The following is a 72,089-nucleotide window of genomic DNA, read 5'->3' on the forward strand; positions in this document are numbered from 1 at the left end:
TAGCCTGGCTGCTCGTCTCATATGAACTCTGCTCTGAAATCTTAGGACATTTTTAGTCGACTAAAAAACTAGACCACGACTCAGCACTTTGCATGGCAAGACACTTTACTTGTGATTTCACACATTTCGGGGGAATAGGGCTGAGTGGGTGCAGTAAATCTTCCCACCAGAAAAGTAAGACGCCCCATACAAATGTCCATTGGTGGGGAAAAAAAGTACTCAAATGTTTTACTTGAGTAAAAGTATCAATACTTAGCAATATGGAAATACTCTTGTTACGAGTAAAAGTCAGAAATCAGCATTGCTGTTATACGTATCATTTAATTGTCACGAGAACTCGCCACAGACAGCCAACGTTGTGGAAACTTTGATTCCGTCTGTCTGTTCATAAGACACTATAAACTGGAGATGACTATAGTGATCAGCATTCACACTTAAAGCTTAAAGCTAATATGTCAAAATTTTAATGACCTTTTTATTATTATTCAGACAGCCAGCAATGGGTAGAACGTTCCCCCAAAAAATGTTTAGTCTCTGTGACACATCTAGGGGCGGCCGCGATCTGCATTCAAAGATTTCCCTGCATTGGTCGATGTGCCTGTGTGCTTCCTGATTGGTTAGTCATTGCGACCGGGGTTTTTTTCCGGCCAATGACAAAGCTTCTAGGAACATCCTTGAATGCATATTGCGGCCCCTACATATGTGTCACAAGAGACTGTATACATTTTTGGGGAGCGTTCTACCTGTCTGAATACCAAAAAATAATAATAAAAAAGGTCATTAAAAATGTGACATTATTATTGCTTATAGTAGCTTTAACACATCCCGCATTGATGCTTTTTGCAACGAGGGACTCAAGAATTCAAGGCCTCGAGAGCGCATTCTTAATGGAAAATCACTGCCTTAGTGCTGCTAAGCCCCAAAATAGAAAGGTTACATTTGCAACTCAAAATCTCCCAGCCCCCTAAGCTCTCTGTGTGACATTTCATATTTTATTAACGCCAAGGAATTCTAAAATTAACTCTCGAGAAGAAGGCAAGGACACACGTTTCATGTTTGTTTATTGCGGGTCTGTTCAAGTTTGATAACATACTGTACTGTAAAAATAATGTGATAGATGGACATTCATGTGGGGATTTTGCGGTTAGCTTTAGTTTAGATCAGTAAACAGCGATTTAGCATCATGTATCTTGCTATTCACTATAATATTTCTGTGGCATACAAAACAGGCCCCCAGGCATGCACGCACAGTTACGTCTTAATGAAAGAGTTTACGTAATCACTTAATGGGATAGTTTTAACTTAAGCTGTATGAAATACTTAATAATATAGTGGTTGCAACTGTATTAATTGATTGCCCGAGTCCTAGTGGTGGGAGTTCTGCATTAAAAGTAAATTAATCCACAAAACTAACGTCATTTGTATTGTTGACCTGTTTCTAAAATATTAGTTAAACTTTCGTTCGTTACCCCTCTATCACACAGAACTATGTTTTTTGTGTCCCATTCACTACGACCCAAAAGATTGTTCCATGTGATAGAGGGGTCAAAGTTGAACGAAAGCTGCGCTAATATTTTAGAAATTGGTCAACGATACAAATTATGCTAGTTTTGTGAATTAATTTACTTTGACTGCGTGGCCCCCCCCAGTGCCCCTCACAAAATGACCGGGAACTACTTAATATTCACTAAAACCAGAGCAGAACTCCCACCACGGGACTCGGGGCAATCAATGAATACAGTTGCAACCACTATATTAATGACAAGTATTTCATACAACTTAAGTTATATCTGAACTATCCCTTTAACATAATGGAATATATATATATATACTAGTGGGCTGTACTATATCACATTATACTATATCACCATGCAATGCTGCCATAATGTGTTTACTACAATAGTATACTATACTTCACTCTACTATAATATACCGTACTATACCACAGTGTACTGCAATAAGTTATACTTGACTGTATACATGCATTAAAGTACGTAATTATTGTACTATAGAGCTGTGTGATAGTACCGTGCTGTAATAGCTCCAATTCATTCCATGGCATCGCGCATGCATTGTATAGCTGCTTTCCCAGGCGAAGGGCGAAGCTAAACTTGGTTAGCTTTGATGCTGGTATCACTTTGCTGAGGAATGGTTTTTGCCACATGCTGTCTCCTCTCTTGACATGGCTCACTGTTGCTAATAGCATGTTTTTGTTTGTTTTCTTTCTTTCTTTCTTTCGTGCACTCTCACCAACACCTCCCCTGCCTGCCTGCTGTGTCACTATCGCTTCACCCTCTCCTCAACTCATCCTGCCACATCCTGTTTTTCACTGTTCCTATGCTGCGTCGCTCATGGGAATATATATATATATATTTATTTTTTTGACTGGGCTGTGGTGGTTTTTATTTTCTTATATTTCTGTTTTTTTTATTTTTTATTTTTATTTATTATTATACTGTACTCTGTCACCTGGACTGTGGCCGTTTGCTTTCTCATTGCCCCCCCCCCACTACACTGCACTGTGCTATCGTATATAAACGACGTGCATGTACCCCACATAAATCTCAGCCCGTCAGGCGGTTTTTCATCCCGCCCCAGTCCCCAGACTTCTGTCAGTCCCCCAACTGCAGCCCCACCCACTCCGCCGAGGCCCGCCTCAACGGGGTGGGGCCCCGCATCGCCCCCCTAAACTCCTCCTACCAGCCAAAGATGGGGTCTCCCCTCATGCACCCCCGCACGCAGACCCTCCCGGCCAAGCCCAAAGTGTCAGAGAAGCCCCTCCAGACCACGCGCTCCAACCCGCTGCCCGGCTCGGCGCAAGGGCCCGCGGGCGCCCCCAAGTCAGAGCCCTCCACTCCCTGCCAGCCCCCCACCACCCCCTCCTCCTCCTCCTGTGTCCCCCAAGGCGGCGGCGGCGGCAGCCCCGCGCGGGCGAGGCGCCACCCGCCCCTCACGGTGCCCCCCAAGCTGTCCATCCCCCTGTCGTCGCCGGCGGGGGGGCACCTCCCGTGCCCCATGATGGGGTCCCCCCTCCGGCGGCGCACCGTCTACCCTGACCACAATGGCGTCATCAAATGTGTGTCCGTCGCTGCGTCGCAGGTGACTCCCCACCCCTCCCCCCGCGGCAGCCCTCTCCCCACCCCCAAAGGCACCCCCGTGCACACGCCCAAGGACAGCCCGGCGGGCACGCCGAGCCCCACGCCGCCGCCCAGCCCGTCCATCGGCGGAGGAGGCGGCCTGCCCTGGCGGACGCGCCTCAACTCCATCAAGAACAGCTTCCTGGGCTCGCCCCGCTTCCACCGCAGGAAAATGCAAGGTAACCGTATAACCGTTATAGCTGCATGGCCGGCGAGAGGCTATAGCGGCTGTTTCAACGGTTTGGTTTACTGCGGTCATATCGTATATGTCTCTGTTTGGGGCAGCAGCGGTGCGAAACCGAACGGTTTGCGGAGCAGTCTTGATATCGGGAAAGGTCGCTATAGTTCGTATATCCCCCCCGGAACCGGCACGTTAAAATTACCACCGCTGAAGTGCCCTTAATTGGACAAGGCATTGAACACCTCTACCATGAAATGTTCTATATGAGCAGGGCCTGGCTGTATAAACAAGTTCTTGAGCTTATAGTCCAGTTATACCCTGGGTAAACATAGTACCTTTCCTTTTCCTTTTCCGGATGGAAACCTTGTATCTCCAAAAATCCGTTACTTTCTCAGGAAATGGAAAGAAAGGGTGTGTGTTCCAGTGGATCCAGTGTCAAGGGGGCCTTTCAAACGTGTAAGCGATATAACGCGCCTATATAGTTCATTTTCAACTTTTTTTCGCGGTTTGCGACAACGCAAGCGTATTTACGCGAGCGCGGTCCCGTGAATTTGTTTTGCGTGCGTTGCTCGTTATACGTGCACACGCCCCCACGACTATACTCGCCAGACCCGGATTCTGTTTAGCTTCTTTCTTCTTTCTTTGTTAAGCTTGCGTCTTTTTAATTAATACCTTCCATTGGTTCAGTTATTATTAAAATAAATATGTAACATACTCGTGCTCATAGACACAGGTACACGGACATTGCTGGTTGTAGGAGTGGTTGCACCACTCAAAAATCCACAGACAGGCTTGACCACTTTCACTTTCAAAATGATCTAGATCTACACACAGACGGGCACCGTCCACTTGGTACAATTATTCTGTAGTGGATAAAAATGAAAATAGCGGAAACACTCGACAAAGTGCAGTAGTCAAAGTAAGGGTGCTCATTTATCCCATTTTGACCTGAGATCAGATTCTAAAAAAAAAAACGTCTTCTACATCCTGACAGTTTTCTCTGAAAAAGCTATGTTTCTATGTCAGTCGTTCTTCGATTTTTTTTTCAAAATAGCTAAAGCATAACATGATGCTAACACCATAAGGGGTTCCCGCCACCAAAATGGGTTATGAAGGGGAAAACAAAAGTTGAAATATGGACACACACACACACACACACACAAGTTCTGTGCCCGACTGCTATAGGATAATGTTTTGTTTGATGTTATCTGATTCCTGTACTGTATAATATGATAAACTGTTGTTGGCAGCAGAGGAGGATGCCGCCAGCCCAGGCACCAAAACGGCCACTTTGCTCGTGGCCCTCGAGGAGTAAATAATCTCTCTCTAAATGGAGCTAATAGCTCCATTTAGTCACGGCTCCCAGCCTTATCTGTCGACCCCCCTCATATAGCCTCCGGGTCATGTCTCGTAGAAGATGGCGTCCCATTTATACAGTGGAGTGGAAAATGTTGTCCTTTTTCGGCTTTATTATTAAGACCAATTTTGACCTGAGGCCCGATTCTACCAAAATGGCTTCTGAATCAGTGGTTCTCACACTTTCAAGATTCTTCTTCAAAACACGGCAGATGTACAAGATCACTATAGCTTGTGAGCTTGTGTATCCGCTTGTATATCTATGTATCGTCTTAGTTTCAGTCGACAGAAATGACACTGATCTGCCTCGTCTCTGTTGGTTCCACAGTCCCCACCCAAGAAGACATGTCCAGCCTCACCCCAGACTCGTCCCAGAGTGAGTGCTACACACACACACACACACACACACACACAGACACACACACACTTTCACTTTATGTTTTAATTATAGTGCAACATCGCCCCATGGGGGTCTCTGCGTGTCCACTTCACTATATACAACACAAACACAATAGCTTAACCCATTTAGGCCTGACGTCGAAAATTAAAAAAAAATGTTCGCTCTGAAAGAATATATATTCAAAGATTTGTGCCGCATTTTCACGATTTTTCAAAAATAGCAGACCTACAAGCTCGCTAAAGTATTACATAATGCTTAGTTAAAACACCAAAAGGGGTTCCCGCCCACAATAGCTTAAGGGAACACGGTCAATCTCAGTAAAAATGTGCCAGCACTTCTAGTGATTTCTACTAGTTGCCTAGTTTAGTTGTTCACTTCTAGTGATTTTTACTAGTTGCATAGTTTAGTTGTTTAACTAAGTCAACTAGTACCAACAAGGTCGACTAGTGGATTTACTAGTCGACTAGTTGAATAGTCGACTAGTTGCTTAAAGGCCTATACACAGCACACATGGTTACACAATATTAGTAGGCTACTCCGTCCTGGTCACATTCCTCAAGATGTCTCACGGAGTGTTGTTCTTGATGCTAGAGAAATAGTTTAATATTTCATAGTTTGTCTCTATCACCATCACTTGTCCCCCCTTGCCATGATCTGGGTATAATTATGACACTGACAAAAATCTAATGATTTAGGTGTGCATGGTATAGTAAGTGTTTCACCAAACCGTCTTTTTTTTTTTTGTCCTTTGCTTATTGAGTTTATTTCATGTAGTGGAATTTAGATGAATTAAACTGATTTCTAGCTACTGACTGCATTCTGACCACGAGCCCCAAAATGTATTTGGTTTGTAATTCTTTAGTTCTCCGAACCTTGACTCACTGCGTGCTCATTTCAAGCCTGTTTTAACAACTTCAATAATAATATTCCGATCTTAATAATTGGCAAAATTCCCTTAGCAATATGATGTCAGTCAGAATGTATGTTTAGTAATAGACATATTTAAGATTTCCTGCTGTGACTCCTGGGCAGTGAAAAAGTGCTCAGATTGTTTACTAAAGTGAATGCGCTGTAGCTCTGTACAGACATTTACTTGCATACAGTACCATGTAAATGCACCCATGAATGAATAATACATTGATATATGTTCATTTAATGTCGCAGCTGGTAAAGGATTTTAATTACGTTATATGCAACTGTGTACCTTTTATATGTTTTGTATTAATGATCTACATTTGGAAAGTAATTAAAGCTGTCAAATAATTGTAAAAAAGTACGATATATCAAAGTATCAAAGAATACAATAAGTACCTCAGTATAGTACTTTTGACATAAATTATCTAAACATGGAAATACACAGTGAATTAAACTCATAAAAGGTCCCTGGGACTCATTCTAAAAGACCACCCCTGCATCCCGGGGACTCATTTACATTGAAAACCTATAATAATAATAATAATCTTTATTGTCCCGAAGGATATTTGTCTTCACAATCTGTTCAACAGTTCAACACCCACATCAAAAACAACACAGAGCACATAACACCAAGACAGTACAAAAAAAAAAAAACATGAGGTCCCCACAAGCTGTGTACAGAACCATCCTATCGGCGGGGCAGTTTGTTTAATGCCGCGATGGCTGAGGGGACAAAACTCCTACTAAAACGGACCTTTTTCCATGGCAAGGTTCTGTATCTTTGTCCAGATGGCATGAGGTTAAAGAAACGATACAGAGGATGGTCAGTGTCATTTGATATTTAAACATCACTGGTGTATCACGTCTCTCTCTCTTCCCTGCAGGCTGGCCAAGAAGTCCTGGTTCGGCAACTTCATCAACCTGGAGAAGGAGGAGCAGATCTTCATCGTGATCAGAGACAAGCCACTCAGCTCCATAAAGGCAGACATCGTCCACGCCTTTCTCTCTGTAAGACCCTCTCATCAATCATCAGTGTCGTTCACAGAGCTATCCTCTTGGCGTGTCGTCATTGCATATCTGTGTTGTGTTACAATATTATCACCATTATATACTTTTAAACGTAAAAGTACTCATATTGCAGAATGCCCCATTTCACAAGTTCAAAATGTGTACAAAAACCTATTGAAAACAGCAGATCTACAAGCTCACAATATGATGTTCTTGCCATCTGCGCTTATAAACGTAGCTATAGGCTATTGGGACCTATCTATGCCAGCTATGTTTAAAAGCGTAGACGACCGTTTAATCCATAAATGAACGCGCCGACCGTTTGTTTACCTTTTTAGCATTGCTCCGGGTATAGCATAGCCCTCCTCCGTCACCACCAGCGATGCCATTTCTAAATCCAGCGCCGTTGAGCATCCGTAATAACCCGGTTTTCAAAGCGCCGTATATATATCCCAACGGTTAGAGAGCTGTCCACGGTGAGCCGGCGCGCACGCCACCCGACGATCGTAAATCCTTTGTGATTTTTGTATTGCGTCGCTGAGAAAATGTAGCGGGTTGTTCTGCTATAGCTAAAGGCTGTGGGGGGCTGTGTTGTGTGGTGTCGGTACACTTCCGGAAGCCCCCCACCTTCCTGTTTAACCCATTCTGAACGGGAACCCATTTTGGTGTTAGCATCATGCTTTAGCTATTGAAAAATAGCAGATCTACAAGCTCATAGCGCGCCACCGAATGGCGCGCTACGAGTTTGTAGGTCTGCTATTTTTTTTTTAATCGAAGAACGACTGACATTTTTAGAATCTGATCTCAGGTCAGAATGGGTTAATCAGACCAGTGTGTGTCCAGTGGAAACCTCGTATGAATCTGATCTCAGGTCAGAATGGGTTAATCAGACCAGTGTGTGTCCAGTGGAAACCTCGTATGAATCTGATCTCGGGTCAGAATGGGTTAACACGGGAAGGACAACAAGCTCCATAGAGTGGGCCCGGACGGGCCACCCCCTGGTGCAGTACCAGCATGCTAACACTAGGGGGCAGCAAAGGAGTTAAGTACAGTACTTAACTGACGTCGAAATAAAATAAAAAAACGTTCTCTCTGAAAGAATATAATATTCAAAGATTTGTGCCGCACTTTTACGATTTTTCAAAAATAGCAGACGTACAAGCATGAGTTTGTAGATCTGCTATTTTTCAATAGCTAAAGTATGACATAATGCTTAGTTAAAACACCAAAAGGGGTTCCCGTCCAGAATGGGTTAAGTAAAAGTACTTAGTTACTTTCCACCACTACACCACTGTCCTCAACCCTCTCCCTCTCCCTCTCCCACTCCTCCCGTCAGATTCCCAGTCTGAGCCACAGCGTGATCTCTCAGACCAGTTTCCGGGCGGAATACAAGTCCACAGCGGGCCCCACCGTCTTCCAGAAGCCCGTTAAGTTCCAGGTTGACATCACCTACACGGAGAGCAACAGCGCCACCAAGGAGAACGGCATCTACTCTGTCACCTTCACGCTGCTGTCAGGTAGTGCACGCACGCACGCACGCACGCACGCATGAAACGCACAAACTCACTTTGTAATGCTCCAGGTATTTTTATTCACACTCACAAGGGCAGGCAGGACATACAATGTTTTGACCGGTATTGGTCTTTCTCAAGTTTAAAATATAAGATATAACAGGAAATGATTCATTTTATACAGAGTGTGGACAAAAGAGCCATCGGCCCCATCTGGTGTTGTGGGGTGGCAACGATTACAAGTGATTAGAAACATGATTAGCAAACAAAAACATGATTGGCAAACATTTCTTCACGTGATCAAAGTGAGTGCACAAATATACATGATTATCTTTTATGTCAATATGATTTTAGTAAGTGTATGAAAGCAGAAAAATAGAGTACTGAGTACTGAGTATAATCAGTATGTCAACACCCATTGGCTCGAAGGCCAATGGGTCCCCCTAATTTTTTTAATATAGTATCCACAATCTAACAGTTTAAAAATATATATTTTTCTCTGAAAGAAAACACAGGAAAAAGTACACATTAGCTACATTATTGTAGCTTTAATGTAGCTGAATCTAAAGAAATGGCCTAATATCAAACTCTTCTTTGAGTCCTACCGGTGCCATATGGTTCTAAGATAATGAATCCACCACAGCTCTCTCTTTAATAACAGCTTATCTAGATGTATATCTCCCCCTCGTCTTGGGAAATCTCATCCCATACATAACAGACAAATATAGCTCACATTAATCAGTTGCTATTTTGATGGGTGAGCCTCCATGAGGCGTTGTGATCCGATCGTACCATCCACCATCTTGGTGCACCCGGAAGACGCACACAAGACCCGTCTCCATGAGGCGTTGTACCCCATTCATTTGCATTGGCCTCAATTTCCCAGAAGCCCTAGCAGCCCACAGCATGTGACGATGTCCGGTTTCGTCATCAAAACGAAAGCATCTAGTCTCTATCTCCGCGGTGAAGACGGAGTTTCTTTTTATTTATTACAATACGGCGGATTAAACACATAAAACAAAAGGCGGGTATGTCGTATATAGCAACGACCTGGAGTAAACCATTCCTGGCAGTAAAAACTGTTTTAACACTGCCGGGTCTTCCGTCTCTCCTGTCGTCTCGTCTCTCCTTATAAAGGTCCGAGCCGGCGCTTTAAGCGTGTGGTGGAGACCATCCAAGCCCAGCTCCTCAGCTCCATCGACCAGCCAGGGGCTCAGCCACAAATATCTGGTGAGTAAAGGTTCTTCCTTGGCAGCCGGCGGTCACCCCACCACCACCCCCCCCCCCTCTCTCTCTCTCTCTCTCTCTCTCAGCATCCTGGCACAGAATCCTCGCAGCACACGTACGGCCCCACTCGACTCGGAACGGCTCGGCTCTGCTCAGCTTAAACCACACGCTTAAAGCCCCGCCACAGCATCTCCTCACGTGCATGCCCTGCCATGTCACGCAAACACGCCTAAACACATGCAACATGGTGCACGCTGCTGCACAGGCACATGTACGGATGTATATATACACACAGCGCTCACATGCTTTGCCAAACGCATTCATTCACTCAGGAGTACGAGTGGAGATTGACATGTTGTTATTATGTAACTGTTATTAATATACAGGTAATGAATCTCAACCCAGGGACAGAGACACAAAGGTCCCCTTTTCCACCGGTTGGTTCCCAATGAGAACCGGTTCAGTTCTTTCCCACCGGTTGGTTCCCGATGGGAACCGGTTCAGTTCTTTTCCACCGGTTGGGGTTCAGTTCTTTTTCACCGGTTCAGTTCTTTACCACCGTTTGGTTCCCAATGGGAACCGGTTCAGTTATTTCCCACCGGTTGGTTCCCAATGGGAACCGGTTCAGTTCTTTCCCACCGGTTGGTTCCCAATGGGAACCGGTTCAGTTATTTTCCACCGGTTGGTTCCCGATGGGAACCGGTTCAGTTATTTTCCACCGGTTGGTTCCCGATGGGAACCGGTTCAGTTATTTTCCACCGGTTGGTTCCCAGTGGGAACCGGTTCAGTTATTTTCCACCGGTTGGTTCCCAATGGGAACCGGTTCAGTTATTTTCCACCGGTTGGTTCCCAGTGGAAACCGGTTCAGTTCTTTCCCACCGGTTGGTTCCAGTTCTTTTTGGTTCTTAGTCCATGAGCCAGAGCTCCAACATTGGAACGTTAATTGTGAATTGAGTGGGCAAAACCATATACCTACTGTATATTAGATCGTTATCATGAGACTTCCCCAATTGAGTACTTACACGAACACAATGATTTATTCTATTACAAATTTTTACATTTTTCAATATGCAAATGAGGCATTATGTAGGTAGAAAATATGAAGAAGCTACTACTCTGGAAGGGTTATCATGTATTCCTTTACTTGTCTTGATCCTATAAACAATTTAATATAGCTCTAGTTTTTGAGTAGTGCAACCACTCCAAGGAACAACTTTGTCCGTGTTCACCTATGTATGTGACGTTCATGTATATGAACTCATATACATACAGTACTCATACTGTATAATGAGTACCAGTAAGGGGCGCTGTTGCCTGCTAATGAGAGATAGAGAGAGAGAGAGAGAGAGAGAGAGAGAGAGAGAGAGGAGTTGCACCACTCGGTTCACACAGGTGTGATTTTTCCCACCAATTTTGGAGCTCTGGCTCATGGACTAATAACCAAAAATAACTGAACCGGTTCCAACCGGTGGGAAAGGGGGTCAAAGTGGAACGGTCACACATATACTGTTCAAAGGTTTACTTGCTTTAGGTACTGTTAAATAATATTGAACGAGGGGGGAAGAAAGGTTTGAAGGTTTTTAGAAATATGTTGTCTATATACTACATACTGTAGTTACTATTATTAGTAGACTATATTGTATCTATTTTGCGTGTACTATATTAGGCTATAGCACATGCAAAAAAAAAATAGTCTTTGTGAAGGATAAGGCATCCAGCTCAATCCGTGTCAATGGTGAACTCGACTCCGCTATAGCTTCTCTCCACAGAAAATACCCCACCCCCCCAGCCCCCCTCCCCAGTCCCCACCCACCCTGCAACGCTTTGAAGTTCCGTCCGATTTAACTGCACATTTTTTTGGGCTGCCTATGGATACATAGATGGACGATAAGAAAATATGGAAGTAAAAAAGAAGACAGACGGTTGTGTTTTCTTGTCCATGTTATAGTTTTGTCCTCATAGTGTGAAAAGAGTTCCTGTTACTGTATATGTGGGTTATTTACTTGATAATGGTCCCCTCTGGTGGTGGAAAAAGGGTAGTACACAACAAGCAGCTCCGTGTGATATGGTGAATCAAGTTGCGGTAGCAAATGTATTGGTGCTGGTAGTATTCTAGCTGTGAAGGACTCTAGCTGTATTTGATATCAGCATAATGACATGTAGCAGTCTGACTATAGCCACTGCCACAGATGGGAACTGTTATCAGGCACTGTTTATGCACCCACCCCCCTCACCATGTCAACAATAACCCACATCTCAGCCACACTACCTCTGTCTGTCTGTCTGTCTGTCTGTCTGTCTGTCTGTCTGTCTGTCTGTCTGTCTGTCTGTCTGTCTGTCTGTCTGTCTGTCTGTATCTGTGTGTCTGCCTGCCTGCCTGCCTGTCTGTCTTGCTATATCTACCATCTGCTTATACCTCTTGGTCTGTCTCTCGATCTGGAAGTTCAATTTATCTACCTCCCTCTGCCTGTCTGTCTCTACATCTATTCACCTATCTCTCTGGTGACTACTTTACTTTTAAATATCTGTCTATTATTTCTCTCTCTCTCTCTCTCTCTCTCTCTCTATCTCTCTCTCTCTCTCCCCTCCACCCTCCAAGCTCATAGCACCCTGCTCCCTGTCCTCCCCAGCACCAGACTGTACCACCCCACCCCCCCCCCAGATGGAGTGAATCAGTATAGCATGCCCAGTGGAATGCAAACCCAGATCCATATGTATACGGCACATATATACTGTTATAGGCAGAATAACACCCCCTTCGCCAGAGCAATTCTCTTTTTTTTTTATGGTCATGACGCCAAATGTTCCTTTTTCATTCAGTTATTTCTAGTGATAAAGAGGAACTAAACCAGGTGCAAAACGTGACAATGATTAAAACGGTGCTCACACGGATCAAAACCGGGATCGAGACATAGATAGAAAGAGAGGATCCACTCAACGCTAAAAACGAGGAAAAACCTTTCTGGGCGGTAACCCCTCTTGGGGTTTTTAGCATTATGTTATACTTTAGCTATTGAAAAATAGCAGATCTATAAGCTCATAGCGCGGCACCACACATCACGAAAAATCGTGAAAATGTGGCGCAAATCTTTGAATATATATTCTTTCAGAGTGAGCGTTTTTTACTCAAATCCTTGCTTCTGGGGGGGGGGGGGGGAATTACATATATTTTTGGGGGTCCTTGACATGAAAATGTCTGAGAACCACTGACATAGACACATAGTTTTTTTTTTTAGAAAACTGTCGGGATTTTGTCGGGCCTAATTGGGTTAAAAAGGGCAACTGCCAACATGTTTCGACCAACAAGGTTCTTGCCCTGACGAAGACCTCGTTGGGTCGAAACAATGTTGGCAGCTGTGTCTTTTTTAAATTTCAATAAAGGCTTTCCTCGTTTTGAGTGCCCGGGATATCCTCTCTTTCTATCTCAGTTATTTCTAGTGTTGACAAATCCAAGGTTTTTGGTGCATTGGGAACATTACATAACTATCAGAGAGCAGGATTATTATTATTATTATTATTGCTGCATCAAATGGTGTAACACCATTCATTCACCGATAAAAGTTATCAACTATAGCCTATAAAGCCCAAACTATATGTGCTTATCGATGGTCCTGGGGTGTATTCCACACGCTTCTGCATACTGTATGGACACATACTAACCACGAAAGCATGTTATTATAATATTCACAGTGATGTTGCCGACAGCGACGAAGCAAACGGATACAGTTTCTGTGTTTCTTTGCGAGAAAAGCTGCATCCCCTTAAAAGCAAAGACATTATTGCATTGCATGCAATAATGACAGACACTGTATGCCACTGTATCCCCTTACAGAGACTCTCAAAACACTACACATGTCTCCAAAGTTGTGGACTGTGTGTTTGCGTGTGTGTGCGTGTGTGTGCGTGTGTGTGTGCGTGTGCGTGTGTGTGTGTGTGTGTGTGTGCGTGTGCGTGTGCGTGTGCATACAGTTGACCTCTGGCATCGGCAGGCGTTCAAATGAACACAATTGCCAGTTTGCGGCTGGAGAGCTGGCGAGGGATAATGTCACACACTGCACTATAGCGGCTCCCGGTGGTTGGTCAGACTCAGGGCGCCTCTTCAGTAGGAAGGATAATCTGGGGAAGATATTATTATCTAGACATGATGACCCTTCATTTTACGACGGTGTTGAGGAGCGCCACTAAAGATTATGTGTGTTAGACGGCGACGTTAGAATTAATCATACCTCCCGTTGTCGTCGATCGCCATCGGGAGTGTTTTTGGCTACATCTTAGCTATTTCAGCTATACGTCCGAGATATATATAGCGCCTGGTGCGTCGCTAAATGTGCTCCGTTGCTGCAAATAACCGCACACGGAGAAGCCACGGTATAGATGTCGGACTGGCATATGAGCCCCCTCACGACTCACGGCCTGAAAAAGGTTGAGAACCATAAATTATGCAACTATAGGCCTCAGTGCGTCTTCCCTGGTGTTATCATTCGTGACCCCCTGTACTATACGTGTGTGTGTGCTCCCAGATGCTTCCCAGCGTTCCTCAGCCTCCACACCTTCCAAGCGTGGTAAGACCCAGAAAGCCCTGGGAATCCCCTCCCCCGCTACACCCCTTTTTCTGGCTCCGTAACACAGTCTGCCTCACTGGGAAACTATATACACCCTTCACCACACTGTCACTGGCACAACCTGGTGTGTGTGTGTGTGTGTGTGTGTGTGTGTGTGTGTGTGTGTGTGTGTGTGCGTGTGTGTGCGTGTGTGTGTGAGCGTGCGTGTGCGCGTGTATATGTCGATGTGCACAAATGTGAGGCCCCTAAAAAGAACAGCTCATATCTTTGCACGGGAATGTTCTTTATTCAGTCTACCCCCCCCACACACACACACACACACACACACACACACACACACACACACACACACACACCTGCAGCTCTTCCATATTTGAAATGAAAGGAGAAACATAAAATGCAAATCAAATTTATATACCAGAAATCTTTTGAATCACACAACGACGGTATATATGTCACTGCCAAAAAGCATGATGGGTAAGTTATGGGACTCTTAAATAAGCAACACTGATGTTTGGACATTTTTACAACTCAAATCAAATGCATTTTGAACCAATGAAGTGTAACCTTTTGGGATGTGTTGTGTATGGTTGCATGTTTGTCTTCACATGGTATGGTTGTTTTTTTTTACCACACATGGCCCAGAGAACCAAAAGTCTTTGTATCGAATGGATTGTTTGTTTGTGCAGAGAAGATGGGGAGTTCCCGGAAGCCTTGGAAAAGCATTCCCAAAGTAATTAGCTGTAATGCCTTTTAGGAATATACACACATGATTTGGTAAAGCACTGCAACGTCGAAGACACAAAACAAAACGAGTCATAATCTGATGTTTATACGTCACCATTCCTGACCATTAGGCTGTCATTCCCTTTTTTAACAGCTTGCACAACTAAATATTTGTCAACGTTAACATGCTGGGAATTGAATCCAGCTATAGCATTTCCAGGGCTCCCATCATGAACTCCCCAGTGGTACCATGGGACAGTTGACTCTGAGACTGAAAAACCAACACTGACCTCTTCATTGTTTTTTTTGTCTAATCTTACTATTATCTAGATTATTTTTTTGATTACTTACGGCCCTCTGACCATAACCACGAACGCGCTTTGGCCGCACTTCCAGCCACTGATTTAACTCTGAATGTATAAAACTATACCTGTTTTCTTTGGAATTAAATGAACAGTGTGGACTGTCTGGAGCGTTGTATAGATATACTGACAGAACAACCAGTGTTTTCGGCGACTAATACTGTGACGAAGAATTGTTCGTCGACTACCTTTTTTCACTGACGGAAACTAAATGAAAACTGAGCTATGATGACTAAAAACTGAGACTTAAATATATTGACAATTTCGTTAACAAATAAAAAACTAGACCATTTTTTTATGAAGGGACTATAGTGGACAAGAGATCCAGTATAAGTCATTTTACACTTGGTTGCATGAGCTTGTAGATCGGCTATTTTCAGCAAGTGTAGAATCAGTCATTAGGACGGCATCAAGGCCCCGCCAAAAAAAAATCAACTGTAGATTTTAGTCGACTAAAATCTCACGATATTTAGTCGACTAAAACTAGACACTAAAGCATTCCGGGTGTCTAAAATGTGACTAAATGAAAACTACTCAAGAGACTAAAATGACAAAAAAAAAAACTAAACTAGAAACTCGCTGCCAAAAACACCACTGACGTCGACCATGCTGGTTTTACAGTCTCTCTCTCTCTCTCTCTCTCTTGGTCCCTCGTTTCTTCTCGACGCCACCATTATCACCTCCTCTCCTCTCCGTTTAACCCCATTGCTCATGTTGTCGTTTGTTCTCTCTCTCTCTCTCTCTCTCTCTCTCTCTCTGTCTCTCTTCTCTTTTTGCTTCCCTTTTCTTCCCCGTCCGTTGTAGGCAGCCCGTTGAGTAACTTCTTTGACGTAATTAAACAGCTTTTTTCAGACGAGAAGTCGAGCGCCCAGCAGGCGACGCCACCGCCCCCCCACCCCTCGCCTGCAGGCGCCCCCCTCGCCACGCCTAGCCCCGCCCCCGCCACCACCGCCAAGCATGCCCCCACGAGCAGCAGACCCAGCCAGCCCGCCCCGCCCACTGACTCTAAGTGCCCCTCCCCCGCCACCGCCACCGCGGTCGCCGTCGCCGGCAAAGACAAAAGCGCGACGCCTGCCGCCGGCAGCAGGACGCAGGAACAGCCGTAACGGTGGAGAGAGAGAGAGAGAGAGAGAGAGCTAGCCTTTTTTGCATGACTAGTCAGGTCCCAAAATAAGCCCCCCCCCCCCCCTCACCTCAACCTCACCAAGAAGATAAAAAATGTCAAAGGACAAGCCGCTAGGCCTGTTTGCCCTTTAGTTTACCGTATAGGAGTGTACGTCGCTCTATAGGAAACAAAGAGAAAGAAAGAGAGAGAATATCTACTTTTTTGAACTATTGCCTATAAACCTTTTTTGTACTGCATTATAACAGGAATGACTATGTGGATGAGTTTATTTTACGGTCAGTAGCACATGTAGCTATACCTCCTCTGCACCCACTCTGTGAGACCCCAGGGGGGGTGGGGTGTGGGGGTCCGTCTCGGGGCAGTGTGTGTGTGTGTGTGTGTGTGTGTGTGTGTGTGTGTGTGTGTGTGTGTGTGTGTGTGTGTGTGTGTGTGTGTGTGTGTGTGTGTGTGTGTGTGCGCGTGTGTGAGTGCTCGTGGTATGTGTGTGACGGCTTGACTTGTCTCTGCCACCAGGGATCATCCATAAAAACTATTAGCAACACTCGTCCGCTCTGCAAGATGGCCGACTCTGCCCCCTTCCCACCACCACTTCACTTCTCTCTCCCACAACACCACCACCACCACCACGCAGCCAGACACCAGAGAAAGACGGAAAGAGAGACTACACTACCCCCACCCCCCCCCCCCCACCCCCTACACACACACACACACACACACACACACACACACACACACACACACACACATACCCTTATACCCGCCACCCATCTCCTCAGCCTGTCCCCACAACATCCGCCACGACACCTCGACAACAGCGACACCCAGAGGACTGTAAGTGAGACGCGCTTCCCTTTATTTTTTTTGGTTCCCGTTTGCTTTGCTCCCTCTGACCGACCGACCGAACACAGAGATATTATACTTATTGAAGAAACGCCTTAAGACAATGATGTTTGTCAAAAGTATTACAATGCACCCCTCCCCCCCCCATCCTCATCGTCTTTCCCCGATACATTAGCATGCACACACACACACACACACACACACGTGCGCACGCACGCAGGGTGTCTGTAGGTCCTTAAAAAGGCTTAAATAGTCTTACATTCATATTAAAAAAAAAAAAAAAGTATGACATTTTATTAAATGTGAAAGGTCTTAGGCAATGTAGCCTGACTACCGTATGTTGTTCAAATGAGTTTTATCAAAATACACAAACTTTTTTTTATTCACTTTCAATTCAGGCAAGAGTTCATTGGTGCTTCCACAGTACGTTACCAGGCAGCGTCGGCAACCTAATAAACGGATACAGTATCACTGTCGGGAGGCAATTCTGATAATGACAACATATTCCATTTTTGTTTTCTGTGGGATTCAAACAACCTGCGTTCTCTACACAAGACGGCCAAGCTGGCAAACCGCGTCGTTAGGGTTACATGCAAGCTCAACCATAAATGGTTTGAGAAAAGCGAACATTGAACCCGTGCCCCGGGCGGTAATAATATCTCTGAAGTCGGATAAATTATTGGCAAAAAATGTTTCGAGGTTCGTAATATACAATGGGATTTCCCATAATGCAAAGCGAGAAGCACAGACAGTATATTCAAGCGTATGCCAACAATATGTCTCCAATTATTAACATTAGCTCTGTTTGTTTTTTTTACAGAGCTATACATTTACTTATACGTATACTTCCCTATACCGTGGTTATTGCCGTTGCAGAACATTCTGCCGTTGCAAGTTCTGTCTTAAATTTAATTCTAGCCGTCATGAAAATGATACCCGCAGACACTCTGACATATACACACACACACACACACAATGTAGACACATACATGATTCCATTTCAACATAGAAACTACACACATACACATCACACACACATCCCTATAATGATTCCTTTTTGCGGGATGTAAGGACAAACTGAAACAGGACCAGTGTGGCTACTGAGCGTCAGAAAGAGAATGTGTCCCCCCCTTGAGCCCCCGGCGACGGACGGACGTATACGGACACTGGCTGGATTGTAAACTCTTTTTAACGTAGTCTTTTCTTCGTGAACGAGGGGATTTTAAAAAACGGTCTGTGCCGGCCACGTGGCTTTAATGGGAATCTTGCGATAAAAAAAAAAAAAAGACATCCTGTTGACAAAAGGAACTTTTAGGGAAGGGGGGGGGGGGGGATTGTTGCATTAAAAATGAATGAAATTTATTCAGTTGTACAGAATGCTCTGTTAATGTACAAAAACAAAGTGTAGTCGTGACATTATGTTTAGGAGAGTTGTGTTGCCATGTTGTTGTTTATTTTTTCTCTGTTTCCGTTCCCGGACAAAGTCTTTTGTCTGTAATATCATGTCATCTTCCTTTGCACTTTTTGACGTGCGGTTAAACATTTTTGCGGATCCATGTTTTATCTTTATTTAATATTTTGTTCACATTCCTTTGAAGTATAATATCTGCAGGTTTCAGACCACATTGAACTGCTGTGTATATTTTTGTACTTTATTGTATTTTGTCATTTTTTTTTTTGGTTATTATTAATAATTTATTATTTTGTTATTTATACGACAGATGTAGAAAAAAGGTTTTTTCCTAAAGTTATTTAAGGATATTTTTGCCATGTTTAAGTTATTGATCATTCAGAATATTCTTGTAATGTAAAAAAAAAAAAAAAAAGATATGTGTGAACATTCACCATCTTATTTCCCTTGCCTTTTTTTTATTTGATGAGAAAAAGCTTGTACTATAGTTATTTGTTTTGTTTCCGTTCGGGGGGGGTGATTTACCGTGATTTAAAGAATGTAGACTAGCCTCTTCTGAGATGAACAAACCCTTTTGTTGAGTTTTGTCAGTTTCCCCACTCTTTCCCCGTGCGTATGATGACTTCCAACCACACAAAGACAAACCCACCGACTCATCCCTGTAAATAAGCCCACTTTGCTGACAAGCTTATTAAAAAAAAGAAGAAAAAAAACCGAACAAAAAAACAAACAAGGGGATCCCTACTCTCTTTAGCTTTGACCTTGTACGGCTGTTATTTGCATGTTTCCGACATCCGTCTTTTCTTTGCATGTCGTCGTTGGAATCCCTTTCCCTTTCCCCTCCTCCTCCTCCTTCACCCTGTCTTAAATCTTTCCATTCCCCCCTTCTTTTCCCTTGTTGCTCATTTTTCTGTTTGTTTTACGTGCATTTATAGTTTACACTTTTTGGTTCCCCCCCCCCCAACCTTCCTTCCTTTATACAGTTTTGTTTTTCTGCGCACACTGTGCAAACGTGCAATGCATAATTCTCCTGACTCATTCTCTGAAAGAGAGGGACCTGATGGCCGATTGGCCCCCGGTCAGGGACGTGCAACACACTTTTTACCCGTCTGTAAAACAACTGCCCCCTCTCCAGACCTAACGAATGCAGCGTTTATATATACTGTGGTGAAAGAAATGCGAAACGACCACTCCTTTCCATGCCATATTATTATTATACCGGAAGGCCAGCATTCAGGAGAATTGCTATTTTTTTTCCTCCCCCACCCCAAGTCTCCTGAACGTGAACACAGTATTTTGCGCGCTGAACAAAATTTGTTTTCTAAATCCATGTCGCAAAGAGTGCTGGGTTGCGCCCTGAAAATAGCTGATCTACAAGCTCACGGCGCGACGCGTTGTGAGCTTGTAGATCTGCTATTTCCGCTATTTATTTATTTTCTCTTACGGGATTTTAGCCCCTTGGCTATGCACTCTCTGCACTGTCCCTGGCTCCAAGGGGCTCACACCTCGGCTGGGGGGGGGGGGGGGGGGAACTGGTATCAAGAGAGATCAACAAAACCTCTAAAAAGCAATACCCATCTTCGTTTTTGGTTTTCCTCCTTTTTGTTTTTCTATACTGTGGGAATCCAAGAGCACACACTGAATGGACTGGAGTATACGGGAGCGCTATCATTGGTATAGCGAGCAGGATTTAACCACATGGCAATGTATTCAATTCCCCTTGTTGATGTTACTGTGAACAACTTCAGTGCTAAAGGAAATAAATCTGTTGGCTTTGGAAATGTGTGTGTGTGTGTGTGTGTGTGTGTGTGTGAGACTTGCAAGTTTATGCAAAGATGTTTATTAACAAAAAAAGAAAAAAATGTACATAATATCTTACATGCTAATAATTATATACACAGAATTTTCAAAAACATGTTTTTTTTTTTTAATACTGGAATGGCTTTTTAACTTTAATGAGAACAATGTGGTTAGTAGTCTCAATGTTTTGTGTTTTTTTTCTTCACGCCTGCCACCTGGTTGTTGTAGTTCACTCTCTACAGGTGGAGTACTGGTTTGTTGTAGTTCACTCTCTACAGGTGGAGTACTATGGTTGTTGTAGTTCACTCTCTACAGGTGGAGTACTGGTTGTTGTAGTTCACTCTCTACAGGTGGAGTACTATGGTTGTTGTAGTTCACTCTCTACAGGTGGAGTACTATAGTTGTTGTAGTTCACTCTCTACAGGTGGAGTACTATGGTTTGTTGTAGTTCACTCTCTACAGGTGGAGTACTGGCTGTTGTAGTTCACTCTCTACAGGTGGAGTACTATGGTTGTTGTAGTTCACTCTCTACAGGTGGAGTACTGGTTGTTGTAGTTCACTCTCTACAGGTGGAGTACTGGTTGTTGTAGTTCACTCTCTACAGGTGGAGTACTGGTTGTTGTAGTTCACTCTCTACAGGTGGAGTACTATGGTTGTTGTAGTTCACGCTCTACAGGTGGAGTACTATAGTTGTTGTAGTTCACTCTCTACAGGTGGAGTACTATGGTTTGTTGTAGTTCACTCTCTACAGGTGGAGTACTGGCTGTTGTAGTTCACTCTCTACAGGTGGAGTACTATGGTTTGTTGTAGTTCACTCTCTACACTGTCTACAGGTGGAGTACTGGTTTGTTGTAGTTCACTCTCTACAGGTGGAGTACTGTGGTTGTTGTAGTTCACTCTCTACAGGTGGAGTACTGTGGTTGTTGTAGTTCACTCTCTACAGGTGGAGTACTATGGTTTGTTGTAGTTCACTCTCTACACTGTCTACAGGTGGAGTACTGGTTTGTTGTAGTTCACTCTCTACAGGTGGAGTACTGTGGTTGTTGTAGTTCACTCTCTACAGGTGGAGTACTGGTTTGTTGTAGTTCACTCTCTACAGGTGGAGTACTATGGTTGTTGTAGTTCACTCTCTACAGGTGGAGTACTGTTTGTTGTAGTTCACTCTCTACAGGTGGAGTACTGTTTGTTGTAGTTCACTCTCTACAGGTGGAGTACAGTGGTTGTTGTAGTTCACTCTCTACAGGTGGAGTACAGTTTGTAAAGTCTGTGGAGCAGTGTGGTCTCCAGGTCCCGGACGAGGGCAGGGGACAGTCTCTCCTCTCCCTGCCCGCCGTGGGTGTCTGTGCCTGGGTAGAGCAGGTCTTCACTGGCCCCTCCGAGCAGCAGCCTGTGGAAGTCCTCTCTTTCCAGAAACGGCTCCATGTTCTGAAGGAAGAACCCTTCGCAGTACCGTTGTAGTTCCAGTGCACCGTGCCGCTACAAACACACACACACACACACACACACACACACACACACACACACACACAAATACAGGTTGTACAATACACTGCTAAATTGTTATTGTCATAAGCTATACAGTACTCCATTTTTGTCTCATCTTTCTAAAGCCACTATTTTGGGGATTTAGGAGTGGGGGGAAGGGTGTTCCCCCAATAAAGTTGGTATTTTGGTTACCTGTCTAAATCCCTTAAACACCTCCGTTACCCGTTATATTATGCATAGGTGTGGTTTGGGCGTTGCAATAATTAAACCAAATTGAACCAATCACCAGTCCACGTGCCATTGCCTTTAATAGATCCCTTAATTATCTGTTGCCCGTTAGTGCTATATTGCTTCATAGCCGATGCCCTGAAGTCTCACTGCTGCGAGTCACAACTCGCTCAAATCTTGTTCATTTAAAAAAGAAAATCTAAGTTCTATGTAAACTACGAAATTAGGGCTTTCAGTTGGTGTGTGCGTGCGTGTAGGCCGTCTCTACGGAACGGTATATGAAGCGAAAAGAAAAGTTTGGTCAATAAACCTAAATAAATTTGCTGCTATGGGGGTGATCATGAACTGAAAGAGCGAATGGAAATGGAATCGCGCACAAATATAACTTCTTTGACCATACAATTATATAAACACAATGGACACAAGGAAGTGGCAGGCACTCGAAAATTACAAAGAGATATAGGAGAATAAGGAGAGATGAGGCAGAGCCTACTCTGTGCCCGCAGACATCTCCATTGAGGCGCGCGCGGCGTGCCGTGTGCCGCTCTACCAGACTAATTTAGCACGGCTTACGGGTGCTTTTTAAACTTCACTATCGACTTCCCAAATGTATGTGACCAAAATAGCAATTTAGGGGGAAAGCGTGCCAACACGCCCATGTGACCACACTTCTAGGCACAAACACCGCTGTCGGCAAAAGAGAGGTGAGGTGAAGTGAGGTGACACGGGATGAAAATACCATTAAGGGACAGAGAAAGCTCCTATATTCGTAATTGTCGGGCAGCGGCTGAATTGCGTCTGAGACAAAAACGGAGCCCTATGTCTCCACATACTACTTTACTTGCACTGTGGGGGGTTTGTATACCAGCACTATTTAGCTATTTTCCGTTGTGCCGACAGCAACACGCTATAAATGGTCCTGAATTAATCTTGGCTGTATCGTTATTATAGCGTGGCACTGGCCCCCCGACCCGACCCCACAGTTTTGTTGTTTTCCACATATATACAAAGCTCTTACCTTAGCGGTGTGGTAGATGCTAACGGCATTATCCAGAGTCAGACTTTGTGAAAGCTGCATCTCACAGCATCTCTCCAGACCCTTGAGCTGGAAGAAACTGGCCACCGGCAGCAGCTACATACATACATACATACAGGACAAGCAGAGTTAGTGTTCAGACACACAACTTGTAGCTTTCTCAGCTACATTCCACTCTCCCCTAACATCATTGTTTGTGGGGCGAACGGGGTGAATGCGTCTCACCTTCAGGGCGTCAGAATATGACACAGTGACGCCTTCTGTTCCTCCACAGTATAGAGATTTCATCATCATCTGAAGGGGTCAAAAGTAAACAGGATGACTTGATGAGTAAATCATGTATTGTACGTTATTAAATATGACCAACTTGCACAAGATATATATATAGTATAAAGAATACATTTGATCCAGTATCAGCATGTATGAGTTAACGGTCAAAGAAATATTTAATATTTTATGTACATTACTTTTCCGGAGAAACAAAAAATATGATGTGACTCTCCACGTCATGCAGATTTAACCCATTTTGGTGTTAGCATCATGTTGTGCTTTAGCTATTGAAAAATAGCAGATCTACAAGCTCATAGCGCGCCACCGAGTGGCGCGCTACGAGCTTGTATGTCTGCTATTTTTGAAAAATCAAGAGCGACTGACGTAGAAGACATTTTCAGAATCTGATCTCAGGTCAGAATGGAAAACTGTCAGGATGTAGAAGACATTTTTAGAATCTGATCCCAGGTCAGTGATCATCCTACCTGGAACGTGCCGTAGCTGATATGACTGATGTGAATATTGCCAGGTTCAGGGGAGTCGCTTAGCAGGAGACGAAATCTGATCGGAGAGATAGAAAGAAGACAAACTATTCAAAATGTTTTATGGCACATTGGCCATATAGAAAATCTGAAAAGTGTACTGAAACTGAAGTATTACATGGAACCTAAGCGACTGTATTCTGGCCATGCCATAACATAGGCCACCAACAATCGGTGAAAATAGCAGATCTACAAATTCACAATGTGACACGTTGAAAGCTTTGAAATCGAAGTGGGTAAGATCCTGAATGTTCATTCAACACCTTTATGCAGTTTTCATTTTTACATTTTACAAGACCTAAGTTCGATTCTAAGTCATGACGGTTTTCAGAAAATCCCATGTTTCTATGTCAGTGGTGCTCAAACTATTTCATGTCAAGGACCCCAAAAATGATGTGTAATTGGCCACCGACCCCCATCTGAAGATATGTAGTTCCAGGGACCCCCCAGAAGTAAATATTTGAGTGAAAAATGTTCGCTCTGAAAGAATACAGTATATTCAAAAATATATAAAAAAATAGCAGACCTACAAGCTCGTAGCGCGGCACTCGGTGCCGCGCAACGAGCTTGTAGATCTGCTATGTTTCAATAGCTAAAGTTTAACATAATGCTTTAAAACACAAAAAAGGGGTCCCTGCCCAGAATGGGTTAACATTGAGGATTTTGGCTGCGTTAGAAACGTATGTTATTATGAGTCACAATAGAGCGTCGCAGTCCCGCCCCCTTTCATGACGACGCCAGGCCCAGGAAATAATTCCCAATGCATTTTTCCCACAGACATTTCAAAAAGTATTCATCTAAAGACCTTATAAGCGTCGTACAAAGCCAACTCGAGTCGTGAAAAGTCATGACAACAAACACAACATTTTGGACCAAACAAACAATTACAAAGAAGAAAAACAACAAAGAAAAGTGTTGTAACCTGCCGTTTTCTTCTTCCTTCTAATCATTTTGTTCTGCCCGAAAAATGGTGTTTGTTGTCATGATTTGTCACAACTCGAGTTGGCTTTGTACGAGGCTTAAAGGAGAATTCCATGCTAGAAGGCTTTCTTACCTTTCTTTGTAGTTGTTACGTCCCCACCAAAGAGGTCCAGGTGTTATTTTGTGCAAAAACTCCTTATTGGCTATTTCCCCTACCATAAGCCCTACATTAATTGAATTGAATGGAATGGGAATTGAATGGGGCTATGGGGTGTTGTGCTATGTAACGAAGTGGTCCTCCGTTACTGATATTGGGCACATTTAAGTATGTATATTTGCACACAAAGGAAGAATCATGAGTTGAACTGGTTTATTGAAAGTATGATGAACATGAAAATACAATTATATATGAGACTGTGTTATGGGTACTTGAATACTGACTGCTTCTGTTCTGTCTGTTCCAGTGTGTTCAGGGAAAAGAGTCCCAGGCTACCAGAGCACCATGTATTGGTGCTGGACCACAGTGGAATAGCCATGGGGGTGTCTGAGTGATGCATTGGAGCTGCTAATGATAATGTGACATGTGGGTTATCTTGCAATAGTGGGCATCATTGATATGTACTTACCGGTGTAGGGATATAGATTTATAGGTTCATGTGAGGTGGGTTGTGTGGGGTTCAGGAAAGTGTTGCATGTTTAAGGTGAAATGGTACAGCCTGCACTGATTGGTTCAGCTGACTATAAAAGGCTGCCAGGAAGCACACATCAACTCAGTGTTGGATTCAGTGAGAGGGCATGGTGGAGTTGCACACCAGCATGCCCTATATTTGTTTGCTGCCTGCGTGCTGCCATTTTCCATGCTGTCCACCTTCTTTTTGGAATAAACCACGGTGTGGCTGCTTTTTACATCCTGACTCTGTGCTCATTTCCAGCCGCTTATCGGGCCGACACTACATGCTAATTCACTTATTTCCATCGCATTTCTTTTTCTATATATCCTCTCTTCATAATGTAAATAATATCCCAAGTGGCACACTTTACTACTTATTTTGATGGAAATAAGCGAATTAGCACAACACACCATAGCGCCATTCAATTCCCATTCCATTCAATGCAATTCATTGAGGGCTTATGGTAGGGGGAAATAGCCAATAATAATAATGGCACAAAAAAACCCACCTGGACCTCTTTGGTGGGGACGTAACGACTATACAAAGAAAGGTATAAGAAAGCCTTCTAGCATGGAATTCTCCTTTTAAAAGGTCTTTAAATAAATACTTTTTGAAATGTCTATGAGGAAAGTCATTTCCTGGTCCCTGGTAAGGAAGCTCTGAGAAGGAAGTGAAGTGGTCACGTGACTGGGCCATGACACTTTCATGGGAGCCAAACTACCCGGAAGTTTGGCAGAATGCACTGGAGTCAATGAGAGCTCAGTGACCAGCTTGAGACCTTTTGTAAAGTAATCACTTCTGGAAAATAACAGAAGACATGTAACACATTATTGTCTGCTGTGTTGTTATTCGATGTGTACACTGTGTAATTTTTAAAGAGGTATGGTATCTCTATAAAAATAGAGATACCATAAAGTACAAAGTACATTTCTGAACGCACCAAGTATCGCGAGACTTCCCACCGTTTCCTGTCCTGCAGCCAAATATTGCGATACTTCGGAGCAATAAACGATACCAGCTGCTGTTTAGATCCTCAGATGAAATGATATACTGTGCACTCTGTGCACATCGAAAAGTAAGTGATTAGAAAACAACCTGTGATATGTCTTTTTATGTCGTTATTTTCCAGAAGTGATTACTTTACAAAAGGTCTCAATTGTTCATGAATAATGTTTGTTATGAGCTGGTCCAGCCGGCTCCATTCACTGCCATGTATTCATTGCACTCCCTGTGTGAGTTTGGCTCCCATGAAAGTGTCCATGAAAGTGTCATGGCGCAGCCCAGTCACGTGACCACTTCCCTTCCTTCTCAGAGCTTCCTTGGTCCCTGGTAAGGGGGTAAGGGGGACTGCAACGCTCTATAAGGCCACAGGTTGGATGTGAATCCTGGGACGGCATGCACCGACCTCTCGGAGGCGGACATCAGGAGCACCCGGTGGGAGTAGAAGGGACGTCCCTCCACCACAAACACCACGTCCGACATCTCTCTGTTGTTCAGGAAGTGACAGTCTGAGCGGAGGAGACAAATGTGGTAAAATGAAACCCGATATCGGTGATGTCAGACCAGTGTTGTTTTTGGCAGCAAATTTCTATTTAGTCATAGTCTTTAAAGGTATATTCAGTGATTTCACCTAAAAAAAACGTAGGTTTCGTTTTTGGCTAGGTGGCAAAGCCTTTCATCCAATCAGGATAGAGAGCCAAAAACGAAACCTACGGTTTTTTGACCCCCAGGGGTTAACTGGGGACAGGGAGGAACTCCTTATATGGTCAGCATAGTAGAGAGGATTATCACAAAAACAAAACAAAAAACATAAGTGATATTTGAATTAAGTGAAATCACTGAATATACCTTTAAGATGTGACTAAAACTAAATGAAGTTTCATTCCGCAGTCACCTGGAATGTTTTAGTGTCGGTCTAGTTTTAGTCGACTAAATATCATACGATCACTGTTATCTGTTGTTATCACTATCACCAAAAACTGGAGTATACTGTATAAAGGCTCATACATAGTCTGGATTTTCGGTGGTTAGGTGACCACCGAACTACAACATGACGTCACTGAGCCGCGGTGAAGAGCAAACCACCGCCACCGCTCCAGCCCTTCTCTCTGTTTTTACTCACCACCGCTCAACGTTATTTCAGCTCCGGTGGTCTCAGCTCACCACCGGAGCAGTGGTCACCTCACCCCACGAAAATCCAGACTATGAATAGGCCTTCAGTGTAAGCACTGTGTTACCTAGCTGTGTGGACAGGGTGATGTCCATAGGAGGTATGGGCGGAACGGGAGTCTTTCCGTAACAGTGGGAGAACACGGACGCCAACTTTCTCGTTATCACATAGTCCTACACAGAGGAGAGAAAAGAAAATATATAGCTTCCTAATTATCACACATTTCCAAAAGCAGAAAAAGAGCTTCCTTTGGTTATGTAAAATGTAGTCCTAAAGAGGAATAAGTAAGTGCACCAGTGTGTTTAGTGTGTGATTTGAAAGAAATTTAAAATGACATATATTTTTTTGTTTTACTGCCCATTATATGAAGAATTAAGACATTAACTTTTTCTGGTTAGAGGACTACGAAAAACTGGAATTAAGTATTACCTTTTTATGCGAAGCGTGGGGGAAAAAGGCAGAATGTTTTGTTTGTGTAAAAAAAAAAGAAAGAAAAGAAAACTTTATTGTATACACTTATGCAATATTGAAGCAATGATTTGTATGGTGTGTCCTACAAGTCCATGTGGGACGTTCTCACTAGTGTCAACCCAAGACAACAGCAGGTGAAGACTTCTGCCTATTCGGGCCGAAACTGGATAGGCATTTCCTGCTGAATATTTCCTGCGGCCGAATATTCGGTGCATCACTAATTATTTGTCTATTGGACCCGGCGACTACCGGCGATAGCAGGCGAACAGGCGGAGGCACGTCGCCCGAAAATATACAAATAATTCATCTTTTCGGGCGATTGGGCGATATGTGTCGGGCCGATGCTCGCCCGCTGCTAAAACGCACTGTAATTAGTTATAATTTAGCTATTGAAAAATAGATCTACAAGCTCGAAGCGCTATTTTTGAAAAATCATTAAAATGTGGCACAAATCATTGAATATATATTTATTATTTATTTTAATATATATCATTGAGTGAACATTTTTAACTAAAATATTTGCTTCTCGGGGGTCCCTGAAACTACATATTTTGAGATGGGGGTCCGTGGTCCTTGACATGAAAAAGGTTGAGCACCACTAACATAGAGACATTTTTTTTCAGAAAAATATTAGGATTTAGAAGCCTCAGTCCAAAATGGGTTTCAATCATCCTGTTGGGATCAACAACTATACCGGTGCGGCGTACATTATCCTGCTTATTACACAGATACTGTATCTATCCATAATGCACGACGTCTCTCTGTGTGTACGTCTGTAATCCAACGTAACTTGAGAACCATTCGTGCCCCCGGCCTTGAGTCGGTGGGATACACCGTTGTCCAGAACCAGCACAATCGCCTCTGGACAGGCCCCAATTTAGCCACTTATTGATAACACCTGATCACCCTTAGATCTCCATATATGAAGCTGGCCTGTTCTGACATCACGATGATCATCAGTAGATAGTCAGTAAGCGGAAATTCGTTCCGTTTAACCCTTTTTTTTTGGCTTGAAAAAAAAAACATTCTTTAGAGAAATGTTTAGTTGTACATTTCACGGTGTGCTTGTGTTTGTTTACATGGCTGTCATGTGGGACGCGGCACAAAATCAAGCCGTGCGAATTGATATGAGCAGGTGCTCTGAGCCTTTGATTAGACAGCGGTCGTCTGTTATTGAGCCAAGTGGTCGTTATGTATAAGGGATAATATCTGGCCAGGTGGTCAATGTCGGGAGATAATTCACCGACGGGGAGTTTAACCCATTTTGACCTGAGAACTACTTCTAATGCCTTCTAAATCCCGACAGTCTTCTGAAAAACCCTATGTTTCTATATGTCAGAAGCAAAGATTTGAATTGAAAACGTTCGCTCTGAAAGAATATATGGTCAAAGATTTGCGCCACATTTTCCACGATTTTTCAAATATAGCAGACCTACAAGCTCGTAGCGCCTCGCTGAAAATAGCTTGTAGATCTGCTATTTTTCCAATAGCTAAAAGTACACAATGCTTTAAAACACCAAATGGTGTTACCGCCCAGAATGGATTAACCGCCGAGGCGAATTGACCAATCAGAATGAAGCATTCAACCAAGCTGTGCGTGACAATATAATACGTGTATTATGGCTGTGCTGTTGTAGCCTACCTTGCTGGTGACGAGCATGCTGAACATGAGGGGGAGGCCTGTGGAGACGAGCTCCTGGCTGTAGTCCTCGGCCCTGACGGTGGAGAACTCTGTGAGGAGGGAGAGGATCAGCTCATCCCTGGACAGCTTCTGACAGCTCTGGAGAGTCTCCAGCCACACATGGAGCCTCCATGGAACTCCTGGGAAAGAGGAGGAGAAGGAGGAGGAGGAGGAATGTTATAGCACACATGGAGCCTCCATGTGTGCCAAGAGTCTTATTATCATCATACATCCTCTCATTCTGGCCAATCACAATTTGCGTCCTCCCCTTCGTCTATATCTTGTGCCACCCTTAACCCTTCTCCCTAAACAAATTTGCCATTTTTTCCACTATTAAAAAAAAAAAAACCTTTTAAAATAATTAAAATAGCTGATCTACAAGCTCACAATGTCTCGATGTAGATCGGCTATAGTTGAACTATTTTCAAAAGTTCATTCTTATTGGAGGTGGTAAAACAGTCCATTTTGCTCAGTACAATATTTCGGGGGTCATATTTAGAATGTGTGCAGGCTTGAGTATGTTGAATCTAGTTGTTTGCATTCATGAGGATTTAGTTGACACAATGAAATACAATGGCGATAGTATTCAGTGTGGGGCAGGCGGCCTGTCACAGCCAGATTTGGGAGAGCAGCAGCTTGGTTTTTGCGAGGAAAGCGGTAAAATGAGACTTTCGTGATTGTTTTCGTCTCAGATGAAGTCAGACGGAGCGTCACAGTATAACTCTATGGGGGGGGGGGGGGGGGGACACAAAAGCGACACAAAAGTAGGACCCGGAAGTACCTCTCTGGAGGGGGGCGCTCGCTCACGTCACGGCTAAAAAATACTGCACTGCGTACCCATTGCTCTGAGCTCCATGGTGACATCCAGGTAGCCGTGCTCTGCGCTGTAGTAGGCGGCCTGTTGCAGAGCCCTCGTCCGGGCCTTGCAGAGCCTGGGGGGAGCCGGGCTGCAGGCCGGAGCACTGCCGAGGGTGGACGACGTCTGTCTGTGAGCGTGGCCTTCCTCCACTGCCTCCTCCACCACTCCTTCGGCCAACATCTCCTCCAGGGAGAGGATGTCGTCCTTCCTCTGCTGTGGCTGCAGCAGCAGCCTCCTCAGCACATTTCTGTACAAGAAGACGACACCATGCAGTGTTGATTTCGTCGATGTTCAAATGTTCGGCGACTACCTTTAAGCTATGCTGACTAAAACTGAGACTAAATATACTGATAATTTCGTCAAGAAATAAAAACTAGACTAAAATATTAGGAAGGGACTAGGGAACAAGAGATCCAGTATAAGTCACTTTACAGTTGCTTGCTGAAAATAACGCAACGTGTTGTGAGCTTGTAGATCTGTCAAACGATGTTTCAGAGATTGTAGAGATAGCTACAAGCTTGTATATCTGCTATTTTTACCAAAAGCTAAAAGTATAACATAATGCTTTGGGGCGGGAACCCCTTTTGGTGTGTTTTAAACATTATGTTGTAATTTAGCTATTGAAAAATAGCAGATCTACAAGCTCATAACGCGCCACCGAGTTGCGCGCTATACGAGCTTGTAGGTCTGCTATTTTTGAAAAATCGTGAAAAAGACTTAGAAGACTTTAGAAGACTTTTTTTTTAAATTTTGACGCCAGGCCTTAATGGGTTAAAACACCAAAAGGGGTTCCCGCCCCAGAATGGATTTAGTAGTAAGTATAGTAGCATTAATTAGTAGAAGTGTTCACACCTGTGTCCGTGTGCAGCAGCGTAGCTGAAACAGTTCATGTCCTCGTACAGCGGTGATGTCAGAGAGCTCCCATGATGCACCCTGAGCAGAGGGTCTGCTCCGTGGGCCAAGAGCAGGCTCACCATCTCGTAGTAACCTTAAAGAGAGGGAGCACCAACGTGTTCAGATGTACTGTACACTACAGTAGTAGGCCTACTACTGTATACACGTGTTCATTTGTTTGACACATGGTGAATTCCGAAGGGCCGTGGCAATGGTACTGTATAGAACTTATGGTTTCATTAACCCATTTAGGCCTGACGTTGAAATAAAAAAAAACGTGCGCTCTGAAAGAATATAGATTTAAAGATTTGTGCCGCATTTTTACGATTTTTCCAAAAATAGCAGACCTACAAGCTCGTAGCGCGCCACTCGGTGGCGCGCTATGAGCTTGTAGGTCTGCTATTTTTCAATAGCTAAAGTATAACATAATGCTTAGGTAAAACACCAAAAGGGGTTCCCGTCCTTAAATAAGGGGTCCCTGCGTGATTGTCATGGGTACAGTTGATTTAGTCGACTGAAATGAATTCTCGTAATGACTGTTTTTCTTTTTTACACTTGTGTAGGAATAGGTAATATACAGATTTTCTCGTCCACATTATGGCTTAAATTCTCCATTCATTGTCAATGGGAATTTAATGTTTGTGTTATAAGACGAAAATCTACACTAACAGCTGAATATATATAGGAGGGGGGTTCAGAGTTGGTCAACATTATAATGCCTAAAATAACTGAATTTGAGGTTAAATGTGAACACCCAAATGACACCCCTGCTCTTGCTCCTTCCATCCACAAGGAGGCAGCAGCCGTCCTCACCAGCTTCTGTGTGTGGTGTGTGTGTGTGTGTGTGTGTGTGTGTGTGTGTGTGTGTGTGTGTGTGTGTGTGTGTGTGTGTGTGTGCGCGCAAGTGCGCGTGCGTGGTGTGGCCATCCACCTGCAGCAGAAGCCAGCTGGAGTGGAGTCTCGGCACAGCTGTCCTGATTGTCCATCATGGCTCCTCCCTCCACGTCTGCCCCCGCCTCCAACAACAGCTATAACGGCATGAGAAGCCTGAGTTATAATACTTCTACTATACTTATACTTATAGTATAAGTACTTTATACTTTATACTCATACTCCTTTCCTCCGAGGTGGAAAGCCTGGTGAGGTGGAGGTTATTATGGGTTATGCGTCACAACCAGGTTGTTCTGAGCCGCGTGATCCGGTTTTAGAAAAAAAATCACACCCGTGTGAAGTGAGGGGCGCTTCATGTGATGGGCTTGTCTACATGTGACGTATACATTTTCCCTTCATTGTCAATGGCCATTTAATGTTTATGTCAAAACACATTTACGTCATAATTTGAGGCACGTATGACCTAATTTCTCCTTTCATTGTCATTGGTAAAATATGAGACGAGAAAAGCTGTATATAGGAGCTGGGCCCCTCAAAAATAAGAATAAGAATCTCAATACAGTGGTGGGGAGACACTCACTGTCTAATGGCAATGCCATTACTTTATTTTCAACCTTATATGTTCATTCATTGAGCTGATTTAGCCGAAAATAGATATGGCTATCAAAGTACTATGCCTTATTTTGTATGATAATGTGCAACTCAAAAGAAGAACATTGGCATTAAACTAACCTGAACCTAAAGAAAACTGCCTGCTGAGAATTTCGTCAACAAATAAAAACTATAGACTAAAATGTTAGGAAGGGACTAGTGGACAAGAGATCCAGTACAAGTCATTTTACAATTAGTTGCATGCTGAAAATAGCCGATCTACAAGCTCACAGCGCGTCGCAGCGCGATGCGTTGTGAGCTTGTAGATCGGCTATTAGCTTGTAGCTTGTAGATCGGCTATTTTCAGCAAGTGAAAAAAAAAACAGTCATTACGACGGCATCAAGGCCCGCCAGAATACATTTTGTTCGACTAAATCAACTATAGATTTAGTCGACTAAAATCTCATGACATTGACACACAGTCGACTAAAACTAGACTATAACACTAAAACATTACAGGTGACTAAAAATGTGACTAAAACTAAATGAGACTATAATGACTAAAAACTCAAATCAAAATGTGCTGCCTATATAAAACAACACTGTATAGCAGAGAGTGGTCGTGTATATATATATACCTGAGCCACGGAGAGGTGCCCGTGCAGCACGGCGAAGGTGAGCGCCACCCAGCGTCTGCTGCCAGGGTGGACGCACGGATGTCTGGGAGAACAGCCTGGGATCTGAAGCAACACAGGGAGGGAAATGGTCAGTGGCGTGCACAGATAGACACTAGGGGGTGTGCTAGAGCACACCATGCCCTTTTGGCAATGTGCTAAAAAAAACAAAAAAAACGTTTTATTTATTTTTGTGTGGACCATGGTGACATTGAACAATTATTGATAAAAAACGCTTCTACTATATTATTTAGGCCCCTACAATCTAATGTTTCTATGTCAGTGGTTCTTCGATTAAAATGAGCTATGAAGAGCTTGTAGATCTGCTATTTTTTTCAATAGCTAAAGCATACCATAATGCTAACACCAAAATGGGTTAAGGCAACCAGCCGGTTCCATGCGCTGCACAAGGTGCCCTTTTTTCACTTGAGCACCTGCCCCTCTAAATGTCTGTGCACGCCACTGTCAAACATATAGTACTGTATCAGTGTTGTTTTTGGCAGCAGACTTGGATTTTAGTTTTAGTCCATGGGCTCCATTTTCGTCACCGCTATAAACCCCTTATCCCTCTAAACTTCTTTGCCTTTTTTGACTATTTTGCTAAACATTTTTGAATAGTTAAAATGGCCGCCAGTCTACAAGCTCACAACGTGTCAATGTAGATTGGCTAGTTGAACTATTCAAAAATGATTTTGAAAATAGTAAAGAAAAAAAAAAGGCAAAGAAGTTTAGGGAAAGGGGTTTAGCGGTGACGAAAATGACGCACAGCCACTCCCCTGACAGTCAGAAAGTCCAGGGGTGGTCGGTTTATTTTTCAAACACAGTTCTTATATGAAGCGACCTAAAATCGCCCTATGGAGATTTCAATGCAAATAAAAAAAATACATGAACCTGTGTATTGGCGCCCTCTACTGAAAGTGACGTCAGACTTCGGTGCTCTATTGGTCTTTGCGTGTGTGAACGCACCATATGGCTGGAAAAAATCGCTAACTCATTCATTCGTTCATTGAATTCAATAGTTTGCCTATTTTAGTCTATACCCATGCTGTAGCGGCTGATTCATTTTTGGACTGATTGTAAGATTTGTAAACACTGTGAACTGTGATGTGGCAATAAAGATCATTCTGATTATAATTATGATGGACAGCTGTGCTTACCTGCAGGTCTAGCGTAGCACCACCGGCCTCCACTAGCATCTGAACCAAGGCCTCGTCTCCTGCTGACGACGCGTACATTAGCGGAGTCATCCCCTAAGCGGTGACATACACAAAGATGCTTTTATACATTATGAAACGAGATATCTAAACATTAAATCATTTGCTAGTGTACAAAGTGTTCTGTAGTGCAATTGCAGTATAATTATTTGAATATATACTGCTGACGTTGGTAAGACATTAACAATTGCTGCTGCGTTTAGTATGAGGTTCATATTCACTGAACATGTTCAGTATATCAATCAATCAATCAATAAATCAATCAATCATGGTCCGACTCCATAGCAACATAAAAATAACATACAAATACAAAGACAAAGGCGGTCCACATGAACTCATAAATGCATATACTGTACAGGCTCACATGCCAACGGTTCCACAGATTAGAGACAAAATAACCTGACTGAACTCAATAAAGGGTTACTCAGAATTAAAATGAATAGTGCATGTGGACTTCATAGAAGCTGAACACTTACTAAACTTACGAACAATCATGTTAGCTTGTGCATTATTATAGCATTCTACGTTGCCTGTAAATGTCCCCATCATCAGATGTGGCCATTTGTTAAATAATGGCCAAAGTACTTGACCTCATCACAGAACAGTATGAGGCACAGACTAGTAGGAGGCTGTATCAAACAAAACTGGGAATTCAACCTAACTCTGTGCGCACACACACACACACACACACACACACACACACACACACACACACACAAACATAATTTTGTGTGTGTGTTGGGAGAGACGAGAGAGATTGATAAAGAGAGGGCGCTGCGCTCTCTTCAGCGCTGCGCTAATCATGTTCAAGGCGAATATTATCGTGTTGAATTGCAGCCTGGTTAAAAGCACTCGGAGAAATTAATTAATTAGAAACAAATGGTTCGGATGTTCGCTCGAGTCCTAAAAACAGGGCTAGGGTACAGCCTTAACACACACACACACACACACACACACACCTGGTCATCCATTGTGTTGAGACCTTCGGTGCCCAGAAGTCGTGTGGCCTGGCGGAGCAGGTCCGCGCGCCCACACGACAGCATCCTGAAGCCCAGGTCCACTTGGAACTTGTGCGAGGCGGCCTCCGCGTCCAGGCCCCTGAAGGAGTGGAAGCAGTACTCTGACCTGAGGAGAGAGAGAACGTCGATAGAAACAGAGATTAAACAAAAACGGACACGGAACAAACGGAGAGAAACACCTTCGATAACAAAACGCCATCCCGTTGCTAAATATAATGTTTTAACTTCGATTCAATTTGCGTCCTGCATGGGCATGACGTTAAACTGGTCCGTTCGAGAGGACCGGCGACCCTCGAATGTAAACCAGCCGCGAAAGGAAAGGAAGGAAGGAACTTCAATTCACCACCGTTCCATTAAAATATAAAATCACACCCGTGTGAAGTGAGTGGTGCAACTCCAGACCCACAGGACCACGGCCAGAGTGCCGGCCCTGTTTCCGGCGAGCTGCCTCACGTCCGAAACTGAGAGTGTTACCATGTGTGGGGGGGGGGGTCCCCGGGGAGTCTGGAACATTCCAGACCCCCATGGCCGATTCCGGCAAGCCGCCCCACGTCCGAAACGGTTGAGAAATGACAGAGTTAAGGTGTGGGGGGTCCCTCTACTGTACCCTCTACTGTACTGTACTGTACTGTCACTGTACTGGCACACCCAAAATCACCAGTTAATAATATGTGCGTGTGCGTTTGTGTGTGTGCTATAGGTTGCGCTCAGGTGGTGAAAAACAACCATGCTGTTTTCGTGCTCAGACCTATATAGGCACCCACCCAGCCACACACACACACACACACACACACACACACACACACACACACACACACACACACACAGCTCCGTTAGGGAGTGGTACGTTGCACCGCTCAAAAAAAAAAAAACCCATCATTATTGTATATTATTATTTTCATTAGCTTACTTTAGCTGCCTGGGCTCACAGTCTACACCTGGGAGGAGCTGCCTCGCAGTCTGTCTGACATCATCACTGTCCACCAATAGGCTGCGTCGGTGCTCCGCGTGCACCACGGCCATCCTGATCCACTCCATGAGGGGGGGGAGGAGGAAGAAAGGTCTGGGGGGAGGGGGGGGAGGGGGGCATACCATCAACACAGTTCAGAGCAGTGCGTGGTGTACTAGTACTACTGTAGAACCAGAGTAATCCGGTAAGAGAGTAACGACACTCCCGTTGACTCGCGTTGTAACAGTGGAATGCACAAAGTGCTCGTTCTATCTCAATGGAATAGTTCCAGCCAATAGGAGCAATGTTTGGAACTATCGCCCATAGGCACCCGCTGGTAACACTTTACAATAACGACCTGCTATACAATTTATGAACATTTATAAGCCGTTTGTAGATGAGTAATAATCATGAACAGACTGTTTGTTGACGTCCGTAAATGTTTACCTAAACATTTATAACTATGTGAATAGTTTACTACTTACTGTACTAATACCTTACTAATAACGTATAAATTATGTTTAAACATAGTTTAGGTAAACATTTACGGATGTTAACAATGATTGTTCATGATTATTACTCATCTACAAATGCTTATAAATGTTTATAAATGCTTTATAACAGGTCGTTATTGTAAAGTGTTACGCACCCGCTTTGCAGCGAAATCAAAAGCGTGTCACCACTCTCTTACTCTGTGTAGAACATAACATTTTCCACAAAATGTTCAAAGCATAAACAAATACGATATAATACAAAATCACATTTCAAAAATAATTTCTAAAATGTTCACAAAATAGCCCGTGTGTGTACAATCTACAAGTTCACAAAGCACTGCATGCATGGCCATGTTTTATGGTTTGGGTTATTATTTTTTTCACAATTTATTAATGATTATTATAATAATTACAATTGCTCAGATTTATATCGCGCTTTTCGAGGTATAGTAAAGTTGTTTTACGGAGCATGCTTCAAATGTATAGAAATAAATTACCCTTTTTTTAAGAATAGTTTATAGACAGAATGGACAAAATGTGCAGACACAGCATCCAAAAGTAAATTCCTTTCCAATGATAATTTAATAAAACTAGAGATGATGTCATGCTTTAGCCAGTTTTAGTTCACAAACATTTTTTTCTTAATCTCTTTCTTGACGTCAACGATACTGATGAAAAAGACCCAATATAATTAACGCTACAGCATATCTTTGTTTAATGTTGGACATTGTTTGTTTACAACCCCATCAACATGTTATCAACGCCAACTTTTGCTTCCCGGCGATTGAGAAACGCTGGCCTGGATTCATGAGTTGTGCTTATTGAGGTTACGCACATAGAGCTCATTAATGGAAAAGGGAGAACTGGCAGATTATTGAGGCTGCCTGTGCTGATAATTGGTACCAGCTGGAGGAAGACGATAAAGCCGGTTATGGCCGATAACTCACACAGCCACCTCTACTTCCAGTCATTAACCATGACTGGACAACATACTATGTTGTTTTTCATGATTACATTTTTCATTTTTTAGAAAAATAACATACTATACATAGTACAGTAACTCTGTCATTTATCGACTGTTTAGGAACGCGCGGGGCGGCTCGCCGGAACCGGGCTGGCACCCCGGGAGCGTTCCTGTGGGTCTGGAAGGTCCGGGGAGTGGGGACCCCCACACGGAGTTGCACCACTCAGTTCACACGGGTGTGATTTTCGATACCGTTGAAAACCATGACAAACAATACCAGTATAGTATGTCTGGTTTTCATGATTTTCTTATCGTCAAAAATGGGTTAAATTCACTTTGTCACTCACTTTGACCACTCGATCTTGCCATTCACTTCATGCATGCGCATATACCCTCTATAAAACATACATCATTCAATGTTTCCCCCAACATTTGTCAACACATATTGTTACAGTACCTCTCTCTGCTGAGGCTCATGGCGGGAGGCTCCAGGTTGGGGTTCTCCAGGGACTCTGACGTCTGGGGGCTGGACAGGTAATAGTAGAGGCTGTGCAGAGCGTCCGGGGCCCAGGAGGTCACCGGCGGCTGACCGGCGGCAGAACGAGCAGGGCTCGGACACAACGTCGGGCCGGCGGTGCCGCCGCCGGCGCACAGACGCTGCATGTGATGCATCGCCCGCGACACCAGGTCACCTTCATGGGCGAGAATGAGAAAAAAACAACATAATTTGTCCTGCTCCTCTGACTCTGATTGCCTTGAGTGCCATCACCTGTGGGGACCAGCTGAGCCAGGTTGGGTGATGAGCTCCAGTGACTATTTAAACTCTACCAGGTCGCCTTCATGGGGCGAGAATGAGAAAAAAACAACATAATTTAACCCAGGCCTGACGTAAATAAAAAAGAAAAGTCTTCTTTTATATATATATATATATTTATATATATTATATATATATATTCAGAGCGTCGCATCCCTTCAGGCGATGGGACGGTAGCTATGCTATACGCAGCAGCTGGTCTGTGTTTGTTTACAAGTCAGATAGTTGGCCAGCTGTACCAGTTTACTGGTATGTTATGTGGCTTATTTCTACCCTATAATGTTTCCAGATACATATTTTAGCGTGATGATTAAGTTGAAACCGAGTAATAAACACTGTCTGGATGTTATCTTGAATGAGAATAAAAACGGGAGGATTTCTGTAATCAGTAGCAGCTGTGCTGCACGGATGCGCAGATATGGGGAATTAAACGGGGTGAGCTTAATTTTTATTGGCTTTTATCGATGTGTATCTCTACACGTCATCACGCAGCACGTTTTAGTTTTCAGGAAGTAATTAAACAAATATTTGTATGGACTTTTGATATAAAAAACACACATAAATGAGAATTTGCCCATTTTTTTGGCATCCATTGTTAGGTATATGATGATGAAAAGTGTGAAAAACGTATTTTTCATTTCACTACGCCTTTAATAAACTGGTTGGTGTGGCCACATAAAAACATAATTTTAACACTTTTCGAACAATCATAGTGACTGATGATCATGTTTTAGGGGGGGGGGGGGGTCACTGCATTCCATCTTTAACCTTTTATTTATTCAAGACACACGATGGCAGTCTTCCACTGTTTAGATTAGATGAATTGCATGGAAGGGAAATGGCCTCATCCACATCTCGAATAGAATATGACATACACATACACCCCGTAGTATAGTGAATCTAATGATATGTTGTGCCTTTGTTGTGAGGTTTGATGGTGATACAGTGCATTGAGCCAAGCTCTAAAGAACACCCCTGTCAGTGTCTGCGGATGCATAAGCCAGCAGGGGATTTGTGTCATTGTCAACTGTGCACAAATGTTCCTGTTTTGTCTGGACAACCTGTTCAATGTGTCATGGTCGCGTCCTGAGCCCCTCCGTTTGTCCATGATTTCCCTCTGTCTCTCCCCAAGTCCTGCTCCTCTGACTCTGATTGCCCTGAGTGCCATCACCTGTGGGGACCAGCTGAGCCAGGTTGGGTGATGAGCTCCCTGCAGTGACTATTTAAACTCTGCCTCGCGTTTGTCCAGTGCTGGATCTTAAGTTGGTGTCAGGTTTTATGTTCAGTGTATCATGTGTATGTACGTCTTATCCTATGTCATTAACCAAGTAAAGTCAAGTTTAGTTTGTCTATTTTCTTTCTCTCTAACAAGTGTTTGGATAACGAGGTGTAATGTGTTAGTGGAACGGAGGGGTTGACTTCACACCGGCGTTGATGTGAAGGAGTGCTTGTTTTATATTACACAGCGAGCAGGAGTGTTATATATATATATAACTGAGCTGACCTGAGGTCTGCTGTATAATGATCTGTCCCTACAGACCAGACACGGGTCACAGTTAAAACAAACACACAGTAGCCCCACTGTGACTGCTGGGGCAAACCAAATGTGGCACGTCATGTAGGCCTACGCGCACCCACGCACGCACGCACACACTTACTGAGCTCTGTGATGCTGCCCACACAGGTGGCCAGCAGGGCCTGTTCCAGGGCGTGTAGCTCTAGCTGAACGAAGGCATCTTCCCTGCTCTCCGCTGGGTCCAGGGGGTCCTTGGTGGTGTGGGCTGGCAGTGACATCTCACCTGGTGAACAACACACAATGCAATGCAATCGTTACGTTGATTTACTAGCGTACAATTGGGGCAGGTTTTCCCCATACACGTTGTTTTGCAGAAGACAATTCCGAGGAGAGGACTTTTCCTAATATAAATCTTGAATGTATATATCAATCACATTCTACTAACTGCATTGTCCATTTATGCAAAGATGTGTCAATCGATAGTCATTTGAACGGCTTGGAAGTGATTTGACTGCTGGGAATAGTTATAAGGGCTACTTGAAGACATAAACAAAACAAATCCTACACTTCCTGTTAATATATATATATATATTGAAAGATTTGTGCCGCATTTTTACGATTTTTCAAAAATAGCAGACCTACAAGCTCGTAGCGTGCCACTCGGTGGTATGAGCTTGTAGATCTGCTATTTTTCAATAGCTAAAGTATAACATAATGCTTAGGTAAAACGCCAAATGGGGTTCCCGTTCAAGAATGGGTTAACTTGTGTAGTTGCTAGTCAGTCTTAGTCTTTATATATTTTTATTAGCTTTATTCCTCTTTTACTCTCCTATAGTCTTGACTCTGTCCTCGGTCTGACTTGGTACTCAAAGCGACCACCCTGCTCCATCTACACAATACCGTAATACGTGAGAAATGTGCAGCCGAATGTACCTTACAGAATGATAAAGCACACTGTCGGATATCTGTACGCACCCTAACCCACCCACAACCCGCAACCCACATTCTGACACGCGCGCACACACACACACACACACACACACACACACACACACACACACGCACACACGCACACGCGCGCTGATGAGCTCTCCATCCATTATGTCATGGTGAAATGGCTATCTGCTGACTCCTGAACTTCTGTACAATGGAAACAGCTTTAGCGAGAGGACAGTTTTAACAAAGGCCAAGCCTGGGCGGGAGCATTATTCACAGGCCATCACACCCCACCTTATTGGCAAGTCTGCTTCAACCATTCCCTGTGTGCGTGCGTGCGTGCGTGTGAGAGAGTGAGAAAAATTGCGACATTGAGTGGCTTGGAATAGATCCACATTGAGTTATCCCAAACCAACCTGTCTTGCAATTATACAGTATACAGAGTGTATGGCACTGGTCATAGTGTCTCCATGGCCCTGGTCAGTGTCAATAAGGTATAATTCTGTGTCCATATCATGGTCAGTAACTCAGTATCATAGTTAGTATAGTTAGTGTAAGTACTAACTATGTCACTGACCATGATACTGAAAAGTATAGAAGGTCCGCACACACCGTTTGAATGCTCCCAAAATAATGTAATAACAGAAGCGGCAAAAGACAAAATGTCTGCCTCTCCAAACCTTCGTCAGGTGTGATACCCGACGAAGAAAGTTCTACTCCCTCCATGTCGGGAGCCAAGAACCTTCTGTTTACAAAGCCTTGACATAGCTCCTGCACCACAGCGGCATATATGGGAGACGGTCATGAAAACTGTGGACCTATAACCTCGTATTATTATGATGCAGAACATGGTTGCAAACAAGAGTTTGAACCAAGGACTTTTGCGTGAAACCATGGGACACTCACGTAACCATCTCTATCTACTGTATATTTAGTAAATGCAGGAACGAAGATAAAGCTGTCTTCATTTCCACGCGGCGCAGACTTGTTCATTATGCTGTAGTCAAAAGTCGGGGTGGAAGAGCAGTATGAGGAAAAGTATGTGTAATGTGTAAACTGCTAAAATAATAAAATGTCCAACAGAGATTCAGAGAGAGAGAGAGAGAGAGAGAGAGAGTGTCTGGCTCTGAAATGGATACACCGACGCATTGTCCTCCTGGGAAACACCCCTATAAACACAAGGTCTTGTCTTTTCGTTCCAAATGTGTGCCATGCACCACGATAATGAAATGCAGCACATAATTGGCTCTGTTTAGAAAACAGCAAACAGCAAAACAGAAAAAAGCTCAAACAAGTATCTATTCATGAACACAAGTGCCAGTCTGTGGCATATAGAGAGACAAAGCACAAATGACTGATTTCTAATCCCTTACCTAGACACTGAACTGCATGCCCCCCCCCTGCACACCCACCGCCACCCGTACCCCACCCCAGGCTGAGCTACTGTGTGCTTATACGTCCATAATCACGTGTGATTAAGTCATTTCCTTTCACTCTGTCCCTGTGTGTGTACGTGTGACTGAATGAAAACAGAACACCCACACAATTCTTGTTAGTGAGTGAGTGGTGGGGGAAAGGTAGAGACTGAGAGAGAGAGTTACACAATAAAATCCTTATTGATGTTAAATATTCAACTCTTGAGTCGACCCAAATGGGCCCTTATTATACAAGACAAGCTGGTTACATTCTGTATACACTCTCAGAGTGACACATGGTTAAATGTATTCTACGTAGTATAAGTATACATTTCTTTAGTTTGGATTGTTTTCATCACTTGCTTTATATTGGCCCCAAGTAAACGTATGTTTCCCATGCCAATAAAGCCCCATTTGAATTGATAGAGAGAGAGAGAGAGAGAGAGAGAGAGAGAGAGAGAGAGAGAGCAAGAGCAAGAGCGAGAGCGCACGAGAGAGAGAGAGAGAGAGAGAGAGAGAGAGAGAGCTTCAGTGGTCAAATGAGAACACAGGCACGCAGTCACCCCCGGGCCAACACAACAGCTCTGTTCTGCTGCTGTGTGGTATAATGCTCCAACTGTGTGATTATTGGAGAACACGTCGACTACAGTGGGGCCATGCATAGGACAGAGGGCTGTGAACCGGCTAGACCTCAGCTGGAGGTGTGCACCTTAACGTAGTTGTTGATTTAAACTAGTTTTCAAAACACACGCAGGTCGACTCTCTCTCTGAGAGTGTAAAAATGTGTAACCCCAAATGCCCAACAGACCCGTATAGGCCGTATAGGGAGGGTCTAATTGGTTACATTTGTGAGACAAATGCATAAATTAACACCCCACGCGTATCAAGAGCTTATTTAGGGTTAGCATTAACGTCTGGGTTTGTGTTAGGGATTCAAATAGGGTTATGGTAATGGTTAACATTAGCGCTAGGTTTTGGTACGGGACTATACGGATACATTAGGTTCAACTTGACAAGACTTTATGAAGTAAACAGCAGTGGTGGGAAAAGTACTCAATCTACAAGCTCTCAATGCGTTGCGTTGCGACGCATTGTGAGCTTGTAGATCTGCAATTTTCAAATGGCCGGAATGTATAGGGTTGAAGTGGTTAATGTATGTTCTCTAATCAAAATTAAAATCTCCAAAGTAACTAGTTACTAAAGTTTTCAAATAACTGTAGTGGAGTAAAAGTACAAATGTTGGCTTCGTGGTGTAGTGGAGTAAAAGTAAAAGTACTGGAAATTGGAAATACTCAAGTAAAGTACAAATACCTCAAAATTGTACTTAAGTAAAAGTACTAATAGTTGCTTTCCACCATTGCTAAACAGAGTGGTTGGTTTGCTCCCTGAAAGACAACTCATCTTTTCTCTTCGTCTTTGGAGCTCTGTCAGAATGGAGGCTTCCTTTCGCACATGTTTTAGCGCCAAGTCTGACTCTTGATCAAGTTGATCAGAGTGTCGTTAACTCGTTCTGTCCCTTTGGTGAAATGCACCTAATCCCGTCAAGAGTACCATAATTATGTACCATAATGTAATCCTGGTCTCTAAAACTACCTCCCCCTGGCCAGCCGGGGTGCCTGATGGAGGGGAAAGGAACTGGTCGGAATAGCGTGTTCCGTGCACGCGCTACGTCCGGCCAGGGAAATTCTCCCCTGTCAGGTGAAAAGAAGCAGCTTGGACTCCTCATGCATAGAAGGAGGCATGAGGTCAGTCCCCTTCCCCCCCCCAGGTTGGCAGAGGAAGTGTAGCGCCCTGCAGGATTACATTACTGGGTTGCAAAATCGTGGGATAAAAATTATATATATAAAAATAATCACTTTTGACTGAGTGGTGCAACTCCCTAACCTGACGCTGCCAGATCCAAAAAGCTTGCTACACAAATTTGTTTCACAGCTTATTTGGATCTGGGATCGCGGAAGCAAATTCGATGACGGGGCTGTTCCTTTTTTTCAAGATACATGGTAGATGATTGGATGGGAGCGTCTGTCTATCACCGTGTGGGCGTGCAAACACAACCAATCATATCGACGTGTCTATATACCGTCACATCCGCATCCCGCCTTTAGCTCACGCTGATTGGTTCGGTGTGAAGCAGATCTGACTCAGGGCTCAACTCTGTCAGAGATCCCAGATGAGTGTTGTGTTGGGGAATATGTTTCCGCAATACCGCCCTCATCTGGCAGCGTCAGGTTAGCAACTCCCCCCCCCCCTCTCTCTCTCTCCCTCATTAACAGGCAACAGCGCAGCACTCTCTCTCTCTGTTTCTGGCACAACAGCGCCCCTACTGGTACTCATTATACTGGTGCTCATTAACCAACACATAGGTATAGTCACATAGGTGAACCAACACATAGGCGGACACATAGGTGAACACGGACATCGCTGTTCCTTGGAGTGGTTGCACCACTCAAAAAAATAAAAAAGAGTATAATAATATGTGAACTCAATAGTTTATATACTTGGAGAGCAGACAAGCTTTACTTTGCATGGAGAAAATAATATCATCTTACAGGAATTCCAGTCCAGGTGATGTGTCTCTCAGCTCAGTAATGCTTGCCAAACTGGAAAAAGCATGAAGTGGAACAAATGAAGGCTTCAAACTGAAGAGTTTAAGCCTAACATGGTTAAATAGACTTTTCCTTCTTGTGACCTGCAGTGTGCCTTCGACTCTCAATGTGCTTCTCGAAAATATACTGAACCCATTCCAGGGAATCGCAAAATGGTGAGCGTGCGAGAGAATGAAAGAAAATACCAGTGAGTGAGAGAATAAAGAAGAAATAGTGAGCTGTCAAGTACAGTATACGTACTTACAAATAACACTATTGGAAGAGAGCGCCAGTCCACTGCATTGTAAAGTATACAGTATAGGCCCTACTGTATTAAATTAAAATTACCATACTGTCCGTTCTTTTTCCATTAGAAGCACATTGAGATTCCCTGTTCAGAATCTGCTATTCAAATAAAATGTAACTTACCTTGACCTGTGTGTTCAGGTCAAGGAAGGGTCAGTGGCTATGCCGAAGGAAGTGTGTGTGTGTGTGTGTGTGTGTGTGTGTGTGTGTGTGTGTGTGTGTGTGTGTGTGTGTGTGTGTGTGTGATCCAGATGATATTTCATACCACTGGAGTTATGAGCAGAGGATTAGAGCAAGAATCACATTACTGTACCACCAACATTTAATTTAATGTTATCTCCATCTGGCACTATGGATGCAAAACTGTAAAAACAGAAGGCTCTTTTTAGTATTATCTTGTTCCAGGCTTATCCCTTTTAAGCTTTAGCTACAATGTTTCTCATGGAGAGACAACTCCTGTGAAACACATTTGTTTGGTTGTGGGATAACAGAGATGGACGATCTGATGATAAAATAATCGGTCCAAGATGATTAACCCATTCTGACCTGAGATCAGATTCATACGAGGTTTCCACTGGACACACACTGGTCTGATTAACCCATTCTGACCTGAGATCAGAATAAAAAAATGTCAGTCGTTGTTTGATTTTTCGAAAATAGCAGACCTACGAGCTTTTAGATCTGCTATTTTTCAATAGCTAAAGCATGACATGATGCTAACACCAAAACGGGTTCCCGCGCAAAATGGGTTAATCAACGGACTTGGTGATTTTCTCATACATATTCTTTTATTGAAATGTGTCACGGCATTTTGGATCAGACTTGTGTGGTTTCTTCAACAAAATTGCCACAACACTTTACAGTGGAAAATTTCTCACAAATCCACTGATGGCTTAATAATAACAGTGGTCTGATGGTTACGTATGGATATAGCCTCTTTGATATGAAACATGTATAGTTGCAGAAAATACATTATATGAAAATTAAATAGAGAACATAGGAGAACATAATGGTATTTTACTGTAAGTACCAAAATATATATCATGATTCATTATCGAATATGAACATATATGGCATTTATAATATGGCACATATAATACGTATGTGTTTTTATGTACCAAAAACATACGTGTATAAGTAAGCCTATGTGGTAAATGTGTTCATTAAAGGGGAACACCACTCATTTTCAACATTAAACATTAACATGTTAATTATTTTTTTCAGACCTCCATTGTGTGTGTGTGTGTGTGTGGGGGGGGGGGTTACAAATAAAAACCAAATGGACCCTCAGGCGATGAATGAACACAGGATTTTAATGTGCTCATGTTGACACCAATGCAGCTCTAGGCCGTGTCAACTTGTGTGCACAGCCTCTCCTGAGATAACAGAGCATACCAGCACACATCCCAGGTTGACACCACCATGCTACCATAACAAATGTCTTCCCGCCACTTCTCTCTCATCAGTGCGTTTGAAGAAATGTGCTTCACTCACGTTTTTTCACTGAACACTCGCAAAAACCCCCAGAGTGTGAATTTAACACAGACCGTCAAAAACATTTCCACAACTCACAACGTGGAATTCTCATCTTCGCTCAGTATTACAGTGCAGGATGATCACTTTTTTTCCCACTGACTGAAACGTAATCTCTATGTTAAAGGGGGTGTCAGTGATTTCAGTCAAAAACCCTTAGGTTTCGTTTTTGCCTTGGGACACAAGCTTTCATCCAATCAGGATAGAGAACAAAAACGAAACCTAAGGTTTTTTGACCCCCAGGGGTTAACTGGGGACAGGGAGGAACTCCTTATATGGTCAGCACACTCTATAGTAGAGAGGATTATCACAACAAAACAAAAAAATAAGTGATATTTGAATTAAGTGAAATCACTGACTCTACCTTTAACTTGTGTGTGCCATGTATGAGATTAACGCGCACACACACAAAACCATCACAACCGTCATGAAATAAAATAAATCAAAACGCTCAACTGACGCGAGGCAGGACTCAATTTAGTGCAATTTACGTAAATAACAAAGAAAATATGCGAGTACGTGGAGACAGAACAACACTTAATAATAAAGCACTGCCACTGCGGGGCCCTTAAAAGTGTGTGTGTGGGGGGAAATTACAGGGCAGCGTTATAAAGAAAACTAAATGGAAGTGATACTATTCAACACAGTAAAACCCAATCTCCGCTGAGAGAAATCATCACACACACACACACACACACACACACACACACACACACCACACCACACCATCCATTACATATTTGAGTGCTCGCCGCTGCGGTGATTTGAGCTTGAAGATAATGGCATTGCAAGCTGTGATCCTGGATGAGCTTATAGCAGGGGGAAGAGGCCGGAGAGCGGCGGCATGCAGCAACGCTCCTATACTGTGTATAACTCTGCCTCGGGTTTCACCGCAGGGACTTGGGCTTTTTTATTGTCAGCGTAAAGAGGCAGAACAGTTTTGCCATTGTTTGACCGCTTGTTGTGCAATATATGCCATTAAAAAAAAGTGAACCGACGCATGAGGTATAACGTAATTGTGTTCCATGAGTTTACGAGTGCGAGTTATGCTGTACAGTTACACTATATAAAGCATTGGTTATCAATTTTGTTTTTACATAAATCTCCTCTCCTGTACCTGGCACAAACTTGTTTGGGGGGGGGGGGGGGGGTCTGCGGCCAAATACATAATTACGTGGGGGTTCCTTTGAAAGGAAAAAAAAGTTGGAGAACCACTGCTGTACAGTCTATAGACCTATGCTATATATCTGTGCTGGTGAATGAGTGTGCGGCGTGTGTGTATGTGAGTGAGTGAGTGTTCGTGTGTACCCGCGTCTCTACATGTATGTGTAGTTGTGTACCTATACGTGTGCATGTGAGAGTGCATTTGCAGTGTTCACATGGGGGGGGGGGAGGGGGGGGGGGGTGACAGCTACCTCTCTGACCACATGTTGAACAGTGAAAACAGCAGCCCTCAACGTGCTTCTTTGTACCCAGGGGGTGTTTGTTTAGTCTGGGGGACAAACCACTGGCCCCATGCCCTATACACAAGGGAGCATGAATGGAGGCCTCTTTGGCTCCTGTGTGAGAGGAATAGAAGCTATAACAAACGCTAAACCACCATTGGCGAGTCATTAAGGTGACATTAATGAGCTGTAACGAAGTCAGGGCCACTGTTCAGCTGCAGCTCCCAATTTGAAGTTGGGGGAATAATGAATGATTTCGTCTCTGTCGGGGTGGTTGCATGCCCAAAAGCGTGTATGTATTCCAACGGATCCAATGTGGTTATTATTTAATCACAAGCTCTTACTTTTCATTGGTTCAATATTCATGAAACTACAGACACACTTCACCACTTTCACTTCGGCTATTTCTTGCTACTTTTTGCAACTGACTGAAGTGCAGTAGAGTAGGGCAATAAAAAAACATACATAGTTGAAATATGGAGATGCCCGGTTATGTCCGACAGCAATGATTTGAGGAAACCAAAGAAGAAAATGTACACATCTGAAAATGAGCCAAATTGTACGACAAAGTATAGGGTTTAAGTGGTTCAAAAACGTCTTGGTAACTGTAGTCTTGCATGCACATTCTGCATTGACAGATGTTGTCATGTTTAGTCAACCAGTGTGTTGAACTTTATTTCACCCTCTAAAACCACCCTAATCATTGCTAGCCTGCGGCATGGCCATACTATTTTTTTTTGCCTATTTTTTTTTTACAGTGGCAGGTTTGTCTGGTTTCCAGGCTAAATTATTGATGCATTATTTCCAAATTGAGCTACTATAGATTAGATAGGTCATATGCAGATCTGCATATGGTGAAAATATGATATATATATATTGATTTTGCAACCCATGTTGCAAAATCAATCACACCCGTGTGAAGTGAGTGGTGCGACTCCGTGTGTGGGGTTCCAGTCCCACAGGAACGCACCCAGGGTGCCGGGCCTACCAGCCACAATATTTCACTGAAGTTGATAAGAAGTCATAATAGGCTCTGGCCTGACAGCGCCGTCGCGTGTTCGAGTCCCGTTCATGATGACCTTTCTCTCTCTCCCTCTCTTTCCTGTCAATCTTCACTTGATAGTTGATACTATCAATAAAGGCAGAAAAGCGAAAAAGAAATCTAAAAAAAAAAAAGGATATACTTTTGTACCTCCAACAAAAGAATATCTAGAATAACTTTAAATAATCAATAAATTGCCTATATAGCCTTCATTTAAACCTGGGTCTCCCCGCATTGTGAACCCAAACATCGCTCTTGCAAAGGGGAATCTGCCTTTTCTTATGCCGATGGAGATATATATATATATAGGCTTCCGGCAGGGGTATACTCTGCTTTGACCACCCCCCACTAGGAAACCTAATCCTGGATGATTCCCAGATGTAACCACCTGGATATGAAATCTGGTTTTACCACATGGGTGTGTGTGGGGGGGGGGGGGGGGGGGGATAATACATCAAACGACTCAACTAAAGGGGGGGAATCCCTATTGAGCCTGAGCCTTCCTGTGCATGTATTGTAGTGGCACCGTGTATAGGTCAATGAAATACTTCTTATAGTTCTGGTAAACATTAAGAGTGCGGTTTGTGAAAAGACAGAACTGCAGAAAACGGTGGGAAAGAATCTTATATACTTTGTGGTTCCTAAACAGGATGTGTCTAATAACGGGGTACGTTCTGTAATGGCAATCATGGGGGAAATGTGTTGTCAAATGTGGTGAAGGAAGGTCACTTGGTCAGTGTGAGGCACTTCAACATATGGGGCTCCATTTTCGTTTATCCCTAAACTTCTTTGCCTTTTTTTTTTTTACTATTTTGCCAAACATTTTTGAATAGTTAAAATGGCCAGTCTACAAGCTCACAATGTGTCAATGTAGATTGGCTAGTTGAACTATTCAAAAATGTTCTTCAAAATAGTAAAAAAGGCAAAGACGTTTAAGGCGTTTAGCGGTGACGAAAATGGAGCCCTGAGTATGTGACCCCTGTCTGCTCAGCTGCACCTGACTGCAAAAGAACCAGCTCAAGTGCTGACGATGTGGAAGTATCTTAAATGACGGCAGTATGTTTACTTTACACCAATTATAAAGACATATACAGTATAGACACACACATACACATAAAACACACAAATATCAAAAGAGATTGATATACCCATCATATATCCACAGTCAGGGTCACACACATAAACACACTTTGATAATAGCTCTCAAACATGCACACACGCGCGCGCACACGTCCACGCACACACACTGACACACACCGCACGCACGCACACACACACACACGCACACACACACACACACACACACACACACACACACACACACACACACACACACACACGCACACGCACACACACACACAATGCAGATGTATATCAACAAGTATCCTCTACTTCCGTGCCGCTTATTATTCCCCAAATTGCTAGTTTCCTGTCTGCGGGCTTTGGTCTAAAACTCTGTCACGGTACTGGTGGGCTTCTAAAGACCACCGTTCACTGCCTGCACCATCAACTGGGTCAGCATGAGATGGAGACATCATTGACTAACAATTAAATTACCCAGGTGGGTCACGACCCCCACCCCCCCCCCCCCCCCCCCCCCCCGGGGTTTTACCAAATTACCGCCCTCCCACCCCACAATTAGGACTTTTATGAGTCAACCACCCACACGTGCCCCGACATAAACTGATTTATCTACACACACTATGCAATGTCACCTGATTTATATGTATAGTTGCAGCCATGTGGGTGTTGCAAAAATAGCAGGCCTGCACAATGCATCGCAACATCACATCTGTTAATATCTTTCTCTCTCGATCAGCTCTTTTATTCTCTTTTGTCTTTCTGTCTGTCTGTCTGTCTGTCACACACACACACACACACACACACACACACACACACACACACACACACACACACACACACACACAGTATATGTTCATGTTCATGTATACGGTAATCACATCACATGTGTATGTGCAAAAACAATTGCGCAATATATTGTATGTCGACCTCTGATATTATAATGCTAACTATTCTATTCTGAGATGATTGTGGGTGGGATGGGTCTGGGGAGGTTATTGGTTGCCAATTACTGCATGTATAGGCTATAGTGTCTTACTCTTGACTGACACTTAACAGGTAGATAGATAGATAGAGAGATAGAGAGATAGAGAGATAGAGAGATAGATAGATAGATAGAGAGATAGAGAGATAGAGAGATAGATAGATAGATAGAGAGATAGATAGATAGATCTTTAGCCTACCGTTGGCGTCTTTGCCGCAGATCAGATGCTCGTACACTTGCGTCAGACCCCACAGCTCTGCGTCGCCGTTGACCGTGGCCTCCAGCACCTCGGCGCTCACCGGACCGCCGCCCACGGACCCCTCCTCCTCCTCCTCGCGCAGCATCGCCCGCGCCGCCCGCGCGCCCACCTCCTCCGCCAGGCTCTCCACGCACGCCACCAGGCAGATGGCGGCGTGCTCGTGCACGCGCACCGACACGCGGGTCTCCACCATCCAGCGGAAGAAGCGTCCCACGGAGAGGGTCAGCCCGCAGCGGGCGGACCGGCCCGCTGATCCGCCTCCGGCCGTCCCGGAGCTCATGCTGTCCAGGGAGAGCGCTCTGACGGCGGACGCCGCGCACTTCTCGGCGAGGCCCCAGCTCAGCACCAGCCTGGCGGCGCTCTGGACCTGTGGTGTGTGTGTGTGTGTGTGTGTGTGTGTGTGTGTGTGTGTGTGTGTGTGTGTGTGTGTGTGTGTGTGTGTGTGTGTGTGTGCAATGCATGATGGGGGGCAAGTGTTGGTCATCGTGACTGCATGACGACGTGACATTTTACATTGTATAATATCCCATTCTGACCTGAGATCAGATTCATACGAGGTTTCCACTGTGGACACACACTGGTCTGATTAACCCATTCGGACCTGAGATCAGATTCTAAAAAATGTCAGTCGTTCTTCGATTTAAAAAAAATAGCAGACTATACAAGCTCGTAGCGCGCCACTCGGTGGCGCGCTACGAGCTTGTAGATCTGCTATTTTTCAATAGCTAAAGCATAACTAACACCAAAATGGGTTCCCGTTCAGAATGGGATATACCATTTAATTGTCACAGAAATAATTGCGATTAAGAATTGCAGGCCTAATTGTGTTTTTGGCATTCGACATCATAAATGAATACTTTTCTGTTTGGCTTGATTTATATAGGCCTACAAGTAAATTTCTTAAGAACTTTATAAGCCTACTTATGATGAAGTTATATAGTAAACGTTATAAGCTAGCTCTACTTATAAGCCTATATAGCCTAAACTATATAGGCTATAGTAGCCTATAGTGTGTAAATAGCAAATTTACAAGCTCATGCGTATTTACCCATTTTTCCCATGGAAACAATTATGCAGACATTATTAGGCCTATGATCTCCAATAATTGCAATTAGGCTATTATAATTAATCATTTTTGACAGGTCTACTCTCAGTCTTATAATATAATAATCATTGTTTGTGAACCTCGAATCGCGTGCATCTCCGGTGAAGCTCGCTCAGCCGCTGCGCCTCGCGCGATATGCGCACCAGGGCCCTCCGCAGCAGCGCCGACAGCCTGTGGACGGCGTCCCAGCTGAAGGACGCGCCACTCCGCAGCAAGACCCCCCGCAGCTCCGCGTCGCTCCACGGGTACTCCTCCAGCTCCGGCAGACACGGACAGCACTTGAGATGGAGGAGGAGGAGGTCGCCGCCCGGGTCCGAGTCCTCTGGCGCCGTGCTCACCGTGTCCCAGCTGCCGTTCCTGCTGCTCATAGAGCCGGTGGTGGTGGCGTGGTGGTGGGTGTGCTGCTGCTGCTGCTGCCATGACCAGCAGGAACCTGCACCCCGCTGAGGGGACTCGTGGGACTGGGACTGCCTTCTGGACCGGGACGAATGAGACCGGCTGAGGGACTTGCAGGAGGAATCCACATAGCCGGAATCCAGACTCATGTCTTCCAGGGACTTCTTCGTCGTCGCACTACTGCTGCTGCTCGTCATGATAATGATGGTAACTTACTTGGCTACGAGGTTATTCTTAAATTTGACGAGTGACTTTTACGCACGTATAGTAAAACAACATACCAGATATCCATCAAAAGCAGAGCTTCTGTAGAAACGTTATAATAAGAAACATATGATGAATAGCCCCGGAGGTATTCTATCATTTCTATCTCTAGAATGGTATTGTACCTTATAAGAACCTGGATTTCATCATGCCACAACGTCCCTCTCCCGCCCGGTCTGCCAAAAATAACCAAATATATGGAGGGATATATGGAGGGGGTGAATGTAGCCTACTTTACGCACAGCGAACCAATCATCCGTCGGTGCTGAGAGGACCAATCAGACACACGTGCGCACTATAATGACTTGCCTGTAGTTTACTAGTACTGCCCTACAGCGCCACCGCGTGGGGGGATAATGGAGTTAATATTCGATTTTTAAAATTTTGGACTGGACATCATTTGTGGTCTTTCAATTGGACTTCTTATTATAGACACTGTGTGTGTGTGTGTGTGTGTGTGTGTGTGTGTGTGTGTGTGTGTGTGTGTGTGTGTGTGTGTGTGTGTGTGTGTAAAACAAACATTAAATGCCATTAACAATAAAGAGACAATGACGTAATGAGTTACAAAAGGACGTATGTTTTCCCTTCATTGTCAATGGCGTTTATTAAACAAATATTGAAATAAAGACAGCTAGCGCCCCTCAAAAATGGAGTTTGTGTATAGGAAGGGGGCGGGGCAGCTAAAATGAATAAGCTATCAAATATATAAATACTGAATCGAGCGAAACTTAAAAACTGTCTGGGGTGTTCACAAAATGGCCAAAGGTGCCCTTACGCTTAAGTTATAGTATTGAATGTGCAAATGAACAGTTTTTCAATAGATACAGTTTAGCCCCAAACTGAAGGGTAGGCTACTCTTATTTTGAAGAGTTCGTCCAACGGAAGTCTTATATTTGCTAGCTTAGATTTCACTCCAGTGAATAGCATTTATCCATTTAGATAACTTTATTATTATTATTATTATGATTTAATTACCTATTTTTACACAGAAACATAATGTGTGTCTTATAGCATAGCATCATTTAAATGCTTAATTTGTAGTTTTAATGTGCAAATTAAACTTTTTTTCAATACTCTAGAGGGTACTCTTATTTTGAAGAGATCGTCCACCAAATTAGCTCTTAGATTAGCTCACTAGACAGTGCCCTTAGAGGCGCACAGCTGACACCAATATATACTCAGGGTGCACCGACGGCCGACGCACGTTCCAAAGGATATGCTTTCATGGTGGCTTGTAAAACTGTCTTCTTCTGAGGAGCACCTTCAACGCTTATCGCTACCATGATGATGCCAGTGATCAAGTTACACAGAATAAGCCTAGGTATGTCTAAACGTGTGAGGAGGGGGATTTTAATTTATGAAAAATAATGTATTAAGAACATGTGTAATTGGAAGTGATGCCAAATAGCCTATAGGCCTACTATACCATACCAGACACAAACAAAGTTTGAGAACTGCTGTTTTAGAAGGAATTTGGGAATATAGCAGGGGTTTTCAACCCTTTTCATTTGTAAGGCCCATTATTTAGTTGGCATCTGAGCCGGCACGGACCACCATTTGATGAGATTTAGCCTGATCAGACCCAGAACTAAAGAATATTTTGTTGTTCGGTATTTTGTCCACAATTCCATGCTGTTGGCAAACGTTGATCAAAAAGTGTGTAGACTTCTTATAAATGAAGTAATGCAGGGACCCATACGGGTCCATTTGGTTTCATTTTACGATTTTTGAGCGGGAACCCCTTTTGGTGGTTACATACATTTTAGTTTAGCTATTGAAAAATAGCAGACCTACAAGTTCATAGCGCGGAACGGTGCCGCGCTATGAACTTGTAGGTCTGCTATTTTTGAAAATCACACCCGTGTGAACTGAGCGTTGCAACTTCCCTCTCTGTTTTGTATCCTCAGATAACCATTCGGCACCACCCGCGGTGAAACCAAATCATCCCGCACGCGGTCGGCATGGGAGGAGCTTTGACACATGTTCTGACCAGCAAACGGTGTGTGATCTGGAATACCACGGAATAGGTATGTCTAAAGTTTGATCAGTATTAAAGGACAACTTTAGTTTTTTTTTGACCAAGGTTCATGTTTTAGGTTGTTATTGGAGAAAGTAAAATAAGTGAGTTGTTAATTTTTCTTCATTTGCTGCTTTCTTTAGTTTTAAGGAATTTAGCTGTTTTTGACAGGGGCATTCGAACAAGGGGCTAAATATGTATTGTTTTACAAAATTTTATAGCCATTTATTTTTTTAATTATTTACTATAGTCCTACTAGACCCCAAAAATTTACATATGGCCACAAAAGATCACGAGATCTACTGAATGTGTCAAACTGACATATTGAGCCTATGACACACAGTGTGGCTTCCCCCCAGAAGGCCTCCTTCACATTCAGTAGATCCTGTGATCTTCTGTTGCCAGATGTAATTTCCTGGGGTCTATTAGGACTATAGTAAATAGTAAAAATAAAATAGCCATAATATTTTGTAAAAAAATACGTATTTAGGCCCATGCTCGAATGCCCCCGCGCCCCTGTCAGCTAAAATCCCTAAAACGAAAGAAAGCAGCAAATGAAAAAACACTTATCTTTTACTTTCTCTAATAACAACCTAAAACATGAGCCTTGTTTGAAAAAAAAAAAAACTAAAGTTGTCCTTCAAGTTATCTTCAGGGCCGGTTGGCACCTAGGTGGCGCTATAAGCTAGATCTGTAGAGGTTATTAACAAATAAATGTGTAATTTGGAAGTGATGACACAAGGAAATGAGCAGACAACATTGGAACTTATACTTGGCCACTAAATTAAGCTGATAAATGAGTACTCTGTCCTGATTGGCTGAAATTGTGCAACCTGCCTCGAAAATGTATTTTTGTTTATCAATAGGAAATCTTGCTAGGTTTAACCCAGGGTTGATTTTGGCAGCACATTTTCATTTTAGTTTTAGTCACAGTCTCTAGTTTCATTTAGTTTCTAGTCTAGTTTGAATGTGCCTAAAGTGCCCATATGGATTCTCAGAGTGGGGACCGTGCTGAAAGCTTGTACAAGAACGGTTGCTGCATGAGGCCCAATGATTTAAATCGCGGTATAATTGTGTTGAAAATTGTGACCTGTGTATTTTTCTTATACAAATCATGTTGTGCATCAAAATATAAATGGATTCAGTAAAGGGGCACGTACTGAAAAATAGAGGCTGAACACAATGCAATATCATTCAGGTTTATATAGATATAATCAGTTATACAAATATGCTGATTTACTTATCCAATATGTGACCACTGTGAGTACAGTGGTTTGATAAACAAGTGGACCATGGTCCTTTTTCATGAAACTACATAATGTAAGCTTTCATATGATGTATTGTTCATTGAAATTGAAATAAAAATGAAGAAGATATGACCATCTGAAACTTGTTGAACCGGAAACCAAAGTACAGAATTTCAAAGATTTTAGCACCTCTGGGCCCCAGGAATGGGTGTGACAATAGATACTAAAATAATAAAATAAATACATGTGGAGTAAAACTACTTGCATCCAACACTGCAAGTAGGCTATCATTTATTCCAAGATCCATGCTTTTAATTGCTAAATTCAAATGCTGTATGTTTGTTTACTTTACATTATTATTAATATGTACAAAAAGGTACCTTTTACCCCTAAATGGGAGTGAGTGCTACACATTCCTTCACAACAATAGGTCAACAATTTTCATGTTGTGCATCAAAATATAAATGGATTCAGTAAAGGGGCACGTACAGAGGCTGAACACAATGCAATATCATTCAGGTTTATATAGATATAATCAGTTATACAAATAGGCTGATTTACTTATCCAATAGGATCTTCCTGCAGCTACCGTAGTATAGCTGCAGGAAATGGTAAAAGTAAAATCAATAAAAAGGAAAACGATCATTTTAAAGTCCATCCTGGTACTTTTGCTGAACACATAATTATATTCATCATAACAGTGCAGAGTGTAGGCTACCAGCTCTAAGCTGTAATATCTATTATTGTATTTGTATCTAAGACTTGGGACATGAATCCCCTGTGTGACTCGAGTCATTTCATGTGATTTTTAGACTAATCATTTGGCTGGCTAACACCACAAACTGTAGATGGCGTTCCCCCTGTATGGGTCCTCATGTGAGAGACTGCAAGATCAATTTCCGCCGAACGACAATGTTGCGCCATTTACCTGCTGCTCCTTGGAGGTAGTAAACAAACAGGAGTAGGATGCACACCAGTGTTGGCGAAGTGCTGCTGGACTTGGGAACATTTTATAGAATATAAAAACAGAAATAGTGCTCCTACCAGTGCTCAAAGCTAACGGCTTTAAAGTGTATTGCTTTACAAGTTTGATATAATGTCAGTGCAGGGTGTGTGACATTTATTTACTACATGTGTTGTAGCGACTACTTCTTCCCATGAAATCAAATAGTAGTAGTGCTATGAGGCTGAGCTGTCGGCAGGAACTGTGTGACGCGTTTCTTTCAATCAAATCCAGGAAAGTTCTTATTGTAGTTAAGTTGATTTATTGACAAATAAACAAGGTCCAAAAAGAATGTACTGAAAATGTTGATAAATGAAAACGTATACTTATAAACGATTAAACGACTAAACGGTCAACAGAAAATATTGAGCCTAGAGCTCACCCCATTCTCTCACTGAATGCCACTGCCCAGACACACAGCTGACATAAGTACAATGATTAGCAGACACACAGCAGGAGCTCATCAATCAAGTAAGGGCTGTGGCACATTGAAAACCCAAGCATGGGAAAAAATAAACAAATAGAATAAACAACAAACAAAATGTATATTTTGGCTCCTACAATACCGGCCCCTAATTATTAAATAACAAATAATAATTACACAATCATGAATGGCAATCAAATCGAAGTCTTCTTTCTCCTTTCTTCAAGATGTGTGTATAGTTCATAGTGAGTGTAGTGAATCAGTGTAGTGTGCAAGGGGCAAAAAAGGGGCAAAGGTCAGCGGCAAAGGGGGAAAGGTGAATCCAAAGTCAATTTTCTTCCGCCTCCTGTAGCAGGCAGATTTTGGTGATGGGTCTGTTCAAAAAGCCAGTCTTGGTCTTAATTCGAACTTGACGTACGAGTCCTCTTCTGTCCAGAATGGTCTCTACAATCTTTCCAGTTAGCCAGGAGTTTCGAGGCGCTGTGTCATCCACTATGATCACGAGGTCCCCTGGTGCAAAGTTGCGTCTGATGTTAGACCATTTTTGTCTCTCCTGTAACTGTGGAAGATATTCTTTGACCCATCTTTTCCAAAATAAATCTGACATATATTGAACTTGCCTCCACCTGCGGCGAGCATATATGTCATTCTTCTGAAACTGTCCTGGTGGTATGGAAGGTGCAGTTTTCAGAAGCAAAAGGTGGTTCGGGGTAAGTGCTTCAAGGTCATTTAGATCTGTAGAAGCCTTGGTGATCGGTCGGCTGTTGAGGATAGCTTCAACTTCACACAGAATGGTGTGCAGACTTTCCTCATCAAGATTTTGCACATTAAGTGTAGAGTTGAGCACTTTTCTCACTGATCTGATCAGTCTTTCCCACACACCTCCATGGTGTGAGCCAGCAGGGGGATTGAAGATCCAATTGATTCCTTTTTGGAGCATCACATTGTGAATCTGGGCTTGATTCCAGCCTTGAATCGCCTCCTTCAACTCACGCTGTGCTCCCACAAAATTAGTCCCATTGTCACTTCTTAATTCTTTCACTTGACCTCGTCTTGCTGTAAAACGATGAAGTGCATTTATGAAAGAGTCTGTCTCAAGTGATGATGCCACTTCAATATGAATCGCTCTTACAGCCAAACATGTAAATATGACACCATAGCGTTTCACAATACTCCTTCCACGTTTCACTCCAAAGGGTCCAAAATAATCGACTCCCACATATGTGAATGGAGGTTCATCAGGAGAGATTCTGTCAATAGGCAGGTCTGCCATCTGCTGTTGTCCTGGAGTAGCATTGATGCGGCGGCAAACAACACATTTTGACATGATTCTCCTGATTGCAACAGTGGCACCAGGAATCCAATATTTCTGGCGTAGTCTGGATAACATGTGGTTGCGACCACCATGTCCCACCTGTTTGTGAATATGTCTAAGAATCAGATTTGAAATATGAAGCTCTTTGGCCAGTATGACAGGATGTTTAATTTCTTCTGGCATTGCTGCTCTGTCAAGTCGCCCTCCAACTCTTAACACTTCGTTATCCAAAACGGGATTGAGTTTATGAATGTGACTTGACCTCTTAACATTCATTCCTTTTTTTCAGATTTGAGATTTCATCTGCAAATCTCTTCTTCTGGCAGAAGCAGATTAAGGTCATCTCAGCAGTAGCCAGTTCTTCAATAGTGAGACCTTGCCATTTCTGGTTTTCATGTTTTCTTGTCTCCTTCTGTGCAGATCGCAGTTCTCTTTGTGGGATGTCATCTTTGTGCAGCTCAGTGGCTTGTTTTCTTTTTCTGATACGGCTGAGAAGCAGTCCTTTAAATCTGAGCATCCATGCTGCAGCCTTCTTCAAACGAGCCCAGGATGAGAAGTGATGAATGAAGCATGTTGTTGCATCCACTTCTTCAGATGTTATCTGAGCAGCATTTACAGTCATGCTCCTTACTTCAGTGTCCTTGGCTGAGATTTCTTCCAACCTGTCAGGATTCTGAGGCCACTCTTCCTGGGGATGAAGAAGAAACTGAGGACCGGACACCCATGTGGTTTTCTTCAGAAAAGATTTAACTGTCAAGCCTCTCGAAGCCATGTCTGCTGGGTTGTTAACAGAGTTAACATATCTCCACTGGTGTGCATGTGAGACTTTGACGATTGCAGCAACTCTATTTGCCACAAAAGTTCGAAATCTTGCAGTCTTGTTGTTGATGTACTTGAGCACAGATGTGCTGTCGGTCCAAAATACAGAGTCTGCCAGTTCCATCTGCAGCTCTTTTCTCATTAGTGTGTCCATTTTGCTTGCCATGGTAGCAGCAGTCAACTCCATTCTAGGGATAGTAGCTGGTTTTAAAGGAGCTACTCTTGCTTTCCCCAGCACAAAACTACAGTGTACCTGGCCACGGTTATTGTACAGTACAAGGTACGTGACAGTTCCATAACCGTCTTCACACGCATCGGCGAAATGATGCAGTTGAGCAGATGTCACTGTTCCAAAGTTTGTGGGTTTGAAGCATCTGTCAACTTTTAAATCTTCCAATAGATGAAGATCTTGAATCCAATTCATCCATTCCTCTGTAATAGAATCTGGAATTGCATCATCCCAACCAATCTTTTTCCTACACAACTTTTGCAGGATCTTCTTGGCAGTTAAGACTACCGGAGCCAACATTCCTAGGGGATCATATACAGAACTGACTGCAGAGAGGATTCCCCTTCTTGTGAGAGGTCTGTTTTTCAAGATGATTTTAAACTTGAATACATCTGATTGGACGCACCATTGTACTCCTAACACTCTTTCCACAGGTAAATCATCATGATCTAAATCAAGATTCTTCATTTCCTTTGCTCTTTCGGTTTCGGGTATGCCGGTCAAGACTTGACGACTGTTACTCATCCACTTGGTAAGTATAAAGCCTCCCTTGACACAGATTGCTCGTAGTTCATGATACAGAGCTATTGCATTTTCCTCTGTAGCTGTTGATGCCAGACAGTCATCGACGTAAAAGTTGTTCATGATGGTATTTACAGCCTGAGCACTGAACTGGTTGACGTTGTCCTCAGCACATTTCCTAAGAGAAAAGTTTGCACAGCTGGGTGAGGAAGTTGCTCCAAATAAATGTACAGTCATTCTGTATTCCATCATGTTCTGACTGTAGTCTCCATCTGGCCACCAGAGGAATCGTAACAAGTCGCGATCTTCAGTGGGTACTTTCACCTGGTGGAACATAGCTTCTATATCAGCAGCGATGACAACAGGCTCTTTACGGAATCTGGCCAAGACTCCAATTAATGAACTGGTCAGGTCTGGCCCCTGTAAGAGCTGAGAGTTCAGTGAAACTCCTCGAAATGTAGCTCCACAGTCGAACACCACTCTAAGCTTTTTCTTTTGTGGATGTAGAACCCCATGGTGTGGTAGATACCATTTTCCGCCATCACTGCGTCCCAAGACGTTGTCTGGTACCTTCTCAGCGTAACCTTTAGATATCATATCAGACATGAACTTGGTGTATTCAGAATGAAAAGAAGAATCTTTCTTGAACCTTTTCTTCAAGTTCAGTGTGCGTTGTTCAGCCAGACTTCTGTTGTCAGGCATGAATATCTCCTTTTGCTTTAAAGGCAATGCAATGCAATAATGCCCATTGACAAGCTTAGCAGAGGCTGAGACTGAATTCAAGAACTGCTGGTCTTCTCTTGAGTGTTCTTGGTCGTCTCTGCTGCACTCTGGAAAGTCTGTCTTGAATTGTTGTTCCCATAGTTGATCAAGTTTCACAACTGATATCCGGTTGGCACTTATAACTGACTGGTCTTGCGCATAGTCAGTCTTTCCATCTAATGGCCCATTAACTGTCCAACCAAGCATGGTTTTTACAGCGTACGGTCCATCTCCCACACTCCGGATGACATCAATAGGTTCCAGTGCCTTGGGTACATCTGAGCCAATCAGCAGCTCCACCTCAGAGTCAAGTTCAGGTAGGTGAATATTCCTCAAATGAGGCCACTGATCGATGTCATTTTGCTGTGGTATGTTTCCTTTGTTCACAGGCATAGTCCTCTGCGTATACATGCCTGGAAGAATACAAAATTCATTGCTGTTCAGTCCAGCCACTTCTAGGCCTGAAACGATTTGTGTTTCAATAACCTTCTTTTGTCCCATAGTTCTCAACAATATGTTGGATTTCCTTCCATGAAGGTTTAGTTTAGCCATGAGCCTCTCTGTGCAAAACGATGCCGTGCTACCTGGGTCGAGGAATGCATATGTATGTACTGTCGTGTTCCCTTTCCTGGCCTTTACCTGAACCGGCACGATCGCAAGTTTGCATTTATCTTCACCGGCCCCAGTTAGACCACCTGTCAGCACGGAAGCTATGGCTTTTTCTTTAGTCTCCTTCATTTCAACTGGGTCTTTGTTCCATTCCTTCGTTCTTTGGTAGATATGCAGCATTTTGGGGTGCCTTAAGCCGCAAATGCTGCAATTGAGTCTCTTTCTACATGTAGCACTGACATGTCCTTTACACAAACATCCAAAACAAATTCCGTTTTCTTTTAGAAATGTGAATTTCTCATTATGTGCCCTCTTCTCAAGCTCTGGGCACAGTTCTAGAGCATGTTCACCCTGGCAGAATAAACATCTCTTCGTCACAAAACGACCTTCCTTTTCCTTCTCTTTTGCAGCTGTCACTGTGGTTGCAAAATTACTTCCTTTTGTTTTGTGAAGAGGTTGTGACCTGGACCTTCTTGTGTCTTTGCTTTCTGGAGTGTCTTTGATATCGCCAAAAATGGGATCTGTTATAATTCTGACTTGTTTCTCGAGAAAAATGACAATGTCTTTGAATCTTGCCCTTCTGCCGTGGTTCTCCTGAAAATCACATACCACAGATCGCCATTTATCTCTTAAACGGTAAGGCAGCTTCTTTATAATGGTCAACAAATTAGATGGCATATCCAGCTCGTGCATGTAGTCTACGTCCTCCATTGCATTAGAACATCCTCGTAGGAAGAGAGTATACGCTTGCAGAGCATTAGTGTCCTCGGCTTTGATTGACAGCCATGAAAGAGCCTTCTCCACATAGGCTGTAGAGATCTTATGCTCATTGCCGAAGTGCTCTTTCAGTAGAGCTTTTGCCTTCCTGTAACCTCTGTCCGACACCATATGTAGACAACTCCTCACCAGTTCCCTGGGTTGTCCTTGGGTGTATTGTTCCAGATAGTAGAGACAATCTGTCGGATTTGGGTTTTTGGTTTCAATGCTGTGTTCAAAGGATTTTATGAATGTGTGATATTGAAGTGGGTCGCCATCAAAAACGTGAATCTCTTTCTTCGGCATAGATGACAGACATTGATGTTGAATGAGTAAAGCTGTGAGTTCATTTTGCTTCTCCATGACAGAATATATATTATTGTCCTGTTCAACTGTACCTCTGGTGCCCATTTGGCTTTCCACGGGTGCTGCTGTTGTGCGAGATCGTACAGCCTTCAGTGGGTGTAGCGGAGCCACAGCGCCACCTGTTGTTATAGGTGCTGGTGCCTGCCTGCCAACAGTGGGTTGTGAGGGCACATGAACTTGACCTTGAGTGGGTTGTAATGTGTTGTGTAAACAGCAGCCTGCTTTGCCTTCTCAAAATAAGACATCATTCCATCTGTCACATAAGATTGAATAGTAACACCAGATCGCTTTGAGCCTAGAACCTTCATTTTTGCCACATTAGCAGCCATGTTCGTTTCCAGCTCCAGTTTTTCCTTTTGTCTTCGCAGGTGCTCCATTTGCTCCTCTAGGGTATGTCTATCCTGGATCATTTTTTTATGAACAATGAGACCAGCTATTTCTGCCTCAGCTTTCAAACGTGCGGATTCTGTACTTGAAGCTTTAGAACCCCTTGTTTTCTTGGTTATGTTTGACACACTGTCGCCTGGTTGGATTGTTTCCTGTAAGTCAGCTGACTCTGTTGCCTGTTGTGACTGAGTTACATGTTGTGATTGTGTGTGCCTTTGAGCATTAGTGGGTAGCAATTTGTCCTGCTGCCCATCAGTCATTTCCACAGTTTCCAGTTCCACCTCCTGTCCAACAGGTATTTCAATATGTTGTGCAAGTCCAACATTAATTTCCACATGAAAAGATTCAGTAACTGGCTCAACTTCAGTTACTGATTGTGCAGGAATTGATTCATTCACAATAATCATTTCATGAATTGGCATTTCGTTAATTGGCATTTCATTAATTGGCATTTCAATCATATCAAACCACAGTTTTACATCATCCCTGAAATCTGAATGGTGCTTTATGACACGTGAAAACCACAAATTTTGATTTTCCACCTCCTCCTGTGGAATCAAGACAATGACTGAATTATGTGCTGCTTTTGCATTTTCATACATTTCATTCAGTTTCTCCATTGTGCTTTGCACATCCCTTACATTTGCATCATTTTTCATAAGCCCTCTTATTTCTGTTGTGAGCTCTTGCGTTTGTTTCACAGCATTTTTCATAAGCCCTTTTATTTCCTTTGTGAGCTCTTGCATTTGTTTCACATAAGATTTACGGTCTTTCTGATCCTTTTCAATTTTATTTGACAGCGCTTTAGCCGTGAGTTTGACCGTCCTCCTCCGTGACTCCTCCTCCTCCATTTGAGCCTCCAGATCCATTTCGTTTGTGTCTGTACTTGTAACGTTTGTGTCACTCATTTTGACATTTCCATCCAATATACAAGAAAGAATTCACGGCGAGCAACCCCAGTGAAACGAGCAGCCGTAACCCCAGTCAATTGCGTCAATGCAGCGCAGCGCGCACACAACACCAGCCAACGATCAATAGTCCCCAATGGACCAGCGGCAGCACTTCTTTCCAACTGTGTTCAATTCAACCAAATACACAGAAGGAATTGGCGTGCTAATACAATTGTATCTCACCGCTAATGGCTGTGATGCGCTGCTGCGTGTTCAAATATTTTCACCGCTGCGGCGGTTCATCTCGCTCCAATCCGAGATACTGAGGCGCCGCTCAAAGTACAACTGTTGCTGCGATGTCCTCCATGTTCCAATGTTTCCTTCCAGATCTTATTTTCTGTTGACAATGTTGTAGCGACTACTTCTTCCCATGAAATCAAATAGTAGTAGTGCTATGAGGCTGAGCTGTCGGCAGGAACTGTGTGACGCGTTTCTTTCAATCAAATCCAGGAAAGTTCTTATTGTAGTTAAGTTGATTTATTGACAAATAAACAAGGTCCAAAAAGAATGTACTGAAAATGTTGATAAATGAAAACGTAGGTATACTTATAAACGATTAAACGGTCAACAGAAAATATTGAGCCTAGAGCTCACCCCCATTCTCTCACTGAATGCCACTGCCCAGACACACAGCTGACATAAGTACAATGATTAGCAGACACACAGCAGGAGCTCATCAATCAAGTAAGGGCTGTGGCACATCGAAAACCCAAGCATGGGAAAAAATAAACAAATAGAATAAACAACAAACAAAATGTATATTTTGGCTCCTACAACATGCTTTGTTTGGGGTCATACCTATGTTCCCTCAGCCCTATGTTCCCTCAGAAGGAGCATTGGTCCGAGGTGCGCTGGGGGTCGGGAGAGGGTGGGTGGTTAGGTTTAGGTGTCTGCCCCGGGGGAGGTTAGGGTTAGGGTGAGGGTTTGAGGTAGGTTGTCGATCGGACCATCGGCATATTAACGCGAACCCTGTATAAACGGCAACAGAGTACATGTCAAACACAAAAGGGATAGCACCAAAAAAAGTTAATTGCAGTCTTGTTTCCATTTTGGCCCTATGCAATCAATTCATAGTCATGACAATAAATACCTAGGCCTATATGCTTTTAGTCATGCAATGTGGTTTTAAGGCCATTGTTAGTTAGATACATGACAGCGATTTACTTGCACGTCTACTTTTAAGTCCACAAAGTGCTGTCTTTCTACGTATCAACAATGTGTCCTTTGTGTTTGTTTCCACTACAGTGTTGCATCATCAGCCTGACTGCCCTGACATACCAGAGGTGAATGAACAAAGAAGCTTGGCAGAACACCACTGCTGTGATGAGTGTGGAAAACGCTTTCCTCACGTCTCCAAACTTAAAAGACACCAGAGAATTCACACTAGAGAGAAACCCTATGGATGTGATCACTGTGGAAAAAACTTCTCCCAATTGAACGACTGTAAAAGACACCAGGAAATTCACAGTGGCGAGAAACCTTGTATGTGTGATCAGTGTGGACAACACTTCACTTCAATGGGCAGCCTTCAAAGACACCAGAAGATGCATACTGGAGAGAAACCGTATGAATGTGATCAGTGTGGACAACGCTTCCGTATAATGTCCAGCCTTACAATCCACCAGAGAAATCATACTGGAGAGAAACCGTATGAATGTGATCAGTGTGGACAACGCTTCCGTATAATGTCCAGCCTTACAATCCACCAGAGAAATCATACTGGAGAGAAACCCTATGAATGTGATCAGTGTGGAAAATACTTCTCTGTAATGTCCAGCCTTAAACTACATCAGAGAATTCATACCGGGGAGAAACCCTATGGGTGTGATCAGTGTGGAAAAAACTTCTCCCATTTGGGCCACCTTAAAAGACACCAGATAATTCACAGTGGCAAATTTTAAATTACTACTTCAAGCTAGATATTTGTCAGAAGCACAAATGGAAAGGTCAGAACTATTGTGTAAACGCAACATGTAAATGTTAGAGGTAAATAAATTCATATGAAAAGGACATACAATGAGTGCTGGCATTTTCTTCATTGCAACTTGTTATTCGAGCCTTGCACCGTAAGGAAGTGTTGCAGGTTGTCTGCTTCGGCAGTACTTTCTTGCTCATCATCTTATAATAAGAATGTTCTACTCTGAGCCGTGCTTTAATAAGTCTAGTCATTATGAGCACCGGGTCCACCTGCACCCGGTTCCTTCGGCTCAGCCAAATGGATAGTTTTGCGGTTGCAGATATATATATTTTTCAAGCAACTAAAAAGTTTAACAAATATTGCGTGCCTATTATGTGTTCCGTTTATTGCTGTGTAACATTACTGGGCCTACATAACTAACTAAATAATAGACTTGGTGTTTTATAGACATAAGACATTAAACTTGAGAACTGATTTCTCAAGTTGTCTTCTAAATCCTCGCAGATTTGAGTTAAAACGTTCACTGGGTTTGGGCCACATTTTCAAGATTTTTCAAAAATGGCAAATCTACAAGCTTGTGAGCTTGTAGATCTGCCAACAATCTAACGGCTTTTAAAATGATGGTTAAAGTGTTTAAATGGTATGACTGTTTTCTTAAAAAACCTAGATGTTTCTGTATCATTGGTGTTCAAACGATTTACTCCAATTTGAAAATATGTTGTTCCAGGGACCGCGCTACGAGCTTGTAGGTCTGCTATTTTTGAAAAAGAGAAGAACGACCGACATTTTTTTAATCTGATCTCAGGTCAGAATGGGTTAATCAGACCAGTGTGTGTCCAGTGGAAACCTCGTATGAATCTGATCTCAGGTCAGAATGGGTTAACTCATCTTTGCTTCTGGTCCCCGCCGGGCGTGTCACGCGCCCGCGCGGGGACCGCCTCACACCAGCGACTTTCTAGCTGGGGGGGGCACGTACTGAAAAATAGAGGCTGAACACAATGCAATATCATTCAGGTTTATATAGATATAATCAGTTATACAAATATGCTGATTTTTCATACATACATTTTACATCAACTACATAATGTAAGCTTTCATATGATGTATTGTTCATTGAAATTGGAAAATAAAATTAAGAAGATATGACCATCTGAAACTTGTTGAACCAGAAACCCCAAAGTACAGAATTTCCCCTGCAAAAATTCCAAAGATTTTAGCACCTCTGGGCCCCAGGAATGGGTGTGGCAATAGATACTTGTCTCCACCCCTAATGGCTTGCATAATCACTCCTCCACCCACTAACCACTCCCCCACTAGGTTAGCCGTCAGTGACACAGTGCAATGAGACCAATGTGCCAATAATATGAATGATTCAGGAACATTATTGGAGAGTCTGGTGAAACTTACCCTTTTTTTTCTGTGGCCAATGTGGTGAGAGTTTTCATTACTGTAAATAATGTGGATCCATCCATGCGACCTGTTAGCCAATTGGTTAGGGAGCATACCACATGCTACCAAAATGCTGCGATAAGCAAGTCCCCAGACCATTTTGTTTTGGCCAGACCATGAGAAAAAATAAACCGAAGCTCCGCACACTCAGATCTGCGCACAATGAATGTATTTATTTAGCAAGCTTTCGGTCTATACTGACTGAATAATACCCGCCCCATTGCAGCAATTACTGATCTCACCCAGTGTCCCTCTCTCGAAATTAGCACTGTTGAGGCATGCATTTTTCGTTCAAGTCACACATTTTGCATGCCTTTTTACGTTTCTGTTCTCATAATGCCTTTTCTTTAGTATTCATGTACAGAAGGGCAAGTGACATCTACATTTATTTGTTTTATTTTGGAAATGTAACTAGAGGAAAAGCTATAGCTGCAGCATCTCGTTTTCATGCGGTTTGGGAGTCAATGCAGTGGATTTTCTTTGCCCATGAAGTCTTGAGAAAGTTTGTTTTTTTTCATCATCTGAAACGTTTGGTAAATATGATTTTAGGCATACTTTAGACCCCTTTTATCTGAATTGACAGTGTTCTGTTGATCCTACCTACCACACAATCCGTGAGCGAGGGGGAATCGGCTCGCCACCCAGTATATGCACTGGGAATCTATAGTAGTAAAGTATTTATAGTAAAGTATAAAAGTGATTTTGGGGATGGGATCAGATGAAGTTCTCAGTCATTCTCACAGCCACTTCATGTTCTCCATCAGGTCATCTTACACCTGAAGGACTCAGACATTGATGTCCTCCCCGGTCGGTGAACACATGGCAGGAGGACTGATGGCTCCCCAATTTATCATCATATCCACATCCAAGGTTGTACAGTAGTTGAGCTGTATTTATGGGTAGCAGATGCAATGATAATGAAATGCACGGTGCCACCCAAGACTAAATGGCAAACACCTGTTGCTATAGCTAAAGAAAAAGTTGATCAATAACTTGAAAAGACTGCCTAAATAATTGTTTTTTTTATTGTTTGTTCAGGGAAATATTTAGTTGGCAATGCATCATGGGCAATCTGGGAACCCATTGGCAAAACAAAGGAAAAACAGCGCCCCCAACAGTCTGTCTCGAGAGACTGCATCATTGGTAACACCTTAGGAATGTGATGGGCTGATTATGAAGCAGTGACTGATGCCTATAGTGATGAATTGGACAGAAGCAGAATTACAATGATAATTAATTATTTCTTACTGTACTGTACTGTACTGTACTGTACTGTACTGTACTGTACTGTACTGTACTGTACTGTACTGTCCTGTCTCGCCTATATGTCTGGTGTGATTGGAACAGGATGAAGAGTGAAGAGAACGAGGCAATAAAAGTACAGACGTGTTGTATTTCTGAGATAGAAGTTTTATTACATGAGCAGTATAGTTATCCAGACCATCCTTATGTTGCACATTATTATGATATGCCATTTTGACTTTAATATTCAGCTTGTCAAAACATGTAATGCAGTTTTGGTAGGATATAAGGCTGTGTGGACAAACTGCAAATCTGCAATAATTATTGTATTGTAATTTGTAACTTTATTTAACTGTTTTCATAGAAGTGTGTATTTGTATGTCATGTGTTTAATGTTCAGATTAATTAAAAATGGAGGATAATTCAACAGATAAAATGCCAAGGGGCTTGTCTTTGGTGTATAATACAAATTATATTGCACTGTCACTAACTTAAACTCAGAAAAGTACATTTAACCTTTATTAGTTTTCTTATAGGACAAAGTCTTCATTTTCAACGATTTTGAGATTACAGCGCGCGTCGTGCGCTGTGAGCTTGTAGATCTGATGGCTGCGACGTTTAAAAACAGGACAATCCAGCCTGGTGACAGAGAGAGAAACCGCGTCCACCTTACCATATATTAAAGCTGATGGAAATGTGCTACCTATAGGTGCAATGGAAGCCCATTCATCCAAACAGAAAAGTCCTATCTGGTTGTATTAAACAACGTCAAAATCACCAACATTGCATCTGTAGGGAAAGCTTGGATTGTTCTCTTTCTATCCTCAAAAAGCCCTTCCAAACGAAAACACTCTTTTGGCCTGCTTTAACACAATCGGCGCCGGGATTCCTTCAAAATAGGAGCTCTGGGGTGCCGAAACGATTCGTTTTCGGTTTTAAAAAAAATACTCCCTGGTCTATAATCAGTCATGTCTGCTTTTGTGTAGCCTACTGTAAAAAATAACGAACAGTGTTTTTTTGTTGTGACAGAAAACATGTTAACCCATTCTGACCTGAGATCAGATTCTAAAAATGTCGATTTTTCAAAAATAGCAGACCCAGTGGCGCGCTACGAGCTTGTAGATCTGCTATTTTTCAATAGCTAAAGCATAACTTTAGCACCACCTTGAACACCAGCATCCCTGTTCTGGGGGAATAGGAATGCTACCAATACAAGGTGTGAAGGTGGTTACACTCTTGTAAAAACTGATAGAGTCGTATTCAAACGATCAACACTACTACTAATTACTACGTCTTGTAGTATACAGTATGCGGTACTAAATTACTCACACAAGGTTTTATCTTTGTATTTGTAGTACATTAAAGTACTCGCACAAAGTATTAACCTCGGGTAGTATTTGAAGTGAGTCAAAGTAATCACACAGAGTATTCACTTTGGAATCGTCTCTGAGGGACCTGCGACTTCTCTCCTCTGAGAAGTTCTCAGAGAGGTTCTTCAGGGCCAAGTTGACGGGAGGTTCGTCCTGGGAGGACTCTGTTCTGCAAACGGGACAGTCCTTGTTCTTCTTCACCGTCCACCATTGCTGCAGACAGGCGTGGCAGAAGCTGTGGCTACACGGCAGGATAACGGGATGTTTAAAGATGTTGCAGCAAACGGGACAGGTGAGCTCCTCTTCCTGTCGAGTCAAACAGGAAGCCGTTCTGTCTGCTAGCGTCACTCCCTCTGGAGCGGAATCGTCCATGGTGGTCTGGAGAGAGTTCATCTTCACCTGAAGTCTGGAGTCAGAGTCAGTTCTGGAATGATTGA

At 43.2% G+C, this 72,089-nt stretch overlaps 2 protein-coding genes across 3 annotated transcripts in view; one reads left to right on the forward strand and one right to left on the reverse strand.

Annotated features, from left to right (window-relative positions):
• brsk2b (BR serine/threonine kinase 2b) overlaps positions 1–16,491 on the forward strand; it is a gene marked incomplete at its 3' end in the record, with an annotated part of 139,153 nt that extends 122,662 nt beyond the window's left edge. Inside the window, exons 15-21 of the mRNA XM_080762330.1 lie at positions 2,569–3,316; positions 5,003–5,054; positions 6,874–6,997; positions 8,334–8,514; positions 9,646–9,738; positions 14,256–14,297; positions 16,190–16,491. Coding sequence (XP_080618456.1) covers positions 2,569–3,316; positions 5,003–5,054; positions 6,874–6,997; positions 8,334–8,514; positions 9,646–9,738; positions 14,256–14,297; positions 16,190–16,491 — 1,542 coding nt within the window. The remainder of the gene's footprint in view (positions 1–2,568; positions 3,317–5,002; positions 5,055–6,873; positions 6,998–8,333; positions 8,515–9,645; positions 9,739–14,255; positions 14,298–16,189) is intronic.
• A 4,101-nt stretch (positions 16,492–20,592) lies between these two features.
• On the reverse strand, positions 20,593–54,423 carry LOC308316098 (ankyrin repeat and BTB/POZ domain-containing protein 2-like). 2 transcript variants are annotated; one of them, XM_080764473.1, is made up of 18 exons: positions 53,688–54,423; positions 52,443–52,869; positions 41,059–41,199; positions 39,044–39,278; positions 37,090–37,242; positions 36,120–36,285; positions 35,104–35,196; positions 33,911–34,012; positions 32,722–32,818; positions 31,749–31,884; positions 30,875–31,143; positions 29,999–30,177; positions 27,953–28,058; positions 27,121–27,223; positions 24,067–24,142; positions 23,537–23,605; positions 23,294–23,407; positions 20,593–22,038 (listed from the first exon to the last, which is right to left on the reverse strand). In XM_080764473.1, exons 1-18 carry the CDS (start codon positions 54,198–54,200, stop codon positions 21,793–21,795), a joined length of 3,225 nt encoding a protein of 1,074 aa, XP_080620599.1. In that variant the 5' UTR covers positions 54,201–54,423; the 3' UTR covers positions 20,593–21,792. The 2 variants fall into 2 exon arrangements, with proteins under 2 accessions (XP_080620599.1, XP_080620600.1); XM_080764474.1 differs by lacking the exon at positions 37,090–37,242.
• Positions 54,424–72,089: the final 17,666 nt, after the last annotated feature.

Source organism: Protomyctophum bolini, assembly GCF_963924005.1.
Source record: "Protomyctophum bolini genome assembly, chromosome: 1".
In the NCBI taxonomy this organism is placed as follows: domain Eukaryota; kingdom Metazoa; phylum Chordata; class Actinopteri; order Myctophiformes; family Myctophidae; genus Protomyctophum; species Protomyctophum bolini.

Bases quoted from the DNA above. Each gene is read 5' to 3' on its own strand.
- LOC308316098 (XM_080764473.1), bottom strand. From the start codon at position 54,200: ATGACGAGCAGCAGCAGTAGTGCGACGACGAAGAAGTCCCTGGAAGAC. The intron at 41,200-52,442 runs GTAGGCTAAAGA...GTTGTTCACCAG, and splicing joins CTGCGGCAAAGACGCCAACG to GTGAGATGTCACTGCCAGCC. The intron at 32,819-33,910 runs GTATATATATAT...ATGCCGTTATAG, and splicing joins GGCACCTCTCCGTGGCTCAG to CTGTTGTTGGAGGCGGGGGC.